Source organism: Theropithecus gelada, chromosome 1, assembly GCF_003255815.1.
Source record: "Theropithecus gelada isolate Dixy chromosome 1, Tgel_1.0, whole genome shotgun sequence".
Taxonomy (NCBI): domain Eukaryota; kingdom Metazoa; phylum Chordata; class Mammalia; order Primates; family Cercopithecidae; genus Theropithecus; species Theropithecus gelada.
The window spans coordinates 19,681,588-19,745,776 of NC_037668.1; the positions used below are offsets into that span (position 1 = coordinate 19,681,588).

General features: G+C 50.1%; 2 protein-coding genes and 1 non-coding gene across 7 annotated transcripts; all 3 read left to right on the top strand.

The window, feature by feature from the left end:
• Positions 1-18,909: 18,909 nt before the first annotated feature.
• Positions 18,910-32,487, top strand: AQP10 (aquaporin 10). Of its 2 annotated transcripts, none has more exons than XM_025356870.1 (6): positions 18,910-19,077; positions 29,078-29,204; positions 30,120-30,257; positions 30,379-30,497; positions 30,727-30,944; positions 31,420-32,487. In XM_025356870.1, the coding sequence occupies exons 1-6, from the start codon at positions 18,973-18,975 to the stop codon at positions 31,616-31,618; spliced, it is 906 nt and encodes a 301-aa protein (XP_025212655.1). In that variant the 5' UTR covers positions 18,910-18,972; the 3' UTR covers positions 31,619-32,487. The 2 variants fall into 2 exon arrangements, with proteins under 2 accessions (XP_025212655.1, XP_025212665.1); XM_025356880.1 differs by lacking the exon at positions 18,910-19,077 and adding an exon at positions 28,585-28,689 and having other exon boundaries at positions 31,420-32,460.
• A 205-nt stretch (positions 32,488-32,692) lies between these two features.
• On the top strand, positions 32,693-59,361 carry ATP8B2 (ATPase phospholipid transporting 8B2). 4 transcript variants are annotated; one of them, XM_025363488.1, is made up of 28 exons: positions 32,693-32,864; positions 35,283-35,350; positions 37,590-37,648; positions 38,010-38,123; positions 38,243-38,341; positions 38,641-38,702; positions 38,803-38,875; positions 39,152-39,222; positions 39,857-39,936; positions 41,328-41,486; positions 41,724-41,812; positions 44,594-44,790; positions 48,106-48,314; positions 49,782-49,825; positions 50,102-50,267; positions 50,419-50,607; positions 50,749-50,864; positions 51,184-51,348; positions 51,434-51,545; positions 51,686-51,791; positions 51,934-52,078; positions 52,266-52,449; positions 52,617-52,840; positions 53,106-53,189; positions 53,528-53,773; positions 53,917-54,055; positions 56,539-56,669; positions 56,931-59,361. In XM_025363488.1, exons 2-28 carry the CDS (start codon positions 35,320-35,322, stop codon positions 57,207-57,209), a joined length of 3,573 nt encoding a protein of 1,190 aa, XP_025219273.1. In that variant the 5' UTR covers positions 32,693-32,864; positions 35,283-35,319; the 3' UTR covers positions 57,210-59,361. The 4 variants fall into 4 exon arrangements, with proteins under 4 accessions (XP_025219273.1, XP_025219279.1, XP_025219263.1 ...); XM_025363478.1 differs by lacking the exon at positions 32,693-32,864 and adding an exon at positions 34,977-35,038; XM_025363483.1 differs by lacking the exons at positions 32,693-32,864; positions 35,283-35,350 and adding an exon at positions 35,982-36,273.
• Positions 45,995-46,054, top strand: LOC112615802. The gene has a single exon (XR_003117472.1). It is a non-coding gene; the product is annotated as a U7 small nuclear RNA (small nuclear RNA).
• Positions 59,362-64,189: the final 4,828 nt, after the last annotated feature.

Genomic DNA, 64,189 nt, shown 5'->3' on the forward strand with positions numbered 1-64,189 from the left:
TGAGACTAGCCTAGACAACATGGCAAGGCACCATCCCTACATAAAATTTAAAAAAAATTAGCCAGTTGTTCCAGCCTGGCCAACATGGCAAAACCCTGACTGTAATAAAAATACAAAAAAAAAATTAGCTGGGTGTGGTGGCTAACACCAGTAATCCCAGCACTTTGGGAGGCCGAGGTGGGTGGATCACTTGAAGTCAGGAGTCTGAGACCAGCCTGGCCAACATGGCAAAAACCTGTCTCTACTAAAAATACAAAAAATTAGCTGGGTGGGGTGGCGGGCACCTGTAATGCCAGCTACTCGGGAGGCTGAGGCAGGAGAATCACTTGAAGCTGGGAGGTGGAGGTTGCAGTAAGCCAAGATCACACCACTGCACTCCAACCTGGGTGACAGAGTGAGACTTGATGTCAAAATAAATAAAAAGGCCGGGCATGGTGGCTCACGCCTGTAATCCCAGCACTTTTGGAGGCTGAAGTGGGCAGATCACAAGGTCAGGAGATCGAGACCATCCTGGCTAACACTGTGAAACCCTGTCACTACTAAAAATTAAAAAAAAATTAGCCGGGCGTGGTAGCAGGCCCCTGTTGTCCCAGCTGCTTGGGAGGCTGAGGCAGGAGAATGGCGTGAACCTGGGAGGTTGAGCTTGCAATGAGCTAAGATCACGCCACTGCCCTCCAGCCTGGGTGACAGAGGTGAAGGGGTGGCCTGCCTCTCCACACCTGTGGGCATTTCTCGTTAGGTGGAACAAGAGACTTGAGAAAAGAAATGAGACACAGAGACAAAGTATAGAGAAAGAAAAAGTGGGCCCAGGGGACTGGTGCTCAGCATACAGTGGACCCACGCCGGAACCGGTCTCTGAGTTCCCTCAGTATTTATTGATCATTATCTTTTTTTTTTTTTTTTGAGACGGAGTCTCGCTTGGTCGCCCAGGCTGGAGTGCAGTGGCCGGATCTCAGCTCACTGCAAGCTCCGCCTCCTGGGTTCACGCCATTCTCCCGCCTCAGCCTCCCGAGTAGCTGGGACCACAGGCGCCCGCCACCTCGCCCCGCTAGTTTTTTGTATTTTTTTTAGTAGAGACAAGGTTTCACCGTGTTAGTCAGGATGGTCTCGAGCTGCTGACCTCGTGATCCGCCCATCTCGGCCTCCCAAAGTGCTGGGACTACAGGCGTGAGCCACCGCACCCGGCCATTGATCATTATCTTTACCATCTTAGAAAAAGGGAAGTAGCAGGATAATAGGATCATCGTAGGGAGAAAGTCAGCAGTAAGACATATGAATAAACACCTCTGTGACATAAGTTTAAGGAAATGCTGTACCTTGATATGCATATGCAAACATCTCCATAAACCTTTTTAGTGCATAAAGAGCAGCATTGTGCTAGCAAGTCCTGCCTTTCGCCCTAAGGCGGTTTTCTCCTTTCTCAGTAAACAGAACATACAATCGGGTTTTACACCGAGATGTTCCATTGCCCAGGGACGGGCAGGAGACAGATGCTTTTCTCTATCTCAACTGCCGAGAGGCCTTGTTTCCTCTTATATTAATACTCCTCAGCACAGACCCTTCACGGGTGTCAGGCTGCGGGACGATCAGGTCTTTCCCTTCCCACAAGGCCATATTTCAGACTATCACATGGGGAGAAACCTTGGACGATACCTAGCTTTCCTAGGCAGAGGTCCCTGCGACCTTTGGCAGTGTACGTGTCCCTGGGTACTTGAGATTAAGAGAATGGTGACGACTTTTAACCAGCATAGTGCCTTCAGTCACTTGTTTAACAAAGCACATCCTGCACAGCCCAAAATCCTTTAAACCTGAGTCACTACAGCACATGTCTCTTGCAAGGACAGGGTTGGGGGTAGGGTCACAGATTAACAGCATCTCAAATACAGAACAAAATGGAGTCTCTTATGTCTTCTTCTTTCTATATAGACATGGTAATAGTCTGACCTTTCTTTTCCCCACACAGAGGGAGACTCCATCTCTAAATAAATACGTAACAAAATACAAAAAATTAACTGGGCATGATGGTGCGTGCCTATAGTCCCAGCTACTTGGGAGCCTGAGGTATGAGAATTACTTAAACCCAGGAGGCGGAGGTTGTAGTGAGCCAAGATGGCACCACTGCACTCCAGCTTCCAGCCTGGGTGACAGACTGAGACTCTGCCTCAAAAAAAAAAAAAAAAAAAAAGTTGTAAGGGATTGTGGGGAAAAGAAAGAGATCAGCCTGTTGCTGTGTCTATATAGAAAGAAGTAGACATAAGAGACTCCATTTTGTTCTGTATTTGAGATGCTGTTAATCTGTGACCCTACCCCCAACCTTGTCCTTGCAAGAGACATGTGCTGTGGTGACTCAAGGTTTAATGATTTTGGGCGTGCAGGGTGTGTCTTTGTTCCTAGAAAAGCTAGGTATTGTCCAAGGTTTATCCCCATGTGATAGGATGAAACAATGTTGCTAAAGGTTTATCTCAAGGCACAGGATTTTCCTTTAAACTTATTCATGTCACAGAGATCCTTGTTCTTATGTCTTACTGCTAATTTCCTCCCTAAAAACGATCCTATTGTCCAGCCACTCCCTTATCTTTAAGATGGTAAAGATAATTATCTATAAATACTAAGGGAACTCAGAGGCCGGTGCCAGCGTGGGTCCTCTGTAAGCTGAGCGCCGGTCCCCTGGGCCCCTGCTTTTCTTTCTCTATACTTTGTCTCTGTGTCTTATTTCTTTTTTTTTTTTTTTTTTTTTTTTTTTTTTTTGAGACGGAGTCTCGCTCTGTCACCCAGGCTGGAGTGCAGTGGCCGGATCTCAGCTCACTGCAAGCTCCGCCTCCCGGGTTCACGCCATTCTCCTGCCTCAGCCTCCCGAGTAGCTGGGACTACAGGCGCCCGCCGCCACGCCCGGCTAAGTTTTTTTTTGTATTTTTAGTAGAGACGGGGTTTCACCGTGTTAGCCAGGATGGTCTCGATCTCCTGACCTCGTGATCCGCCCGTCTTGGCCTCCCAAAGTGCTGGGATTACAGGCTTGAGCCACCGCGCCCGGCCTATCTTATTTCTTTTCTCAAGTCTCTCGTTCCACCTAACGAGAAACACCCACAGGTGTGGAGGGGCAGGCCACCCCTTCAGGGATAAAGCTAAAGCAATGCTTAGAAGATTTGTAGCTTAAATGCCTTTAGTAGAAAGAAAGAAAGAAAGAAAGAAAGGTCTACCATCAATAATCTAGGTTGGGCACGGTGGCTCACGCCTGTAATCCCAGCACTTTGTGAGGCTGAGGCGGGTGGATTACCTGAGGTCAGGGGTTTGAGACCAGCCAGGCCAACATGACGAAACCCTGTCTTTACTAAAAATACAAAAACTAGCTGGGTGCAGTAGCACACACCTGTAATCCCAGCTACTCGGGAGGCTGAGACAGGAGAATTGCTTGAACCTGGGAGGCAGAGGTTACAGCTGGCCAACATTGCACCGCTGCATTCCAGCCTGGGCGACAGAGCAAGACTCTATCTCAATAAATAAATAAATAAATAAATACGACAGAGTAAGACTCTATCTCAATAAATAAATAAATAAATAAAATAAAATAAAATAAAAAATCTAAACTTTCACTTCAAGAAGCTAGAAAAATAAGAGTAAATCAAACATAAAGTAAATAGAAGAAAGAACATAATAAATGCCAGACTGAAAAATCCATGAAATAGAAAACAAAAACTTTAGAGAAAAGCAATTAAACAAAAACTTGGTTCTTTGGAAAGATCAACAAAACAGACATATCTTTAGCAAGATTGCCCAAGAAAAGAGGAAAGAACATACAAATTACCAAAATCAAGAATGAAAGAAGGGACATCTTGTCTGAGTGTGGTGGGTCATGACTGTAATCCCAGCACTTTGGGAGGCCAAAGCGGGCAGATCAACTGAGGTCAGGGGTTTGAGATGAGCCTGGTCAACATGGGGAAACCCTGTCTCTGTTAAAAACACAAAAAAAGTAGCCAGACATGGTGGCGAATGCTTGCAGTCCCAGTTACTCAGGAGGCTGAGGCAGGAGAATCACCTGAACCCAGGAGGTGGCGTCTGCGGTGAGCTAAGATTGTGCCACTGCACTATAGCCTGGGCGGCAGAGCGAGACTCCGTCAAAAAAAAGAAAGGAAGGAAGTATGGAAGGAAGGAAGGGAGGGAGGGAGGGAGGAAGGAAGCAAGGAAGGAAGGGAGGAAGGAGACATCTCTTTAGACCATAGAAATTAAAAGGATAATAAAGAAATATTATGAATGTATATGTATGCCAACAAATTAGGGAATTTACCATTTTTTGGATTTTTTTTTCCTGATCAAATGGCTCAGATTGTCGAGAATTTAAGTGATATGGAGAAAACCCTAGAAAGAGACAAAATAGAAAAGCTAACTAAAGAAAGAATAAAAGAAAATCCAAATAGACCTATACCAAGTAAAAGGAAAATAATTTGGATTTAAAATCGTCCCACAAGAAAATGCCCAGGCCCAGATGCTTTATTACTAAATTATATCAACACTTAAAGAACAGGCCGGGTACGGTGGCTCACGCTTGTAATCCCAGCACTTTGGGAGGCAGAGGCGGGTGGATCACCTGAGGTCATGAATTCAAGACCAGCCTGGCCAACATGGTGAAACCCTGTCTCTACTAAAAATACAAAAATTAGCAAAGTGTGGTGGCTCACACCTGTAATCCCAGCTACTTGGAAGGCTGGAGCAGGAGAATTGCTTGAACCTGGAAGGTAGATGTTGCAGTAAGCCAAGATCGCACCACTGCACTCCAGCCTGGGCAACAGAGCAAGACTCTGTCTCAAAACAAACAAACAAAAACAAAAACAAAAAAAAAGAAAAAAAAAAGAAAAAAAAGCAAAATAAGAGGATAAAGAGAGGCCAGGCACGGTGGCTCACGCCTGTAATCCCAGAACTTTGGGAGGCTGAGGTAGGCGGATCACTTGAGCTCAGAAGTTCAAGACCAGCTTGGACAACATAAGGAGACCCCCGCCTCCACAAAAAAATTTTAAAATTAGGGCCAGGCGAGGTGGCTCATGACTATAATCCCAGTACTTTGGGAGGCTGAATCAAGCAGATCACCTGAGGTCAGGAGTTTGAGACCAGGCTGGCCAACATGGCAAAAATTACTAAATTTGTACTAAAATTATAAAACTTAGCCAGGTATGGTGATGGGCACCTGTAATTCCAGCTACTCAGGAGGCTGAGGCAGGAAAATCACTTGAACCCGTGAGGCAGAGGTTGCAGTGAGCTGAGATTGCACCACTGCACTCCAACCTGGGTGACAGAGTGAGACTCCATCTCAAAAAAAAAAGAAAAAAAATCTCCTAAAAAATGCTTCATGTTTGTATACAAAGAAAGAGTCACATTCAGAGATCATATACTTTTTTTTTTTTTTTTTTTTTGAGAGAGATGGTGGCTCCCTTGTTCGCCCCGGCTGTGCAGTGGCACAATCTCGGCTCACTGCAACCTCCACCTCTCAGGTTCACGCCATTCTCCTGCCTCAGCCTCCCGATTAGCTGGGACTACAGGCGCCTGCTACCACGCCCTGAGGTCAGGAGACCAGCCTGGCCAACGTGGTGAAATCCCGTCTCTACTAAAAATACAAAAAAAAAAAAAAAAAATTAGCTGGGCATGGTGGTGGGCGCCTGTAATCCCAGCTACTTGGGAGGCTGAGGCAGAATTGCTTGAACCTAGGAAGCAGAGGTTGCAGTGAACTGAGATCATGCCATTGCACTCCAGTTTGGGTGACAGAGCAAGACTGTGTCTCAAAAAAAAAAAAAAAAAAGGGTCTAATAGAAATTTTTCTACCTGGAAACATGAGTATGTGGTATAAGGATAATGAGCACATATTACTTTAGAAACTATGAAAATAAAACCAATTTTTTCTTCTTTTATAAAGTGACAGGGGAGAGAGATGGAGGATATGGTGACTTTGTTTGTTTTTTTTTTGAGACAGGATCTCACTTTGTCACCTAGGCTGGAGTACAGTGGCCAAGATCTTGGCTCACTGCAGCCTCGACCTCCTGGGCTCAAGTGATCCTCCCATCTCAGCTCTCCTGGTAGCTGGAACTACAGGCATGTGCCACCATGCCTGGCTAATTTTTTGTATTTTTTGTGGAGACGGGTTTCATCATGCTGCCCAGGCTGGTCTCAAACGCCTGAGTTCAAGCAATCTACCCACCTTGGCTTCCCAAAATGCTAGGATTATAGGCGTGAGTCACAGCACCCAGCTGCATATGGTGACTTTTGATACTCTTTTTTTTTCTTTTGATTTTTTTTTTTTTTTTTTGTAGCGATGGGGGTCTTAGTATGCTGTCCAGGCAGCTGGTCTCAAACTCCTGGCCTCAAGCGATCCTCCCACCTCAGCCTCCCAAAGTGTGGAGATTACAGGCTTGAGCCACCACACTCAGCCCTAAATGTGTTTGTTGTGTTTTGTTAAAGAGCTGGGGCTGCTCTGCCTATGGAGTAGCCATTCTTTTATTCCTTCACCAGAAAAAGAAGAATAAAAGAGCCAGGCCTGGATGGGGGTATGTCTCACTATGTTGACCAGGCTGGTCTCGAACTCCTGGGCTCAAGTGATTCTCATGCCTGGGCTTGGCCTCTCAAAGTGCTGGGTTGGAAGGCATGAACCACCGCGCCCAGCCACTTTACTTCTTTACAAGTGTATCTCTGAAGATCACTCCCAGATAAACCTTCTACATGGAACTCTCCATATCAGAGTCTTTCCAGGGAGATCCAATCTAAGACATTTAGTTTTACCAACCCACACACTTCATACCATTAGCCACCCTCCTTGAGTCTTTCAGGTTGAAGAATATCAAAAGACAGACTGGGTGTGGCAGCTCATGCCTGTAATCCCAATACTTTGAGAGGCTGAGGTGGGAGGATCACTTGAGACCAGGAGTTCAAGACCAGCCTGGGCAACATAGTGAGACCCCCCCCATATCTACCAAATACATACATACATACATACATACATACATAAAAACATTCAGAACAGGGATCTCTGAGGGAAGAAAATATTAATTTTTTTTTTGCAGTGGGGGATAGTCATGCTCTGTCACCCAGGCTGGAGTGCAATGGTGCAATCTCGGCTCAGTGCAACCTCTGCCTCCTGAGTTCAAGTGATTCTCCTGCCTCAGCCTCCTGAGTAGTTGGGATTACAGGTGTATGTGCCACCACGCCTGGCTAATTTTGTATTTTTATTAGAGACAGGGTTTCACTATGCTGGTCAGGCTAGTCTCGAACTCCTGACCTCAAATGATTCACCCACCTTGCCCTCCCAAAGTGCTGGAATTACAGGCGTGAGCCACTGCACCCAGCAGAAAAAAAAAAAATTTTAAAGTTAAGAAGGCAGAATTGAGCAGAGGGAGTAGTTGACACACAATGTGGTTGCAACAGAACATTAAACTGATCCTCAGATTTTACAGGGAGCTCTGGAAAGAAGATAATATTTCAGAGTTGTCCCAGATGAAGGCAAAGGGACCATGACTTTGTGTCGCTGCATTAGCCAATCATTGGCTGCAGGAAAGAAAGGTCAAGACAATTTCCTGTGGCTGATGGTAATGTCCAGTGAGGGAGGCAGCAGTGGGCCATCAGTGGTTGATATTCCTAGCAGCTGGGGAATAGGCTCATGATCCTAGAAAGGGAATCTGGGTGAAACACTGGTGTTTTCTACAGTTTATCCTTTTTTGTTTGTTTATTTTTGAGACAGAGTGGAGTGGGGCGATCTTGGCTCACTGCAACCTCTGCCTCCTGGGTTCAAGCTAATCTCCACCTCAGCCTCCCAAGTAGCTGGGATTACAGGCGCCCGCCACCACCACATTCGGCTAAATTTTTTTTGTATTTTTAGTAGAGACGGGGTTTCACCATCTTGGCCAGGCTGGTTTTGAACTCCTGACCTCATGATCCACATGTCTCAGCTTCCAAAAGTGCTGGAATTACAGGCGTGAGCCACCGCGTGATTCATTCTTCTTTTTGTTGTTGTTTTTTGTTTTTTGAGACAGTGTTTCACTCTGCCGTCCAGGCTGGAGTATAGTGGCACAATCTCCGCTCACTGCAACCTTTGCCTTCCGGGTTCAAGCGATTCTCCTGCCTCAGCTTTCTGAGTAGCTGGGATTACAGGTATGCATCACCATGCCCAGCTAAATCTTTTTTTTTTGAGACAGAGTTTCGCTCTTTTCGCCCAGGCTGGAGTGCAGCGGTGCAATCTCGGCTCACTGCAACCTCCACCTCCTGGGTTCAAGTGATTCTCCTGCCTCAGCCTCCTGAGTAGCTGGGATTACAGGCATGAGCCACAATGCCCAGCTAATTTTTTTTTTTTGTATTTTTAGTAGAGATGGTGTTTCACCATATTGGTCAGGCTGATCTTAAACTCCTGACCTCAGGTGATCCGCCCGCCTCGGCCTCCCAAAGTGCTGGGATTACAGGCGTGAGCCACCGCACCCAGCCAAATTTTGTATTTTTAGTAGAGATGGGGTTTCACCGTGTTGGCCAGGCTGGTCTTGAACTCCTGACCTCAGGTGATCCACCTGCCTCGGCCTCCCAATGTGCTGGGATTACAGGTGTGAGTCATCGCGCCCGACCCATTTCATTCCTTTTATAGTTAGTTTGCCCTGTTGGGGAAAGGCATCTGTAGCATTCTGATTGGTTTCATTTCCTGGGGGAACTTTGAGAGAAGGATTAAGTGGAAAAGTTTATAGCCTTTTTACTGCTGCAATTGGTTTTGAGGCTCTAAGAACTTCTCATTATCCCCTCCTGTACCACTAATTCCAGATTCTCCTCACCTTTGGCTAGCACTTCTGCTGGTCTAGACAGCTGGGTAGCAGGGTGATCTAGACAGCTGGGTAGCAGGGTGACCCAGAACCTAAATGCTGAGAGTGCCTTTGGTTACCATGTGGCTACTATACTTTTCTTTTCTTTTTTTTTTTGAAACGGAGTCTTGCTCTGTCGCCCAGGCTAGAGTGCAGTGGCGTGATCTCGGCTCACTGCAAGCTCCGCCTCCCGGGTTCATGCCATTCTCCTGCCTCAGCCTCCTGAGTAGCTGGGACTACAGGCGCCCGCCACCGCGCCCGGCTAATTTTTTGTATTTTTAGTAGAGACAGGGTTTCACCGGGGTCTCGAACTCTTGACCTTGTGATCCGCCCGCCTCGGCCTCCCAAAGTGCTGGGATTACAGGCATGAGCCACCGCGCCTGGCTGGCTGCAATACTTTTCTATTTACTGTTAGAATTGATCACAGTAGCACCAAGAGGCATCCCAGTGGATGACCTGAATGCCAAAGTATTCCTCCTGGCCAGGCATGGGGGTTCACGCCTGTAATACCAGCACTTTAGGAGACTGAGACAGGAGGATTGCTTGAGCCCAAGAGGTTGAGCTTGCAGTGAGCTATGATCACGCCACTGCAGTCTAGCCTGGGTTACAGAGCAAGACTCTGTCTTTAATTTAAGAAAACAAGGCTGGGCGCAGTGGCTCACACCTGTAATCCTTGCACTTTGGGAGGCTGAGGTGGGTAGACCACCTGAGGTCAGGAGTTCGAGACCAGCCTGGCCAGCATGATGAAACCCCATCTCTACTAAAAATACAAAAAATTAGCTGTGCACGGTGGCGTTCTCCTGTAATCTCAGCTACTCAGGAGGCTAAGGCAGGAGAATCCCTTGAACCCGGGAGATGGAGATTGCAGTGAGCCAAGATCATGCCACTGCACTCCAGCCTGGGCAACAAGAGCAAAACTCCAACTCAAAAAAAAAAAAAAGGCCAGGCGCAGTGGCTCACACCTGTAATCCCAACACTTTGGGAGGCTGAGGCAGGTGGATTATTTGAGGTCAGGAGTTCAAGACCAGCCTGGCCAACATGGTGAAACACTATCTCTATTAAAAATACAAAAATTAGGCCGGGCGCGGTGGCTCACGCCTGTAATCCCAGCACTTTGGGAGGCCGAGGCGGGCGGATCACAAGGTCAGGAGTTCGAGACCACAGTGAAACCCCGTCTCTACTAAAAATACAAAAAAATTAGCCGGGCGCAGTGGCGGGCGCCTGTAGTCCCAGCTACTTGGGAGGCTGAAGCAGGAGAATGGCAGGAACCCAGGAGGCGGAGCTTGCAGTGAGCCAAGATCGCGCCACTGCACTCCAGCCAGGGGAACAAAGCGAGACTCCGTCTCAAAAAAAAAAAAAAAAATACAAAAATTAGCCAAGCATGGTGGCATGCACCTGTTATCTCACCTACTCGGGAGGGTGAGGCAGGAGAATCACTTAAACCCAGGAGACGGAGGTTGCAGTGAGCCAAGATCACGCCATTGCACTCCAGCCTGGGTGACAGAGAGACTCTGTCTCAAAAACAAAACAAAACAAAACAAACAAACAAAAAAAAACTTGGCTGGGCACAGTGGCTCATGCCTGTAATCCCAGCATTTTGGGGGCGGGCAGATCACCTGAGGTCAAGAGTTCAAGACCAGCCTCGCCAACATGGTGAAACCCTGTCTCTACTAAAAATACAAAAATTAGTTGGGCGTGGTAGCGGGTGCCTGTAGTCCCAGCTACTCAGGAGGCTGAGGCAGGAGAATGGCGTGAACCTGGGAGGCCTGTAATCGAAGCCACTTGAGAGGCTGAGGCAGGAGAATTGTTTGAACCTAGGAGGCAGAGGTAGCAGTCAGCTGAGATTGTGCCACTGCACTCCAGCATGGGCAACAGAGTGAGACTCTATCTCAAAAGAAAAAAAAAAACCAGATCAGTAGATCCTTTTGTCACATGCCCACTGCCACATCCCAATTGCTGTAATGTTGATCTTTTAGGGTAAAGTAATGTAATTCAGATTTCATGGTTTTTTATTTTTATTTTTATTTTTGTTATTGTTGTTGAAGTCTCACTGTGTGGCCCCGGTTGGAGTGCATTGGCATGATCTCAGCTCCCTGCAACCTCCAATTCCCAGGTTCAAGTAATTCTCCTGCCTCAGCCTCCCAAGTAGCTGGGATTACAGGTGTGCACCACCATGCCCTGTTAATTTTTGTATTTTTAGTAGAGACAGGGTTTCACCACATTGGCCAGGCTGATCTCAAATTCTTAGCCTCAAGTGATCCAACCGCCTCAGCCTCCCAAAGTGCTGGGATTACAGGTGTGAGCCATCGTGCCCGGTCGGACTTCATTTTGATGGATCAAACACACTGTAAGTCCTTGGAGGGTGGTACCAGTTATGGGCAGGAAAGGCAAACCTATACTCAGAATACGGGTCAATTTCAATCAAAGGTGGTGGGGTGTACTGTCATCAACTTATCCCTGAATGGCTGCTTGTTCTCCTCATGGGATAGAGCCATATGGGGGCTTAGCCCTGGCGTTTATTAATGACAGATTGAACACTGGCAGCAGCCGTAGCTATTTCAGCCTTGGTGAGTAGGAGTTTGTATTAGTCAGAGTTCTCCAGAGAGACAGAACCAATAGGATATGCTGGAGAGAGAGAGAGTCAGAGAGAGAGAGAGAGAGAGAGAAGAGGGGATTTTTAAGCTCAGTCCACTGACTCATATGTCAATCTCCCCTGGAAACACCCTCACAGACACACCCAGAAACAATGCTTCACCAGCCATGGAGGCGTCCCTCAATCCAGTCAAGTTGACACCTAAAATTAATCATCACAGAGCTCATGGAGGTGGGCCAATGCATCACCTCTATCTCTACGACCAGTTACTCCATTCATTGTACCCATTGTTCAGAGCTGGGGTGGCTGATGACAATGGCTGAGTCATTCTGTCTCCTTGTGTTCAATGCCTCCTTTATAATGGATGCTCTCTGGTGGGCATTAACATGTTGTACAAAGATCCTTACACTCCAAGTCCACTCCCATCGTTACAGAGTCTCACCCTGTTGCCCAGACTGGAGTGCAGTGGGGCAATCACAGCTCATTGCAGCCTTGAGTTCCTGGGCTCAAGCGATCCTCTCACCTCAGCCTCCCACGCTGGACCACAGGCGTGCGCCACCATGGCCTGGCTCTCAGACCTTTTTGTCCTTGATCTTTCAATCTTTCTTCTCAAGCTCCTGACCAACCAACTGGGGCATTTGCCACTGACTATGTGACTGTGTGAATATTCCGCCCATGTGAATATTCTCATGTAGGGCTACTTCTCTTTCCACACAAAGGGGATGACCAGATATACTGTCCAAATCTTTGTCCCTGGAAGGATTTCCCTTCACCACTATCTTCCAGAGCTGCTTCTGAGTGAGACTGCAATGCAGGAGGATTCTCGTTTTTAGCTTTTCCCCATTTACCATGCCAATCCATCTGTGAGTCTGAAGCTTGGGCTTTTGCCTTCCCTGTCAGCGAGTCACAGGGATCCTGACGGGGCCATAGGTGGGAGGTGATGAGAGATGTCAGTGCAACACTGCTGAGTGACCTGGGAGTCTGGGCCACTTGCTTTGAAGCTTGCTTTGCCCTCTGATCGTGCTTATGCCTGATATCAAAGATGCCACTTCTATCTTAAAATGTTTTTGTTATTGTTGTTGTTGTTTTTTGTTTTGTTTTGTTTTTTTGGTTTTGTTTTTTTTTTTGAGACTCGCTCTGTCGCCCAAGCTAGAGTGCAGTGGCGCGATCTCGGCTCACTGCAAGCTCCGCCTCCTGGGTTCACACCATTCTCCTGCCTCAGCCTCCCGAGTAGCTGGGACTACAGGCGCCCGCCACCTCGCCCGGCTAGTTTTTTGTATTTTTTTAGTAGAGACGGGGTTTCACCGTGTTAGCCAGGATGGTCTCGATCTCCTGACCTCATGATCCACCTGTCTCGGCCTCCCAAAGTGCTGGGATTACAGGCGTGAGCCACCACGCCCGGCCTGTTGTTTTGTTTTTTGAGACAGGGTCTAACTCTGTCGCCACAATATGTTCTTGCTGGGCCCACTCTTCCTAATGACGTGGAGGATCTGACAGAGTCCAGCTCTGGTTAGTTCTGGCCACTTGGTCACTTGATGAACCGGAGCCCAGGAGCATTTCAAGAGCTGCTTTTCAAATGGTGGGCATTTTCCTGCTGCAGATGGCATGGATTTGCTCCAGAGCTCCAGAGCTCCAGGGGCCTACATTATGATTCTCCTATGAGAGCTTGCCAAACCAAAACCAACATCTTCTTCAACCACCGATATTCCAGTCTCTTAGGTTCTGCTAGGTCAGAAGGCTGCAGAGGCCTTTTCTGTTTTGGCCCCACTCAAAGTTGACGTCCTTCAGTGTCAGCTAGTAACTTGGCCAGGGTTGTATTCCTAACTGTGAAATATTGCTCCAGAGTCCTAAGAAGATTGATATTGTACTTCTTTTTTTTTCCTTAGTGGTGGGAGGCATGAGATGCAATATCTGACCTTGACTTTGGATAGATATCCCAGCATGTCTCAGATCACCATACCTCTAAAAACTTAACCAATGTAGCAATTTCCTGAATCTTTGTGGGGTTTTATTTCCTACTGTCTGAATACATGTATCTTTCCAAGGCCTCCAATATACTTCTTGCTCTTCTGGTATGACTAGCATGATGTCATATGTATAGTGGACTGGGCCACTTGCTTTGAAGCTTGCTTTGGAGCTAATATGATGTTCTTCAGAATGTTCATATAGTCAAGATGCCTTCAGAGTATATTATGACAGAGGGCCAGAGAATTAACATAATCCTGGAGTCGGGCACCGTGGCTCACGCCTGTAATCCCAGCACTTTGGGACGCCGAGGCAGGCAGATCTTTTGAGGTCAGGAGTTTGAGACCAGCCTGACCAACATGGTGAAAACTTGTCTCTACTAAAAATACAAAATTAGCTGGGCATGGTGGTATACACTGTGATCCTAGCTACTTGGGAGGCTGAAGCAGGAGAATCACTTGAACCTGGGAGGCAGAGGTTGCAGTGAGCTGAGATTGCGCCATTGCACTCCTGTCTGGGCAACAAGAGCGAAACTCCGTCTCAAAAACAGAACACAAAAAATGTTAAGAAGGCAGAACTGGCTAGACACGGTGGCTCACACCTATAATCCCAGCACTTTGGGAGGCTGAGGTGGGCAGATCACTCGAGGTCAGGAGTTTGAGACCAGCCTGGCCAACATGGCTAAACCCTATCTCTACTAAAATTACAAAAATTAGCCAGGTGTAGTGGCATGCACCTGTTATCCCACCTACTCAAGACACTGAGGCAGGAGAATCGCTTGAACCCAGGAAGTGGAGATTGCAGTGAGCTGAGATTGCGCCACTGCACTCCAGGCTGGGCGACAGAGTGAGACTATCTCAAAAACAAAACAAACAAACAAAAACAAACAACAAAAAAACATAATCTTGGGACAAGCCCATAAATATTGTTGTCCTTCCCATGTGGATGCAAATGATCCTGCTTCTGATTCTCCTTTCTGATCTATTTGGGATGGAAAATAACATTCACCAACCAAATTAATGGCTATACACCAACACCCAGAGGCTATGTTAAACTGTTTTACGGCTGGCCGTGGTGGCTCACACCTGTAATCCCAGCACTTTGGGAGGCCGAGGAAGGTGGATCACGAGGTCAGGAGATCGTGACCATCCTGGCTAACACGATGAAACCCCATCTCTATTAAAAATACAAAAAAAATTAGCCGGGCGTAGTGGCAGGCACCTGTAGTCCCACTACTCGGGTGGCTGAGGCAGGAGAATGGCATGAACCCAGGAGGCAGACTTTGCAGTGAGCAGAGATCATGCCACTGTACTCCAGCCTGGGGGACAGAGTGAGACTTTAAAAAAAAAAAACAAAAAACTGTTTTACAAAGTTACCATGTGGGATACAGCAACTGCAATTGGGGTTGTTGTTTGGTTAAGTTTATGGTACACTGCTGCCATCTGCCATGATCTAACCAATTTTTACAGGAGGTGAGGCAGGAGAATCGCTTGAACCCAGGAGGTGGAGGTTGCATTTAGCTGAAATTGCCCCACTGCACTCCAGCCTGGATGACAGAGCAAGACTCCAAAAAACAAAAACAAAAACAAAAAAACAGATTAGCAATTATGGTTTAGGAGTCATGCAGCTGGAGCCTACAAGATTCTGACCCTCTCTAAACTGCTCCTAAGATCAGTACTTGAGATATTTTGCAGACCCTGCACTTGATGGATCAGCTGGCCCCTCCCAGATCGATAAACTGGCTCATCTGATCTTGTGGCCCCCACCCAGGAACTGACTCAGCACAAGAAGACAGCTTCGACTCCCTATGATATCTTCTCTGACCTGACCAATCAGCACTCTTGGCTCACTGACTTCCCCCACTCACTAAGATGCCCTTAAAAACTCTGATCCTCTCATGTTTGGGGAGACTGATTTGAGTAATAACAAAACTCTGGTCTCCTGCACAGCCAGTTCTGTGTGAATTACTCTTTCTCTATTGGAATTCCCCTGCCTTGATAAATCATCTCTGTCTAGGCAGTGGGCAAGGTGAACCCATTGGGTGGTTACACAAAGGTCTTAAATCCTATGTCACAGGCGAGTGCTCTCATATCAATAAATCTTCCATATCTACATCTTCCATATCTAACTTTGTGTTCCACCTCCCTTGATCCAACATTCTCAGTATCCAGTTCCATGTGTCTCTACCAAATTCTGCAGGTACGTATTAGCCAGATCCTGAAGTTCCTTTACCATGTATTTTCTCCCTTCTCTTAGTAGATCAGAACATTCTCTTTGGGTCTTTGCTAGAATTCAATCCTTGTTATTTGTCTTGTTGCCAGGAGAGGAGGTGGTGATAGATCCTGGAGAGGATGAGTATCATCTTGTAAAGCACCTGCTTCCTTTGAAGCCTTTGTATGATCATTTTGCAAGTGAAGAGTGAGCCAGCTGGGCATGGTGGCACATGCCTGTAGTCTCAGCTACTCTGGAGGTTGAGGCACGAGAATTGCTTGAACCCAGGAGATGGAGGCTGCAGTGAGCCAAGATTGCACTCCAGCCTGGGCAACAGAGTGAGACCCTGATAAGGTTTGGCTGTGTCCCCATCCGAATCTCATCTTGAATTCCCTTATGCTGTGGGAGTGACCTGGTGGGAGGTAATTAAATCATGGGGGTAGGTCTTTCCCATGCTGTTCTTGTGATAGTAAGTCTCACGAGATCTGATGGTTTTCTTTTTTTTTTTTTTGAGACGGAGTTTTGGTCTTGTTGCTCAGGCTGGAGTGCAATGGTGCCATCTAGGCTTGCTGCAGCCTCTGCCTCCCGGGGTTCAAGAGATCCTCCTGCCTCAGCCTCCCAAGTAGCTGGGACTACAGGTGTCTGCCACCATGCCTGGCTAATTTTTTGTATTTTTAGTAGAGACAGGGTTTTGCCATGTTGGTCAGGCTGGTCTTGAACTCCTGGCCTCAGGTGATCTGCCCGCCTACGCCTCCCAAAGTGTTGCGATTACAGGCGTGAGCCACCACCCCTGGCCTGAGATCTGATGGTTTTATAAGAAGGAGTTTCCCTGCACAAGCTCTCTTTGCTTGCTGCTATCCATGTAAGATGTGACTTGCTCCTCCTTGCCTTCTGCCATGTTTGTGAGGCATCCCCAGCCATGTGGAGCTGTGAGTCCATTAAACCTTTTTCCTGTAATAAATTACCCAGTCTTGGTATGTTTTTACTGGCAGTGTGAAAATGGACTAATACAGATACTGTCTCAAAATATATATATACTGAGCAAACTCTGCAGGCTTGGACAGAGGTTTCAGAGGAATCTGGGGACTCAAGATTCTGTTGTATCTACCTAGATGTCTCTAACCCAAGTCTCAAGATCCTACGGTTTTTCTTTTTTGACCCTAACCTTCACATAGGAGATCTACAGGGGCTGAGACTTCAACATTCTCTAAAGACCTACTACTTATATAATCAACACTTGAGCTGCTCCTTCACTCTAATGCCCAGTGGATACAGGGGATTAGGTTTTCCTTAAATTCTGTAAAAAAGGCCTGATGGCTTTCGTAGTCTGCCTTGATGTGGTGATTAGTTTTTTTGTTTTGTTTTGTTTTGTTTTGTTTTGAGGGAGTCTTGCTCTTGGCACCTAGGCTGGAGTGTACAGGCACGATCTCTGCTCACTGCAACCTCTGCCTCCTGGGTTTGAGTGATTCTCCTGCCTCAGCCTCCAGAGTAGCCAGGCTGACTAAAAATGATCCACCTGCCTCAGCCTCCCAAAGTGCTAGATTTACAGGCTTGAGCCATCGTGCCTGGCCTGTACATGGTATTTTTTAAAACTGCATATTGGCTGGGCACAGTGGCTCACACCTGTAATCCCAGCACTTTGGGAGGCCGAAGCTGGCAGATCACCTGAGTTTGGGAGTTCAAGACCAGCCTGACCAACATGGAGAAATCCTGTCTCTACTAAATACAAAATTAGCCGGGTGTGGTGGCACATGCCTGTAATCCCAGCTACTTGGGAGGCTGAGACGGGAGAAGCACTTGAACCCAGGAGGCAGAGGTTGTGGTGAGCCGAGATCACGTCACTGCACTCCAGCCTGAGCAACGACAGTGAAACTCCGTCTCAAGAAAAAAAAAAACAAAAAACTGCATATTGTCTGTTTCCACCTACTAGAACATAAGCTCTAGGAGGGCAGTGACTATGTTTTGTTCACCACTGTTTCTCCAGTGTCTAGAAGTAGATTCTCTGAATGCATTCAATTGGAGGCTTGAGATATGAAGAAGTAGGAGTGTGAAGGCCTCATGTCGAGCCATGTCAGGGGATGCAAAGATGGAGCATTCTCTAACCTATGTGAGACTCGGCATAAGGGAAGTACAAGCACTCAGTGTGTGGTTTCATTCCTACAGTCTATGGTCTTTAGCCCAGTCTCTCCAGATGCCTGTTGAGTTCTTCAAGCATCCAAATGGTTTGGGGAAAGGCTTCAGGTTCTAAATGAGAGGCTTTGTGGGTTACCAGATGGAGAGTCAGAAGATGTGGATTTGAATTCACTCAGCCATGAAATAGTTGTGTGATCCTGGGCCGGGCACAGTGGCTCTTGCTTGTAATCCCAGCAGTTTGGGAGGCCTAGGTGGGTGAATCACTAGAGGCCAGGAGTTTGAGACCAGCCTGGCCAGCACGGTGAAACCCCGTTTTTGCTAAAAAATATAAAAATTAGCTGGGCATGCTGGTGCACACCAGTAGTCCCAGCTACTCAGGAGGCTGAGGCAGGAGAATCGTTTGAACCTGGGAGATGGAGGCTGTAGTGAGCTGAGATGATGCCACTGCACTCTTGCCTGGGCGACACAGCAAGACTGTCTCAAAAACAAAACAAAACAAAACAAAACAAAACAAAACAGAAACAAAAATTTGTATGATCTGGGGAGATCTAAGGCCCACTAGCCTCATCTGTAGAATGGAAACAACAATACTACTTTGCAGAACTGACTTTAGGACCAAGAGATCTAATGTATATGAAGCAGGGTACTTCCTTCGATTTGTCAGGTTGGGGGAGGCTAGTCCTGTGATGAACGGGAATGAATGACAGAAGAGACAGATGTTGGGCAAACCCCAGGCTCTGTGCTCATAGCCTGCTCCCGGACATTCTCCTGTTATCTCTCTGTTTCCTAGCCTACACACGGGCACAGACAGTAGCTGCTGTTCAGGAATTGAGCTAATGGGTTTTTGCTTGTTTGTTTTGAGATGGAGTCTCGTTCCATCACCTAGGCTGGAGTGCAATGGTACGATCACAGCTCACTGCAACCTCCGCCTGCCGGGTTCAAGCGATTCTCCTGCCTCAGTCTCCTGAGTAGCTGGGATTACAGGTGCCCACCACCACGTCCAACTAACTTTTGTATTTTTAGTAGAGACGGGGTTTCAGCATGTTAGTCAGGCTGGTCTCAAACTCCTGACCTCAGGTGATCCGCCCACCTCGACCTCCCAAAGTGCTGGGATTACAGGTGTGAACCAATGCGCACAACCAAGCTAATGGTTTTAAAGTCTGTTCCTTGTCTTTGCTGGGGCAGGCAGTAGCTGTGCAGTGGCAGTGTGCCTGTGCAGACAGAGGGAGCAGTGAACAGCGATAGGGTGTTTCCAACATGGTCGTCACTCAGGCCCCGGCTGGAATCAGGGGCCACCTCCGGATCCGCAGCCTCCTGGCCCGGCAGTGCCTGGCAGAGTTTCTGGGTGTGTTTGTGCTCATGGTACATAGGGTCACTGGGGAAAGGAAAGAAGGGGGTGAGCAAAAGTTCCTCCTTCTGGTGTCCTTATCCTTCTGGACTCCTTCTGGTGTCCTTATCTCTTTCTCTTGGTATCCCCCTTCCTCCCAACTCCCTATCCGTTTTCGTTTTTATCCTCTCATCTCTCCTAATCTCCTTTCCTCTCCTTCTTCATCCTTTTTATTCTTGTCACTTTTCTTCCTTTTTTCCCACGTTCTTTCCATTTCTTCTTCCTCCACTTTCCCCATTTCTTTTCCTTTCCCTCCTTCTGCTTTTCTCCCTCCCTTGCTTGTCTTCCGTGCCCATTCGTGTTCTTGGCTTCTCCCCTGGCCTTCCCAACCTTTCTCCCTGCTGGTCTCCTGGGCTCTCTGTTCCTCATCTCTCCTCTTTCACCAGCTCCTCACCCAAGGAGCTGTGGCCCAGGCTGTCACCAGTGGAGAAACCAAAGGCAACTTCTTCACCGTGTTTCTGGCTGGCTCTCTGGCCGTTGTGATAGCCATCTACGTGGGTGGTAACGTCTCAGGTGAGGAGGGTGGGGTCTGGTCATCAGAGCAGGTGGGACGTGCGTGCGAGCGTGTCTGTCTGGTGATGGAAATGCAAATCCTTCTGTGACTCATGGACATTATCTCCTTGAGCTTGACCAGTGCCCCGGACTGAGATAAGCCTTTGGCCCCACCAGCCCGTCCCCTTTCTGTATCTCTCCATCCCGTTTCCTCACACTAGTGCTTGGCTCACCTAGACAGAAATCGATGGCAGGGCACGAAGGGCAGGTGCTATCCTCTTGTGTCCCCCACCCGAAGTCCTCTGGGGGCTTATCTCTGCTCAGAACCTCTCCTGCTTTTCCCCTAGACATCAGTGTGCCTGGCTGGAACCTTGAGACATAGTGCGTTGCTGTGGGAAAAGCAGACAGACTTAGGTTTTTTGTTTTGTTTTGGTTTGGTTTTTTTTGATGGAGTCCTGCTCTGTTTCCCAGGCTGGAGTGCGGTGGCACGATCTCAGCTCACTGCCACCTCTGCCTCCCGGGTTCAAGCCGATTCTCCTGCTTCAGCCTCCTGAGTAGCTGGAATTACAGATGCGTGCCACCACACCTAGCTGATTTTTGTATTTTTAGTGGAGATGGTGTTTCACCATGTTGGCCAGGCTGGTCTTGAACTCCTGACCTCAGGTGATCCACCCACCTCGGCCTCTCAAAGTGCTGGGGTTACAGGCATGAGCCAACGCACTCGGCCCAGACCTAAGTTCTAACCTTGGATTCACAGTGTGACTTTGATAAGTTGCTTAACATCCTGGAACCCCAATTTCCTAAGCTGTGTGATGGGAATAATGCTACCTGCCTGAAGAGCTGTAGGAAGGACAGCTGGGTGTGGTGGCTCACCCCTGTAACCCCAGCACTTTTGGAGGCTGAGGCAGATGGATCACCTGAGGTCAGGAGTTCGAGACCAGCCTGGCCAACATGGCGAAACCCCGTCTCTACTAAAAATACAAAAACTAGCCAGGCATGGTGATGTGTGCCTACAGTCCCAGCTACTCGATAGTCTCAGACAGGAGAATTGCTCGGCCCCAGGAGACGGAGGTTGCAGTGAGTCAAGATTGCACCACTGTACTCCTGCCTGGGTGACAGAGTGAGACTCCACCTCAAAAAAAAAGAAAGTCATAGAATTAAGTAGGAGGTTGTTACAAGATACAGGTCATAAAGACCTTGCTAGTAAACAGGTTGCAGTAAAGAAGCCAGCTAAAACTCACCAAGACCAAGATGACTACACTGACCTCTGGTCTTCCTCACTGCTACACTCCCACCAGTGCCATGACAGTTTACAAATGCCATGGCAACAACAGGAAGTTACCCTATATGGTCTCAAAGGGGAGGCATAAATAATCCACCCCTTGTTTAACATGTAATCGAGATACAACCATAAAAATAGGCAACCAGCGGCCCTCGGGGCTGCTCTGTGTATGGAGTAGCCATTCTTTTATTCATTTACTTTCCTAATAAGCTTGCTTTCACTTTACTGTATGGACTTCACCCTGAATTCTTTCTTGCATGACCTACAAATGCTTTCACATTTCATTCTCTTATTTATTTATTTATTTATTTTTTTTTGAGACAGAATTTTGCTCTTGTTGCCCAGGCTAGAGTGCAATGGCACCATCTCAGCTCATTGCAACCTCTGCCTCCCAGGTTCAAGTGATTCTCCTGCCTCAGCCTCCCAGGTGGCTGGGATTACAGGCACGCACCACCACGTCCGGCTAATTCTGTATTTTTAGTAGAGATGGGGTTTCTCCATGTTGGTCAGGTTGGTCTCGAACTCCTGACCTCAGGTGATCTGCCCACCTCGGCCTCCCAAAGTGCTGGGATTACAGGTGTGAGCCACCACGCCCGGCCTCCTTCTTGTCTTGTATGTCCTTAGCAGCTTGACCTTGTAGCCATGTGGCCATGCTTTTTCTTTTCACAATGGCAGCCCTGGTTTAAGGTCCAATTCCCAGCTTAGGGGATGATCCTTATCTTCTGTCTGTCTGTGTATTTACATGTATTATGTATGTAAAGTTTATATATGAAAAAGCTTTAATTAATTGGTTTAACAATAAGAAGTGCTTAAATCAAACATTTTATCAGAAAAGTAAAAAGTGGAATGCCCTTTATTTAGTTCATGTGACTTAAGTAATCTTTGGGAAATAAAGACAGTTTGAAAGATTATTTGCAAAATTAAAAAATCTTCAAAAATGTAAACATTTTGGCTGAGTGTGATGGCTCATGCCTGAACCCCAGCTCTTTGGGAGGCTGAGGCGAGCAGATCACTTGAGGTCAGGAGTTCGAGACCAGCCTGGCCAACATGATGAAACCCCATCTCACTGAAAAATACAAAAATTAAGTGTAGTGGTGCAAGCCTGTAGTCCCAGTTACTTGGGAGGCTGAGGGAGGAGAATCACTTGAACCTGGGAGGTGGAGGTTGTAGTGAGCCAAGATCAAGTGACTGCACTCCAATCTGGGTGACAGAGCAAGACTCTGACTAAAAACAAACAAAAAAGCAAAACAAATTAAAAATGTAAACATTTGGTCTAAATTATGCAGATATTAAGTTTGCTAAATTCTTTAAGGTCATAAGCTGCTTCTTTGACTATTAAAAATTGTTCAGGCCAGGCGCAGTGGCTCACATCTGTAATCCCAGCACTTTGGGAGGCCGAGACGGGCGGATCATAAGGTCAGGAGATCGAGACCATCCTGGCTAACATGGTGAAACCCTGTCTCTACTAAAAACACACACAAAAAAATTAGCTCGGCATAGTGGTGGGCGCCTGTAGTCCCAGCTACTCAGGAGGCTGAGGCAGGAGAATGGTGTGAACCCAGGAGGCAGGTGCTCAGATGGCACCACTGCACTTCAGTCTGGGCAACAGAGCGAGACTCCGTCTCAAAAAAAAAAAAAAATTGTTCAATTTAGGCCAAGTGTGGTGGCTTACACCTGTAATCCCAGCACTTTGGGCAGCTGAGGCAGGTGGATCACAAGATCAGGAGTTCAAGACCAGCCTGACCAATATGGTGAAACCCTGTCTTTACTAAAAATACCAAAAAATTAGCTGGGCGTGATGGTGTGTGCCTGTAATCCCAGCTACTCAGGAGGCTGAGGCAGTAGAATCTCTTGAATCCAGGAGGCGGAGGTGGCAATGAGCTGAGATCATGCCATTGCACTCCAACCTGGGCAACAGAGGGAGACTTGGTCTAAAAAAAAAAACCCCAAAAACAAAAAACAACAACAACAAAAAAATTGTTCAGTTTATCTACTTTGGAGCATTAGATTAAATGTGTTATTGGTACATGTTCCAAAATTATGAAAAAAATCCTATAATTCTAATATGACTTAGCATATGTTATTAATAACTGTTGCATAACATTTTGTATGCCACAGAAGTAACCAAAATTTCCTAGTTAATGTGGCTTTACTAGTGGCTGTCCTAAGACTTTTTTTTTGAGATGGAGTCTTGCTCTGTCACCCAGGCTGGAGTGCAGTGGCATGATCTCAGCTCACTGCAACCTCCGCCTCCCAGGTTCAAGCATGTCCCCTGCCTCAGCCTCCTGAGTAGTGGGATTATGGGTACCTGCCCTATGCCTGGCTATTTTTTGGATATTTGGTAGAGATGGGGTTTCACCATGTTGGCCAGGCTAGTCTCGAACTCCTGACCTCAAGTGATCCACCCGCCTCAGCCTCCAAAAGTGCTGGGATTACAGACGTGAACCACTGCACCCGGCCCTAAGGCTTTTTATCATCCACAGACAATTGTCTTGTTTTGATCTTCTTTAGACAGTGGTTTATAATCAGCCATAGGACTTTAACAGGTGCACTTAAATGCAGGTTTCTGAAACTTTGGAGATTGTGACATTAGAGTAGAGGAAACAACTTTCAGAACTCTCATGGAGAGCTGAAATGTTCATAGATATCAAACAAAAGTTAACTGCATAAACTAAAGAAGACTAAAGCAATCTTTTTGCCTTTGCTTAAAACATTGCTGATCCTTTGTTTTATTTTTCAGAATCAAGGTAACTTTTCTTTTCAGATATTTACAGCTTTTAACAATCCAGTAAAGTACACTCCTGTGAATAACACTTGGAGAATATTTATCTCTCTACCTGATTTCTCCAGAATTTGGAAATTATTTGTGTGTATTCTTAATTTATGGCAATGCAGTTATTTGCATAAGGGTAATAATAATCTGTTTTCTTTTGCAAGAGGACACAATTGGAGAAATTGGTATTTTACCAAGACTTTGACTGGAATGGTGTGCTTTCCATTAAGGAATCAAACTTGACTTGTAAAGCCTATAAAAGCCACTTAGTGAACTGAGCTCATAACCTTGCCTACACAGTCCCTGTACAGGGTTTCTGACCTGTGGTAAGTAAAGAATGTCACCTTCTAAAAGGTCCAGGAGCCCCAAGTTATCTTGGGACCTCAAAAGGAGAGGAGGAATTTACCCAACTCATAGGTATGTGAGGGTACAAACCCATGACAGGGCTCAGCTCTAAAAAAGTCTTATCTAAGATTCTTTCTATGGAACAGAGTTCCATCAAAGACAATTTTAAAAGCCTATGTGAAAATTATTTATTCTTGCTGCACTTCATACAATCATCAGGCCAAATATAATAAAGCACATCAGTCTTACCATAAAAATGGTCTTTCGGCCGGGCGCGGTGGCTCAAGCCTGTAATCCCAGCACTTTGGGAGGCCGAGACGGGCGGATCACGAGGTCAGGAGATCGAGACCATCCTGGCTAACAGGGTGAAACCCCGTCTCTATTAAGAAATACAAAAAACTAGCCGGGCGAGGTGGCGGGCGCCTGTAGTCCCAGCTACTCGGGAGGCTGAGGCCGGAGAATGGTGTGAACCTGGGAGGCGGAGCTTGCAGTGAGCTGAGATCCGGCCACTGCACTCCAGCCTGGGCGACAGAGCGAGACTCCGTCTCAAAAAAAAAAAAAAAAAAAAAAAAAAAAAATGGTCTTTCATAAAAATGGGAAACTGGAGAGAGAAAAATTATGTTTCAAGAACTATGATACACTTGTTATTAAATTCCAGTCTCAGCAGTTGTCTTTAAGTTTGCTTCTGCGATTTAGGCTAACCCTGCTTAATCCTGTGAACCAACCAGTGGCCTCTGACTGCTGCTCAGAAGAAACAAGAGGGATGGGTAATGTAAAAATCTGCATCAATATTCTAATTCTGGGCATGTACTGGAATCATCTAGCAACCCCGTATCAGCATGGTTCCAACAGTTCCCCAGTTCGTGGAAAGCCTTCTAGTTTAGTTTACTTGGGATAATTTTACTTATTTTGCTTTACTGTTGTGGAATATATAGCTGTTGTAATCTTTGTATAGGAATGCAGGACAAGCTTACTGAATGTTTTCTTAAATTGAACACTTACAAATCTTCCAGAGTATCACCTTCTGTCAGAACTCATGAGTGGCCCTCACCATACCAAAGCTCCCTTCCCTTCCCTTCCCTTCCCTTCCCTTCCCTTCCCTCCGCTTCCCTCCCCTCCCCTCCCCTCCCCTCCCTTCCCCTCCCCTCCCCTTCCTTTCTTTTGAGATGGAGTTTCATTCTTGTTGCCCAGGTTGGAGTGCAATGGCACAGTCTCGGCTTGCTGCAACCTCTGCCTCCCAGGTTCAAGCGATTCTCCTGCCTCAGCCTCCCAAGTAGCTGGGGTTACAGGCACCTGCCACCATACCTGGCTAATTTTTTTTGTATTTTTTAGTAGAGACAGGGTTTCACCATGTTGGCCAGTCCGGTCTTGAACTCCTGACCTCAGGTGATCCGCCTGCCTCGGCCTCCCAAAGTGCTGGGATTACAGGCGTGAGCCACCCTACCTGGCCCATACCAACACTTTCCAACTGAACTCCTCCTACCATGAATATGAGAGATGCTGAGAGTTAGGCAAAAATATCATCACCCCTATTCAACCTGAAGAACTTACAGAAGTTGGATCTTCGTCCCTCTGCAACCCTTAGGATTAGTGGTTCTCTTATAAAAGGAGGGGGGGAAATGTCAGAGGCATGTGAACCAGAGCAAGTCTATTTTGAATACGAGCTGAGTAAAAGAAGAGTGAGACTTACTGGGCTGCATTCACAGATGGTTAAGGCATTCTAAGTCGCAGGATGAGTTAGGGAGGTTGCAATAAGATACAGGTCATGGCCGGGCATGGTGGCTCATGCCATGATAGTTTATAAATGCCATGGCAATGACAGGAAGTTACCCTATATGGTCTGAAAAGGAGAGGAGTGAATAATCCACCTCTCGTTTAGCATATCATCAAGAAACAACCATAAAAATGGGCAACCAGTGGCCCTTGGAGCTGCTCTGTCTATGGAGTAGCCATTTTTTTATTCCTTTATTTCCATTTTTTTTTTTTTTTTTTTGAGACGGAGTCTCGCTCTGTCACCCAGGCTGGAGTGCAGTGGCCGGATCTCAGCTCACTGCAAGCTCCGCCTCCCAGGTTTACGCCAGTCTCCTGCCTCAGCCTCCCGAGTAGCTGGGACTACAGGCGCCCGCCACCTCGCCCGGCTAGTTTTTTATATTTTTTAGTAGAGACGGGGTTTCACGGGGTTAGCCAGGATGGTCTCGATCTCCTAACCTCATGATCTGCCCGTCTCGGCCTCCCAAAGTGCTGGGATTACAGGCTTGAGCCACCGCGCCCGGCCTATTCCTTTACTTTCCTAATAAACTTGCTTTCACTTTATGAACTCGCCCTGAATTATTATTATTATTATTTTTGAGACAGAGTATCGCTCTGTCACCCAGGCTGGAGTGTAGTGGCGTGATCTCAGCTCACTGCAACCTCTGCCTCCCGGGTTCACGTCATTCTCCTGCCTCAGCCTCCTGAGTAGCTGGGACTACAGGTGCCTGCCACCACGCCTGGCTAATTTTTTTGTATTTTTAGTGGAGACTGGGTTTCACCGTGCTAGCCAGGCTGGTCTCGATCTCCTGACCTCATGATCCACCTGCCTCGGCCTCCCAAAGTGCTGGGATTACAGGCGTGAGCCACTGCACCTAGCCTGAATTCTTCCTAGTGTGAGATCCAAGAACCCTCTCTTGGGATCTGAATTAAGACCCCTTTCCTGTAACAAGATTAGGCATCAGGAGAAACTGACACACATGGATGGTATAACAGATGCCTCAACGGATCCTGTGGGGGAACTGGAGCTGGAACAGCCCTTTAGAGTTGTTGCAAAGCAAGGCAAAGAGGCTAGACTTTTATATCCCTGCATCAATCAGTGTTGGACATGGGCTCCATGAGGGCATGTAACCTTCAGTGATGCACCTTTCTGACTTGAAGGGCATTGCCCAATGAGGGAGGTAGCTATGTGGTATCAGCAGCTGATATTACCTGCAGCTAGTGCATGGGCATATTGACTCCCAAGGGAGAATCTGGGTGGAGCACTATAGTATTCATTAAACCCAGTAAAGAAATATTATTTCACACAGATGTGCCCAGGACAGTGGTAGAGCCCACAGAGTTACATAAATCATAATGGTAGCCCTGAAGTACCTCATAAACTGTATATTGTATTTTTTTAAATTGCATATTGTTTGTTTCCACCTACTAGAACATAAGCTCTAGGAGGGCAGTGACTATGTTTTGTTCACCACTGTTTCTCCAGTGTCTAGAAGTAGATTCTTTGAATGCATTCAATTGCAGGCTTGAGATATGAAGAAGTAGGAGTGTGAAGGCCTCATGTCGAGCCATGTCAGGAGACGCAAAGATGGCGCATTCTCTAACCTATGTGAGACTCGGCATAAGGGAAGTACAAGCACTCAGTGTGTGGGTTTCATTCCCACAGTCTGTGGTCTTTAACCCAGTCTCTCCAGATGCCTGTTGAGTTCTTCAAGCATCCAAATGGTTTGGGGAAAGGCTTCAGGTTCTAAATGAGAGGCTTTGTGGGTTACCAGATGGAGAGTCAGAAGATGTGGATTTGAATTCACTCAGCCATGAAATAGTTGTGTGATCTTGGGCTGGGCACAGTGGCTCTTGCTTGTAATCCCAGCACTTTGGGAGGCCAAGGAAGGTGGATCACTAGAGGCCAGGAGTTTGAGACCAGCCTGGCCAGCATGGTGAAACCCCGTCTTTCTTTCTTTTTTTTTTTTTTTTGAGACAGAGTCTCTCTCTGTCGCCCAGGCTGGAGTACAGTGGCGCAATCTCGGCTCACTGCAACCTCCGCCTCCCTGGTTCAAGCAATTCCCCTGCCTCAGCCTCCCGAGTGGCTGGGACTACAGGCACGCATCACCACGCCTAGCTAATTTTTTTATATTTTAGTAGAGATGGAGTTTCACCGTGTGGCCAGGATAGTCTTGATCTCCTGATCTCATGATCTGCTTGCCTCGGCCTCCCAAGAAACCACGTCTTTACTAAAAAATATCAAAATTAGCCAGGTGTGGTGGACCTGTAGTCCTATTGACTTGGGAGGCTGAGGCAGGAGAATTGCTTGAACCTGGGAGGCGAGGGTTGCAGTGAACTGAGATGGTGCCACTGCACTCCAGTCTGGCGACAGAGAGAGACTCTGTCTCAAAAAAAAAAAAAAAAAAAAGAAAGAAAGAAAATTGTGTGATCTTGGAGAGTTCTAAGGCCCACTGGCTTCATCTGCAGAATGGAAGCAATAGTATTACTTTGCAGAACTGACTTCAGGACTAAGAGATCTAATGTATATGAAGCAGGGTACTTCTTTCGATTTGTCAGGATGGAGGAGGCTAGTCCTGTGATGAATGGGAATGAATGACAGAAGAGACAGATGTTGGGCAAACCCCAGGCTCTGTGCTCATAGCCTGCTCCCGGACATTCTCCTGTTATCTCTCTGTTTCCTAGCCTACACACGGGCACAGACAGTAGCTGCTGTTCAGGAATTGAGCTAATGGTTTTAAAGTCTGTTCCTTATCTTTGCTGGGGCAGGCAGTAGCTGTGCAGTGGCAGTGTGCCTGTGCAGACAGAGGGAGCAGTGAACAGCAATAGGGTGTTTCCACCATGGTCATCACTCAGGCCCCGGCTGGAATCAGGGGCCACCTCCGGATCCGCAGCCTCCTGGCCCGGCAGTGCCTGGCAGAGTTTCTGGGTGTGTTTGTGCTCATGGTACGTAGGGTCACTGGGGAAAGGAAAGAAGGGGGTGAGCAAAAGTTCCTGACTCCTTCTGGTGTCCTTATCTCTTTCTCTTGGTGTCCCCCTTCCTCCCAACTCCCTAAGCGTTTTCGTTTTTATCCCCTCGTCTCTCCTAATCTCCTTTCCTCTCCTTCTTCATCCTTTTTATTCTTGTCACTTTTCTTCCTTTTTTCCCACGTTCTTTCCCTTTCTTCTTCCTCCACTTTCCCCATTTCTTTTCCCTTCCCTCCTTCTGCTTTTCTCCTTCCCTTGCTTGTCTTCCGTGCCCATTCGTGTTCTTGGCTTCTCCCCTGGCCTTCCCAACCTTTCTCCCTGTTGGTCTCCTGGGCTCCCTGTTCCTCATCTCTCCTCTTTTCACCAGCTCCTCACCCAAGGAGCTGTGGCCCAGGCTGTCACCAGTGGAGAAACCAAAGGCAACTTCTTCACCATGTTTCTGGCTGGCTCTCTGGCCGTTGTGATAGCCATCTACGTGGGTGGTAACGTCTCAGGTGAGGAGGGTGGGGTCTGGTCATCAGAGCAGGTGGGACGTGCGTGCGAGCGTGTCTGTCTGGTGATGGTGGAAACGCAAATCCTTCTGTGACTCATGGACATTATCTCCTTGACTAGTGCCCCAGACTGAGATAAGCCTTTAGCCCCACCAGCCCGTCCCCTTTCTGTATCTCTCCATCCTGTTTCCTCACACTAATGCTTGGCTCACCTAGACAGAAATCAATGGCAGAGCACGAAGGGCAGGTGCTATCCTCTTGTGTCCCCCACCTGAATTCCTCTGGGGGCTCATCTCTGTTCAGGACCTCTCGTTTGTTCCCCAGATACACACTGCATCGGTGTGCCTGGCTGGAGCCTTGAGACATAGTGTGTTGCTGTGGAAAAAGCAGACAGACCTAGGTTCCAACCTTGGATTCACAGTGTCTTCTTCTTATTCTTCTTTTTTTTTTTTTTTTTTTTTTGAGATGGAGTTTCACTCTGTTCCCCAGGCTGGAGAGCAGTGATGTGGTCTCTGTTCACTGCAACCTCGGCCCTCTGGGTTCACGCGATTCTCCTGCCTCAGCATCCCGAATAGCTGATTTTGCAGGTGCCTGCCACCACGCCTGGCTAATATTTGTGTTTTTAGAGGAAATGGGGTTTCACCATGTGGCCAGGCTGGTCTGGAATTCCTGACCTCAAGTGATCCACTGCCTCAGCCTCCCAAAGTGCTGGGATTACAGGTGTGAGTCACTGTGCCCAGCCCACAGTGTGACTTTGCTAAGTCGCTTAACATCCTGGAGCCTCAATTTGCTAAGCTGTGTGATGGGAATTATACTATCTGCCTTAAGAGCTGTAGGAAGGAGCAGCAGTGTTGTCTGGTGACAATGCCTGGCAGTGACACTTGATAGATGCTGTTTTTCTTTCCTTGATCCTTGAAGGGGCCCACCTGAATCCAGCCTTCTCCCTGGCCATGTGCATCGTTGGACGCCTCCCCTGGGTCAAGCTCCCCATTTACATCTTAGTGCAGTTGCTGTCTGCTTTCTGTGCTTCGGGAGCCACCTATGTTCTCTACTATGGTGACAGAAGGAACAGAGGGAGCCGTGCCTTGGGAGCACCTGTGGGTGGCCAGGGGTGCCTCAGAATGGTTTTGGATGAATGAGCAAAGAGGGAAATCCTGGGTGTTCCCCTCCTCCACAGATGCCCTACAGAACTATACAGGTGGGAACCTGACAGTGACTGGCCCCAAGGAAACAGCCTCCATTTTTGCCACCTATCCTGCCCCCTATCTGTCCCTGAACAATGGCTTCCTGGATCAGGTAGGTGTGAGGGGGAGACCTGGGGACACAACTTTCGCCCCATTCCTCGGGACCCCAGCCTATTGTTCAGTCTCTGGGTGGAGTGTGGGTTGGGTCTATCTTGGCGCCCCCCACCATCCCCAACTGCCTGTGTTGCACAAAGCCAGATGACATGGAACATTTGGATGAGAGAGGGCAGACGGAGCACTTGGCAGCTGACAGGGAACCCTCTGCCTCTGTTGACTCCAAGGTTCTGGGCACCGGTATGCTGATGGTGGGGCTCTTAGCCATCCTGGACAGACGGAACAAGGGAGTCCCTGCGGGTCTGGAGCCTGTGGTGGTGGGGATGCTGATCCTGGCCATCGGGTTATCCATGGGTGCCAACTGTGGGTTTCCACTCAACCCTGCCCGGGACTTGGGCCCACGTCTCTTCACCTACGTGGCTGGCTGGGGTCCTGAAGTCTTCAGGTGGGAGATAGCCTCCCCTGGTGCTGGCCTCCACTCACCTTCCTCTGCTAAGGGCTCTGTCCCTGGGTCCACAGCACTCAGCCTTTAAATAGCTCTCTTGGCCTCTTAGGACAGTGTTCTTTCTCCAAGTCACATGCTCCCCCTTTCTCCCTTGCTTCCCTCCCAACTTTTCACTGAAACAGTTAAGATTTAGAGGTTGTGTTCTTAGGCATGCCATATTACCTCCGTGCACATTAGTGACTTCATCAGCAAAATTAATATATTCAGATAATTCCCTAAGGCAAGAGGCTGGACCAAGCTCTCCTGGGGTTCCGTCTTCTAAATACTATGCTTTGGTGCCAAGGCAATCCTCTTCCTGGTGTCTACCACCCTGGGAACAACTTTAGGGCACTCTCTTGTTACTACCCCCTGTCCTTGGAGAGGGGGAGGCAAAGGGAGTCACTCCTGATACCTTCCCATTGTCCTTCTTTTGCAGTGCTGGTAATGGCTGGTGGTGGGTGCCTGTGGTGGCCCCTCTGGTGGGGGCCACCCTTGGCACAGCCACTTACCAGCTATTGGTGGCTCTGCACCACCCTGAGGACCCAGAGCCAGCTCAGGATCTGGTGTCTGCCCAACACAAAGCCTCAGAGTTGGAAACTCCTGCCTCAGCTCAGATGCTGGAGTGTAAGCTATGATTAGGACAACCCTTACTTCACTCATGGACCCTGGAGCCAGCCACTGACCCCGCCTGGGAGCAACAGTTATTCTTCCTCTTTGTTAATGTGCCAGAACCTGGGAGGCTTCTCTGTTTACCCATTTGGCATCCCTTCTTCCTAAACTAAGAAGGATCCTGGACAGGGAGAAGTGGAGGAGGATAAGGTACCAGGACTCAGGCTTCTCATTCCCTCCTTCCGCAAAGCGGTTTTCTGACCCTCAAGGCCTCTCGTAAAGTAGTTGCTCGAGGTAGCCACTAGAGGGTGCACACCTGGCCGCTGGATGGGGACTGCTGCGGGCATCTGCAGGGTGGAGGGGGCCCCCATCCAGTGTAGGGCACAACCCTGGGGACTGCCCTCCGTAGCCTGTCCCGACTGCCGACTCCCAGCTCGCATCGCCTCGGCGCCTCCCACTTTCACCCCCTCAGGGGCGCCTCCCCCAGAGGGTGTGGGGGGGCGTGTTAGGTGTAGGGAAGCCGCCTCCACCCAGGGGGCGTGGTGGGGGCTGAGGGAGGGCGAGAGGGCGGCGGAGCAGAGAGACAGAGAGCAAGGCGGGGAAACTGAGGCACCATTCCTAGAAATCTCGGTGCTGTGTCGTTCATTCAAAGAGAGTTGAGAAACAGTGAAATGAGCCAGGGCGAGGAGGTAAGGTGAAGGAACCGAGGGCGGACGGCTCCGAGGTGCGAAAGTCTGGGGCTGAAGGCAACCTAGCGCTGGGGAAAATTCTGGTTGTTCACCACTTCTACAGCTCTCCTGCCGCTCCCTGCAGAGGATGCTTGTTTTGCAGAGAAAGCAGTGTTCCTCTATTCCCTTCTTCCGAATTAAAAAAAAAAAAAAAACCCTCAGAACGATGTAGCCTCCCGAATTGTTTTTTCTTTTAAGATGCGGATGGTAGTACGTGTGGCGAGTTCGCAGCCCGGCCACGCCGAGCCTCGGAAGGGCTAAGACCCTCCCCCTGCCCCGCACAAAGATGGCTGCTCCCTCTTCCCCGCTGCTTCTCCCCTCCCCAAAACCCCCTCCCGCCCCCCGGTCCCCGTCGCCGGCTCCGTCACTTCCGCCCCGCCGTGGCCGAAACTGACACAAAGTAGCGGGCCGAGGCCCCGGGGGAGCGGGGCCGCAGCTGGGGGGGCGGGAGCCCGCGGGGAGCCGAGCCGAGCGCCCCCCGCCCCAGCCCCCGGCATGGGCAGTACGGGGCCGCCGGGGCGGGCGCCGAGCGCTGAGCGCTGAGGTGAGGCGAGGCGAGGCGAGGCGAGGCGAGGCAAGGCGGGGGCGCCCGGGAGCGCGGGGCCGGGAGGGCAGAGGGAGATGCGGCCGCAGCCGCGGGGCTGGAGGGGCCCGGGAGCGGGTGTAGACAGGGGAGCACCAGGGGCCGAGAGTCGGGAGCTGCGGCCAGACGGGACGGAGGTGGCGGCCGACTGGAGAGGAGGGGCTGTCGGGTGCCCGGGGACGGGGTAGAGCGGGGGGCTGTGTGTGCAGGATGGGAGGATGGGGTGCCGAAGGCGCGCGTGGAGAGCAGGAGAGCGGCGCGAGTGCCAAGGAGAAGCTCGTGCAGCCTCGGCCAGGGGAGACCCGCCCAGAGAGTTGTTGGGCGAGAGGAGTAAACGGGACCCGAGGGTTTGGTGCCTGGAGAAGGGAGTTTGAGCTGGTAGGCTTTGTCTCAGTAAGGTGGAGGTCTCTGCCTAAGGAAAACTGAGGGTGTCAGGTGGGGCGGTAGCTCTGGGACATGATAGCTGTGCTGGGAGCTCTGAGTTCTGTCTTTGGTGAGGGAAGGTGGCCCGAGCTCGTGTTGGTGGCCAGTGAGCTGGGGGTCTCGAGTTCCAGTTCCTCCTGTTTCCCTGACCTGCCAGCCTCCTCTGAAAGAAGTGGCCAACCTTTGGGGCTCTTGCTTGGAAGGGAGCAGGGATCGGACCTATAGGAGGAGCTGTTTTCCTCCATGGAGCATTGCCTGCTTGCCGGGGCTGGCTATTTTTATCCCAAATGTGGCCGAGAGGGGGCTGGGGCTGGGTGACCGGGCAACGTGGCTAATGGGCCTGACCTGCTCAGAAAAAACCCAGGCTGTGTGAGACTTTGAGAAGGAAAAGTGAGAGGGGATCCCTGTTCCCAGGTTTCTCCTCCCTTCCCCTTGGAATGATGGCCCCCGCAGAGGGGATGAGGTCTGGGGCCAAGCCTGCTTCCAGTCTCCCCAGGGTCTCAGAGGTAAAACAACTTTCCTGGTCCATATCCAGACTCCTGACTCCTGATGGCGTGTGCAGCTCTTACATTAACTCTTTCATGGGACTCAAACTCAGATCTTTAGGCTGATAGTGTTTCTTGATCCCTTCCTCCCCAAGGGCGGGGCTGCCCGTAGAACTTGTGATGTCCACCCTTGCATCCTTTAACCTCTCCCTGTGCTCCCCACCCTCCCGTGACTCATACTCAGACTGGGTGGAGACCCTGGCTGGGGGCCCTGGAGGAGGGCTTGGCATCTCTAAAATATGGATGAGGTTTTTCTTCCTGAGCCAGGCACCCTGGCCTGCCATAGTTGGAGAAGGTCAGGGATGAAAAGGACTTCTGGTTTTCAGGATTGCCTGACCTGGTGTAAGGGCGGGATCTGAGCTAGCACAGGGAGAACTGGTGTGGGTGACTAGGCCATGGGCAGAGTCTGTAATTACAGAGGTTGGCCAGACAGGCAGTTAGTATCTCTTGGGGCTGACAGGCTGGTGGGGTATGCCTGGTAGGCTAGAGGCAAAGGGAACCAAAGAGGATGAGGAGGTGAAAGGCTTTCCACCCAGAAAAGGAAAGAGGAGGTGACTGGCTGGCAGTTTCCTTTGGGCCAGGCTGGGGAGTAAGGATGAGGCTCTGCCTTGTAAGGCCAGGCCTTGAACCTTTTGGGAGAAAGAAAGGACATGGGAAGGTGGAAGCAGGCAGAGGCCTGTCTCACTGGTGCTCCCTGAACCTGCATCCTGTGCCATACTGACTGGACTAGGCTTGGAGTGGGATGGAGGGAGGGGCAAACTCCCCACCAGGGTTGGGAAGACCCCTCTGGCAGCCCAGAAGGGTGGCTGACCCGGGCTGAAGGGAAGCTGTTTGGGGACTGTGCAGAGAGTGAGGGCCATGCCTCTAATGTGAGCTCCCCTGGAGGAGGTGATGATGGAAGCCCTAGTAATGGGGGGTGGGGATGGCAGGGAACTTATAAGCCTTTCGAGAAGGGTGGAGCCTGCCCACCCTATTTCCTGATGCCCTGCCAGGTGTTTCCTGGCTTATGTTCCCTCCACCCCACCCTTTGGGGAAACTGCTTTCTAGTAAGCACAAGCACTACTCATTGCCACCAGAACACATGAGAACCTCCATTGTCCCTGGGATGGATACCTTGAGAGCTGTGCCCCTTTTTTCAATATCTGGCCTCTTCTCCTTTCCCTACAGGCATGGGCTGCTGTAAAGTATCAGTCCCCCATGTCACCCAAGGGAGGGGCATGATGGGAGGTGGTGGGGGAAGTCCCCTCTTTCCCAGAGACCCATCATGGCAGTAAGAGGAGAGACTGGGAAGAGGAGGCTGGGGGAGGGGCAGGGTCAGAGCTGGAGAAGAGGGTCTTCAAAAGAGGTCTCATGAGGGGAGGGAAGGGTTACCCTCAGCTTCCTGACCTCATTCGTCTGTCACTTCTTGCAGGGTCTCCCATGGGATTGCTGGGACCTTGCTGGGTGAGATGGCACTGTGTGCAAAAAAGCGCCCCCCAGGTAAGACAGGCAAGGAGGGGAGATCCCGGGAACCATCAAGAGTGGGTGTTGTTATGGCTCAGGGAGCAAAAGGAAAAGGGACAACTGGTATGGGTCTGAGGGAGGGTAGCTTACAGCAGTCTCTACCAAGCTTAGGGGGAACCTAGGAAACCGAATTCTTCCGCTTGATCCCAAAGCTGGGTTATGTGCCAGGACGGCGCTGAGCACCAGCCCTACGCCCCGAAACACCTGCAGTCTTATCGTGGGGCACCTGCAGCTCCTGCTCTCTGGCCCAGGGAGCTGTGTTCTCATCTCTGCTTGGTCCTCTCACCCCCTCCCTGCTCCCCTCATTTTTTCATCTACCAGTCCTCCCGGTTTTTCCGCGGGCGGGGGTGTGTGTGCGTGAAAGCGGTTGCCCCCAACAACGCCGGCAGTCCGCTCACCCGCATTGGCCGGGCCCCCGCATTGGCCGGGCCCGGGGGTGGGAGGGGAGGCGGGGCTCGCGCGCGAGCTTTCGCCTACGCGGCGCGTTGGCAGGCTGCGGCTCCTGCAGTCGGGGAGCGGGCGGGGGCGGAGCCCTGGGCGTGCTCGGCGTGTCCGGGGCCACTCAGCGCACGCTGGCATCCGCCAGGGGGAATGGGGGGCGGCGGCGGCGGCGGCGCAGCTGAGCTCGCGGTGTCCCCGAGCGCCGGCGGCCGGGAGGATGGCCTGGGCTGCGGGTGGGGCGCGTGCCCGACAGCCGGGGCTTCCCTCTGAGCTGCCGTGGCTCCTGCACCTCCCCGGGGGGCCGCCCGGTCGATGCCGCTAAGGCCAAGGACGTATAGACGGTCTGCCCGCCCCCACTCACACCGGGATCATGACGGTCCCCAAGGAGATGCCCGAGAAGTGGGCCCGGGCCCAGGCGCCTCCCTCTTGGAGCCGAAAGAAGCCCTCCTGGGGGACAGGTAACTGGAGGCAGCACCTGGCAGCTCTCCCGCACCCATTATTTCCCCCCTCCAATCCCTACATTCATTTGTCCCCAGCCTTCCCCTACCTCCCCTGATCCTCTTTCCAGACCCAGAGATCCTGGCTCCGAAGGATCCAGTCCCTACCTTCTTCCTTTGCATGGTCTTTGGTGATTGCGCAGGGGACTCAGCCCAAGGGAGCCCCTCTAGGGAAGTTTATGGGAGTGAAGTGGCTTGGTAGGCAGGGGGCACTGTGGCCTGGGGTTTTGTTACTGCAGTGTGCTCTGCAGGGGTCCTGGGGTGTGTAGAAAGGGTTCTGGAATGCTGCCTTTGGCTCCTGGAGAGGTTTAAGGAATTAGGTTTGCTGCCACCAAATTACCCCTTTTTGCAGCATGAGGTCATGGTGACCTCCAGGGAGATGGGCTGGGGAATCTATTATAGAACAGCTCCTTACTCTGGGACATGAATTTGGTGCCTGCAGTCCCAGACCTGCAAAGGTTTGGGATAGGTTTACCTAGACGGGTGTCACTAACTGAGTGACAAATGAGCCCTTTAAAGGGAAATGCGTGCAGATGGTACAAGGAAAGTCCAGTTAGAGCGCAGCTGTTTCCATTACATTTCATTCCTCCCACCTCCATCTCTATCTCAGTCTGCATGACCCATATCCCTGAAACGCCCCCCCTCCCACTTTTCTACTTGAAGATGAGCTTTGAAATAAGATGATGTCATTGTGGGCCAGTCAGAAGCAGCTGCTGGTGACATGTGACAAGCAGAGGCTCCTGTAGGGGGGACTGCACGTGGGGCTGGGATGCTGCCGCAGAGCAGCTCCAGGGCACAGTGAGCCTCCTTCTTGCCACCTACCCAACCCTCCAAATTAGGGAGACAGCAGTACTGCTACTAGATCTGCAGTGGTCCCCGGGGGAAGGAAACTTTACGTTTTCAGCGCTACTCCTTGATTATGACGATATATGCATTAATAATAGCAGCAAAAGGGGCTGGGGAATCCCAGGACTGTCAGTGGCTAAGATTCCTCTGCAGTGGGGGTGGGGGAGACAAACTGGGTGCTCCCAGTGGAAGACTGTGAAGGTTGGTGGTGAGGAAAAGAGAACATATCCTATCCTGTGAATGTAACCTGGAGAGCCGTGTGGTCAGGCTGCTGGTGAGAGGTGGACTGGAGGGAAGAACTTGATGACCCCCCTCAGTTGTGGAGCTAACTCCTTAAAATGATGTTCTGTGGAAAAAAACAGGGAACCCCCACAAAGTGTTGGTCCAGACCTCAATTTGCTCCTCCTGACTGCAGCATCATTTTGTTGCAGAAGAAGAAAGGAGGGCGCGGGCTAATGACCGAGAATACAATGAGAAATTCCAGTATGCGGTAAGTGACTCTAGACCACCCGTTCCCTGTCTCTGTTTGGAGAGGGGAAAGGGGCAAGGACAACCTACCCTTGGGACTGAGGGCTACCTGGGAAGAGTGCTTGGGGGAGGGGAAGGCAAGCTCCTCAGCCACTCTCAATCTGCTACGGTGCTGAATTTTTCATGCCTTCACCTGTCAGTGAAGCAGAATACATTGACCCCCTTGAGACTCCCTTCTCTCCTCCCCTTTCCCGCTCCCACACCTGTGTTTGCTGGCTTTTGGGGTAGAGGTCTGGGGAAGTATAAAGATGGGGGAGGCAGCCTCAGTCTGGTTCTGGGTTGGGGCTGGAGGCTGCTCATTATCTTCTCTCCTACTGCCATAGAGTAACTGCATCAAGACCTCCAAGTACAATATTCTCACCTTCCTGCCTGTCAACCTCTTTGAGCAGTTCCAGGAAGTTGCCAACACTTACTTCCTGTTCCTCCTTATTCTGCAGGTAGGTGACCCACAGTAGATTTTTTGCAGCTCCCCAAACTGAATAAAGCCAAGGAAGAGGAAAGGGAATGAAGGCATCAGATGGGGCCTCAGAGGCATACTTCTCTTTTTTTTTTTCAGTTGATCCCACAGATCTCTTCCCTGTCCTGGTTCACCACCATTGTGCCTTTGGTTCTTGTCCTCACCATCACAGCTGTTAAAGATGCCACTGATGACTATGTGAGTTGGTTTCATTCCTCTATTTTGTCCCAGTCACCCACCCCTACTCCAACCCCCACCCCCAACTCACAGCCACCTTCACCCAGCACAATTTCTTGGTGACTTTGACATCCCTTACCCGGTCCGGCTAGATCTCTGATGTCTTTTTGCTGAGGGTGGGGAGGGGGAGTCAGGGAGTGAATTGGTTTGTGATGGGGTATATATGAGGTGTTACCCAGCATGCTCTGAGTTCTACTGATTAACGAATTCCTTCGAAGCGAGGGAAAGTGTCTTACCTTTCACAGTTTTCTTCTTTTCAGTTCCGTCACAAGAGTGATAACCAGGTGAATAACCGCCAGTCTCAGGTGCTGATCAATGGAATGTGAGTGCCTGTTGGAGACAAGAGCTCTGGGGAGGAACGGGGTCCCCTAGGAACCTCTTTAGCTCCTGACAGCCTCTTCACTGTCTTCTTGTTGCCTCAGCCTCCAGCAGGAGCAGTGGATGAATGTCTGTGTTGGTGATATTATCAAGCTAGAAAATAACCAGTTTGTGGCGGTAAGGGACAGTGTACCCCTCTAGGCTGGTAGGGTTCTTCCTCTTCTTTGTCAAAAAGGGATGAATCTTTCCTGATTTACTGTTGCCTCGTAAACACCCATGGCAGGAAACTTTCTCACATCAGAGGCTTCTGTGTCATGCTGATATGCCTGGGACTAGCCATTTATGCATCTGGAACTAAGCAAACCGAGAATGCTTGGATGAAGGAGCCACCATCACAGCCCACTGGGGGTGGAGGTTTGCATATTTGGACTTCTCATTAGTTTTTCTCTCTAGGCGGATCTCCTCCTCCTTTCCAGCAGTGAGCCCCATGGGCTGTGTTACATAGAGACAGCAGAACTTGATGGGTAAGTGGCATGCTCAGTGTCAGCCCTCTCCTTCTGTCTCTTTGGAGGTAAAAAGATTGTCTTTGAATGAGGTTCTCAGGCCTGGGCTCTGTCTGAATTTGGAAAAATTAGGGTAAGAAAAGCTCTGGATGGGATGTGCAAAGTGTTACTCGGCCGGTATTTGCTGGGCTAAGCAGTTATACACCATGCTTAGGTGTCACCAGGTAGAATTTAGAGGATGGGGAAAGGTGGGTATGGTGACTCACTCCTGTAAATCCTAGCACTTTGGGAGGCCAATGTGGGAGGATTGCTTGAGGCCAGGAGTTTGAGATCAGCCTGGGCAAGATGGTGAGACCTCGTCTCTACACACACACACACACACACACACACACACACACACACAAAAAATAAATAAATAAATAAAAAATAAATCATTTTAAAAATTAGCTGGGTATGGTGGTTTTAACGCCTGTAATCCCAGCCACTTGGGAGGCTGAGGCGGGAGGATCGTTTGAGCCCAGGAGTTCGAGGCCTTAGTGAGCTATGATTGTGCCACTGCACTCCAGCCTGGGCAGCAGAGCAAGACCCCATCTATGAAAAAAAAATACTTAGAGGATGAGGAGGGATCGGGGACTCAGGGATACTGTCCTTCTAGTGAGACCAACATGAAAGTACGTCAGGCGATTCCAGTCACCTCAGAATTGGGAGACATCAGTAAGCTTGCCAAGTTTGATGGTGAGTAATTTTGGGGGAGCAGCCTGAAGGTAGAGGAGGGTCGTTGGGTTTTGCTTGGGGGTGTTAAATTATACCTTTTCATTTGGACTTTTTGTTGTTGTTATGCAACTTCCTGGACTGTTTTGGGGAGGGGAGTGTTAGTAATGTCATTTGGCTCCCTCTTGATTGTGAGTTGATAATTATTTCAAGGGAACTTTGTGGCTGATAGCTCCCCACTTGCTATGCATGTTGAGAGAAATTCAGCATATTCTTTTTGCTTATTAGCTCGGAATAATAATATATGTCCCTTATAAAACAAACCATACAAAGTGTATAAGAAAAAGTGAATGAAGATCAGTACCATGGCTCACGCCTGTAATCCCAACACTTTGGGAGGCCGAGGTGGGCAGATTTCTTGAGACCAGGAGTTCGAGACCAGTCTGGTCAACATGGTGAAACCCTGTCTCTATTAAAAATACAAAAATTATTAGCTGGGTGTGGTGGTGCGTGCCTGTAATCCGAACTATTCGGGAGGCTGAGGCGGGTGAATTGCTTGAACCTGGGAGGCGGAAGTTGCAGTGAGCCGACATCGTGCCACTGCACTCCAGCCTGGGTGACAAGAACGAAACTCCATCTCAAAAAGAAAAAAAAAAAACATAGAAAAATTAGCCAGGTGGCGTGGCGCGCATCTGTTGTCCCAGCCACTCGAGAGGCTGAGGCATGAGAGTTGCTTGAACTAAGGAAGTGGAGGTTGCAGTGAGCCGAGATCATGCCACTGCACTCCAGCCTGGGCAACATAGCAAGACTCTGTCTCAAAAAAAAGCAAAAAAAAAAAAAAAAGAAAATAGCTCTTCCTTCTTCTACCCTGCTCAGATAGCCACACTGACAGTCAGTGTGTGTTCATCCACACTTTTCATACATGTTTGTACAAACAAATATTAGGTCATGCTGCTGCTTTTTTTTTTTGAAACACTCTGTTGCCCAGACTGGAGTGCAGTCGTGCAATCTTGGCTCACTGCAACCTCTGCCTCCCAGGTTCAAGCGATTCTCGTACCTCAGCCTCCTGATTAGCTAGAATTACAGGTGCCCGTCACCACGCCTGGCTAATTTTTGCATTTTTAGTAGAGACAGGGTTTCGCCATGCTGGCCAGGCTGGTATCGAACTCCTGACCTCAAATGATCTGCCCATCTTGGCCTCCCAGAGTGCTGAGATTACAGGCCTGAGCTACCGTGCCTGGCCTGCTTCATTATTTTCCTGAAGAGCTGCATCAGCTCACACTCCCATCAGCAGGGTGTGGATGGGCCCTTGTTCTTGCATCCTCTTCCCTCAGTGCATTTTCTCTTTGTTTTATTGTCTTGTGGTCAGGCTGTAGACTGGACCTTGAGCAGTGGAATTTTTGTCTCCTGTTCAGGTGAAGTGATCTGTGAACCTCCCAACAACAAATTGGACAAATTCAGCGGAACCCTCTACTGGAAGGAAAACAAGTTCCCCCTGAGCAACCAGAACATGCTGCTGCGGGGCTGTGTGCTGCGAAACACCGAGTGGTGCTTCGGGCTGGTCATCTTTGCAGGTGAGCCTCCTAGCATCCAAAGAAAGAAGGGTAAGAGGGACCCAGCCAGCCCTCCCTCAGGAGTATGGGATGAGGTGGGAGAATACCTAAGGTAAAAAACCTCCAGCTCTGTATACAGGCCTTTTATCCAGCCAGTGTCTCTATTCCCCCTTGGTGTCCTGCAGTCTGGGGATCAGGGCAGAAGCCCAGAGGCAGATGTGTTATTTGGCTTTCCCAGTCCTTCCCATTTTTTTCCAGGTCCTGACACTAAGTTGATGCAAAACAGCGGCAGAACAAAGTTCAAAAGAACGAGTATTGATCGCCTAATGAATACCCTGGTGCTCTGGGTAAGGCGCCCCACATCTGGTCCCTGCCCCTGCCCTCGGCTTCTCCCTGGGTGGCTCCTTTTCCTTTCCTCTCTCTTCTTTGGGCAGTAGTCTTCAAATTTGGCTTTAAAGCCACTAGAAGGTCAGCTACACAAAGGCAGTGTTTATTTTAGGCTCCTTTTAGTTGGAAGATGTTATTTAAAAAAACTTTAGGAACGTGCATGAATCAACAACTTAAAGCTAAAACAAATCATCCCTTCTCTGATTCCAGTTCTGATGATGACTTTGTAAAGCATGTGACCTTCTGTTTGCTTTTGCCAGGGACAAGGAGGCCTTCATGGGGATGGAGAGGGAATTAAAAGAAAAATTTCCATTTGGAAGAGGTTGGCAGGGTCTTTTCCCCCCAACTTCTAAGAACGAAGGATCCCAAAGGAAAAGTTTCTGTTTTGGTTTTTGGCAATTCCTGAATCCTTCTCTTGTTTAGCTAGAAATCTGAACTCCTTGTTGGGCTCTCCTCCCCTTCCTGCGCCCTGACTGTCTGCTGCCTGCCTCCTACATGCCAGCTTGCAAAGGCTGGGGCCAGCCTCTGGTGAGCTGGTTTCCGCTCTGGCTTTAAAGGATGTGCAGAAACCCAGCCTGGTGGGCGTGGTTGTCTATCACATAGGGGGCTCCAGTCGCCCCCTGGTGGTCATTGGGCACCAATCTCCTATTTTGTTTCAAAGCCTCAACAGTGGAGGCAGCTTTGGAAATAGATGTAGGAAATTGGACAGTGGTCTGGTTTTTTACCAGTCTCTCCAGAGACTCCAAAATTTATAAGATTTTTGACTAATCAAGAAATCTAGACCGGGGTGGTGGCTCACACATGTAATCCCAGCACTTTGGGAGGCCAAGGTGGGAGGATCATTTGAGCCTAGGAGTTCGAGACCAGCATGGATACTATAGTGAGACCCTGTCTCTACAAAAAATTGAAAAATTAGCCAGGTTTGGTAGCATGCACCTGTGGTCCCAGTTAGTCTGGAGGCTGAGGTGGGGGGATTGCTTTCCCGGGAGATTGAGGCTGCACTGAGCTAGGATCATGCCACTGCACTCCAGCCTGGGCAACAAAGCAAGACCCTGTTTCAAAAAAAGAGAAATCTACGTTTATGAAGGTATAGTTTGTTTCCCAAGTTTTTTTTTAAAAAGGCAATCTATGTGAGATAGTGAACATTATTGTGGCTTGGCATTTTTGTTGGCTTGTGGAGGCCTAGCCCAGGTGAATAGATGATTTACAGTAAGTTTTGTGGTATGTTAAAAGTAGCTCATACCCACTTTTACCAACTTTGAGGACTCTGGAAGGTTTCAAGGTGCCAGACTGGGAGCTAATCAACTATTTCAGTTTCTTCATCATATAGATGAAATAATGGTCAGACAGAAGGCCACGTGATAATTGGTGACAGACTAGAACCTGTCATCAATTCTGAGCTTTTTCCACTAGAGCAGGGGTTTCCAATATTTTGACCTCCCTGGGCTACATTGGAAGAAGAATTGTCTTGGGCCACACATAAAATACACTAACACTAACAATAGCTGATGAGCTTAGAAAAAAATAATTGCAAAAAATAACTTTATTTATTTATTTATTTATTTATTTATTTATTTAGACGGAGTCTTACTCTGTCACCAGGCTGGAGTGTAGTGCAATGTCATGATCTCGGCTCACTGCAACCTCTGCCTCTTGGGTTCACGTGATTCTCCTGCCTCAGCCTCCCTAGTAGCTGGGATTACAGGTTCCCGCCACCATACCTGGCTAATTTTTTGTATTTTTAGTAGAGATGAGAGATGGGGTTTCACCATGTTGGCCAGACTGGTATTGAACTCCTGACCTCATGATCTGCCCGCCTTGGCCTCCCAAAGGCGTGAGTCACCGCACTTGGCCTTTGTTTGTTTGTTTTTTGAGACAGGGTCTTGCTTTGTTGCCCAGGCTGGGGTGCAGTGGTGCGATCTTGACTCACTGCAACCTCTGCCTCTCGGGTTCAAGCAATTCTCATGGCTTGGACTCCTGAGTAGCTGGGACTACAGGCAAGTGCCACCAGGCCTGGCTAATTCTTTTGTATTTTTAGTAGGGATGGAGTTTCACCATGTTGGCCAGGCTGGTCTCAAACTCCTGACCTCAAGTGATCCATCCGCCTCAGCCTCCCAAAGTGCTGGGATTACAGGCATGAGCCACTGTGCCCAGCCCATAATCGTTTTTTTTTTTTTTGGTTTTTTAAAATTATTTTTCTTTTAACATTCAGCTGTTACCAAAATCTCACAGGTTTTTTTTTTTTGTTTTGTTTTGTTTTGGTTTTTTTGAGACGAAGTCTCGCTCTGTCACCCAGGCTGGAGTGCAGTGGCGCAATCTTGGCTCACCGCGAGCTCCGCCTCCCGGGTTCACGCCATTCTCCTGCCTCAGCCTCCCGAGTAGCTGGGACTATAGGCGCCCACCACCATGCCCGGCTAATTTTTTTGTATTTTTAGTAGAGACGAGGTTTCACCGTGTTAGCCAGGATGGTCTCGATCTTCTGACCTCATGATCTGCCCGCCTCAGCCTCCCAAAGTGCTGGGATTACAGGCGTGAGCCACCGCGCCTGGCCTCTCATAGGGTTTTAAGAAAGCTTATGAATCTGTGTTGGGCCACATGTGGCCCAGAGACCACGGGTCGGACAAGCTTGCACTAGAGCATCTGAGCTTTTGAGGGCTCAAGGGATGAGTACATCACAGATGCACTTGGTTTTGAGGGCTTCCTACATGTCAGCCTCACCTGTGTTTCTCATTCCTCCCCAGATTTTTGGATTCCTGGTTTGCATGGGGGTGATCCTGGCCATTGGCAATGCCATCTGGGAGCACGAGGTGGGGATGCGCTTCCAGGTCTACCTGCCGTGGGATGAGGCAGTGGACAGTGCCTTCTTCTCTGGCTTCCTCTCCTTCTGGTCCTACATCATCATCCTCAACACCGTTGTGCCCATTTCACTCTACGTCAGGTATGTGCCTTCTCTGCCCTGGGGTTTCTCCAGGGAGTCAGGTGGTCCCATAGAACTTTTCTTTTCTATGAAGATGAAGTCCTTGAGAAGTAACTTGAAGTCCTCTTCTTCCTGTACCGTAAACATTTGATGTTATCTGTTTATCTTTGTGGGCAGAGCAAACTTTTTACCACAGTTTCCTGGTACTTGGAACTGTATTAGAGAAAAAAAAATATTGATTTATTCCGCACCTGTTTATTACATGCCTCCTGTGTACAAAGAAGTGTGCTAGGTGCCATCACACATAAAAGATGAATTAGGAATGGATCTCCTTCCTTCTAGGTGCTTACATCTAGTAAAGGAAGGAAAATCTAAACACATTATAAAACAAAATAGGGACCAGTGCTGTAGAACTCGACCTAGAGTCTTCTGTGTGAAGCAAGGGGATACAGAGATGTATTAGGTGGCCTCTGCCTTCAGCAGCAGCAGATGGATGGGTCGAGGAGGGGAGATCTAGACAGTGTCAGACTGAGATACCATGTGGGAGGCACAGGGTGCCGGGGGCTGGGAGGGTGTCGCTCCCTAAGCAGGTAGGCAGGGAGGGAGAGATGGCATTTGCTCTGGGCTTTGAGTGGTGATTGGGCTGGGTGAAGGTGGAGCCGCAAAGGAGAGGAGGAGGGGAGGAGAGGGCTGGAAGCATAGGTGTGGAGATGGGAGCCTGGGCATGGCCTATGGAAATAGTTGGCCAGGGTCTTGGGCCAAGAGTGAGAGCTGGAAACATAGCTTGCTACTGATTGTGGAGGCTTTTGAATCTTTGCCTGTGGACTTTGTACTTACTAACCATTAAAAGTTATTAAAGAGACCAAGCACAGTGGCTCACGCCTGTAATCCCAGCACTTTGGGAGGCCAAGGTGGGCAGATCATGAGGTCAGGAATTCGAGACCGTCCTGGCCAACATGGTGAAACCCTGTCTCTACTTAAAATACAAAAATCAGCCAGGTGTGGTGGCAGGTGCCTGTAATCCCAGCTACTCGGGAGGCTGAGGCAGGAGAATCGCTTGAAACCAGAAGGTGGAGGTAGCAGTGAGCCAAGATTTCACCCCTGCAGTCCAGCCTGGGCAACAAGAGCGAAACTCTGTCTCAAAAATCAAAATAAAGCAAACAAACAAACAAAAGTTTTTGAAGGAAGTGAAAAGAATGTATTCTATATTGTAAAAATGCATTCCAAGTGTCACAGCTCTTTTAGAATTTCTCTACCAGGTTTTCCGGTTTTCACTGGAGCCCCTCCCCCACAAAAAGAAAAAAAAGCATTCTAAAAAAAATCTAAAGAATGCTTTAGGAAGTGTTGACTGGCAGTGGTGTACAGCATGAATAGGATCAAGGCGACATCTAGGATGTTTGAGGTAAAGAGAATGTTAGCAGGGACAGGCCAGTGAGAATGAAGGGGAGGAGGAGGAAGAGGAGGCAGGAAGAACGGCCAGGGGAAATGAACTTTCTTGCTTAGTGTCTTGCCCTTGAGATAAGGGAACCTGTGACGTTTTTAAGGAAATGTTTTATGGAGGTGCTGAAAACTTGTCCTGTCTCCCATCTTTTGTTCATACAGATTCCCCAAATAGCCCTCAACTCGTTCCCAGCCTCCAATCTTAACTGCTGGTGATAATAAATAGAAGATATAGCATTTCTCTGCTGAGGGAATACAGTTTAGGCTTTTCTAGGGTGTGAAAAGGAGAGTCAGAAGGTTCTGGGTTTAGTCCTGTCTCCTCAGTGGCCGTGTGACCTCAGGAAAATCCACAGTCACTCAGGGCCTCACTTGATCTCAGTTTTCCCATGTGAAACAGGAACAGGAGTACTTGTCTCACCTTTTAATAGGATGTCTTGATATAAGATACTGGCTTAGAAGATAACATTTTAAACTTAAATGACTGTACAGTTATTGGGTGGTAGCCTGTTCGTCGTGACTGTTACCACTCCCTTCTGTATTACTATTTAAATGCCTTTTTGCTTACAACCTAATTTTGTTTTCCCACCTATGGGCTTTTGCTATCTGTGTTTTGTATCTCAGTTCACTTGAAGCCCTTGGGAGCGGCTAAAACAGTTTTCTTTCTGAGTCTCATCAGGTCACAGTGTGTATGTTTGGGGGAGACTCAGAGGGGGTTGGAGAGCTGCGTGAGGAGAAGGCTCTTCGGAATGTGAAGACATTCCCATTTGCCTGGTAATGGGATCCTGATAGGAGCCTTAGTCAGGTGGGAAGCAGAGCTCCGGATATGGCCCCATGGCTTGGCTGCACTGGACCTAAACATGGCCCTTTCTGGAAATGCTAACAGTGCATATGATTAGCAAAGAAGAGGATACGAACAGACCTGGAGATGTTAAAGGCACTATATTGGCCTGGCACAGTGGGTGTCGCCTATAATCCCAGCACTTTGGGAGGTGAAGGTGGGAAGATCTCTTGAGTTCAGGAATTCAACACCAGCATGAGCAACACAGCGAGATCCATCTCTATAAAAAATGAAAATTAGCCAGGTGTGGTGGCGTGCACCTGTAGTCCCAGCTACTGGGGAGGCTGAGGTGGGAGGATTGCTTGAGCCCAGGAGTTTGAGGCTACAGTGAGCTATGATTATGCTACTGCACTCCAGCTTGGGTGACAGAGACCCTAGCTCAAAAAACAAATGATCTAACAACCACCACCACAGAGCGCTGTGCCGTTGTGAAGTGGTGGTGTTCTGCAGATGCCTAGGGCCCTCTCTGTCTGGAGTCAGCACCTCAGCCCTGCCCCCTGTTCAGAATCAGGGATGTAGCGCTGCGAGCCCAGGGTGGAAGGAGTGCACCTGCCTGTGCTGAGACAGTGAGGAGTGGGCTTCAAGCCTACTCCATTTCCCCTCCCTGGTGCGGCCCCTCTTTGAGGTGGCGTCTGCGTTGCTGTGGCATGCACAGCACTCTCATTATTTCTCTCTCTTTTTTCTCTCCCCTCCCTCTGGCACTTTCACTTGTTTTTCTCTGCATGGTTTCTGTATTATTAGCACTGAGGTAAGAACTGGCCGAGTGCCTTGTCTACAGCCCCTTCTCCTCCTTTGCTGTCTGTCCTGCCCACCCAGGCCCTTTGCCCCTTCTTGTCTGGAGAGCGTCAGGAGGGTCGGGTCGGGGCATTCCTCTGCTGGCTGTGTGCAGCCGTCTCCACCTTTAGGTTCTCCTTGCCCTTTCCCACCCAGGTTTCTGTGCCCAGGTGTCTTCTCCGTTCTCGTCTCTCCCCAGGTGGAGGGCCTGCAGCGAAGGCCCATGCGGGTGGGGCACCTCCTCCCCTTCCCGACCCAAGCTTCACCTCTTGTCCCCTGTGCAGTGTGGAGGTCATCCGTTTGGGCCACAGCTACTTCATCAACTGGGATAAGAAGATGTTCTGCATGAAGAAGCGGACGCCTGCAGAGGCCCGCACCACCACTCTAAACGAGGAGCTGGGCCAGGTGGAGTACATCTTCTCCGACAAGACGGGCACCCTCACTCAGAACATTATGGTTTTCAACAAGTGCTCCATCAATGGCCGCAGCTACGGTATGGTGGCACCACTGGGGACTGGGGGCTTGCACCTCGCCTGGAAGGATAGTGGAACTGGGGCCCCACAGTTTCCTTAACATTGGTTTTTTCTTCCTTCCTAGTTGGGTCTGAGGGGCCTCGAAAGGGTCCATCCTGGCCAGGCACAGTGGCTCATGCTTGTAGTCACAGCACTTTGGGAGGCTGAGGTGGGAGTACTGCTTGAGCTCAGGAGTGCGAGACCAGCCTGGGCAACATAGTGAGACCCCATCCCTACAAAAAATTTAAAAATTAGCCAGGTGTGGTGGCACCTGTGGTCTCAGCCAGCCAGTGACTCAAGAGGCTGAGGTGGGAGGATCACTTGAGCTTGGGAGGTCAAGGCTACAGTGAGCCATGATCTTTTTACTGCACTCCAGCCTGAATGACAGAGTGAGGCCCCGTCTCTTGAGAAAATTCACACACAAAGAAGAGGTCCATTCTGTGTCCCATGTCAGGAAGCAGATCCTGGCTGGGCGCAGTGGCTCACGCCTGTAATCCCAGCACTTTGGGAGGCTGAGGCGGGTGGATCACCTGAGGTCAAGAGTTCGAGACCATTCTGGCCAACACGGTGAAACCCAGTCTCTACTAAAAATACAAAAATTAGCTGGGCATGGTGGCAGGTGCCTGTAAGTCCAGCTACTTGGGGGGCTGAGGCAGGAGAATTGCTTGAACCCAGGAGGTGGAGGTTGCAGTGAGCCGAGTTTGCGCCATTGTACTCCAGCCTGGGCGACAAGAGTGAAACTCTATCTCAAAAAAAAAAAAAAAAAAAAAAAAATTAGATTCTGAGAGTCCTCCCCTGATGCCCTGACCCTGGTCTCAGCTCCAGGAATTAGGGAGCTCCTTGGCTGTTTGAAGTGAGACACTGGCCTCTGGGCATCCTGGCCAGGCGGAACCCTGCTGCACTCTCCCCTGTTGCTGCTCAGGGTCCTTGTGAGTCTGTGGAATGTGGCCGTGGTTGGACTTCCCAGTGTGGCCCTGCCTTAGTGGCCTGTGGCTGTGCTGCTGGGATGGCCTGGGGCAGCATGTGGGGCTGACTTTTATGCAGAGTGTGGACCCCTCTTGTAACTGCTTTCTGTACTGACCGATGCCTTTCAGTCAGTGTCTGAGCCTTGTCTGCTGCACAGGTCTAATGGGTGCAAGGAGGCCTGGGAGGTGTGGAATTGCAGCTGTCCTAAGGGGAGTGCCACCTAGGGTGGAGACAGGGATGGTGAGCAGTGGGTGCCGGGGCTCTTTCATGGCCAGGCCTTGGGGTTCTAGGGTCTAGGGTGCCTGCTGTCTCCTATCCCGCAAGGTCCGTAGTGTGACTGAGTGACTCACACTGTGACAGCTGCTCAGCGATTAGGGTTGAGGGGCTCAGTGGCTGTGGGGATTCTGTGTTGGAGGTGTTTTCTGTGCTCTGGAGCTCTCTGGCTCTGACATTGCTTCTTTTTCTGCCCTGGCTGTATGTAGGTGATGTGTTTGATGTCCTGGGACACAAAGCTGAATTGGGAGAGGTAAGATTCAGTCTCCCTAATTCTATGTGCCAGTGAAACAGGGTGCCTGGCCAGTAACAGTTAGTGTAGTCAGGAGTGATGTGTTGTCTGGATAGGAGATGGAAGCTGCTTGGAGAAATGGGTGTTTTAAGGTAGAACTGGTGATGACAGAATTGGAAATTTTGAGGTCCACCGTGGACAAGAGCCTACTAAGACTTGGGAGGGCAGGGATGAACACTTCCCCGGGATGCAGCCTGGCACCCCAGCCTTTCCTAAGAGCTTTCTTACGTGTTCCAGAGGCCTGAACCTGTCGACTTCTCCTTCAATCCTCTGGCTGACAAGAAGTTCTTATTTTGGGACCCCAGCCTCCTGGAGGCTGTCAAGATCGGGGACCCCCACACACATGAGTTCTTCCGCCTCCTTTCCCTGTGTCATACTGTCATGTCAGAAGAAAAGAACGAAGGTGGGCTGAGGAGCCGGCTCGCACTCTTCCGACCTGACTCTGCCCTTGGGCTCTGCTCTCCTCTGCAATGTGGCTGGGCTGGGGCTTCCTGGGCGGGGCACATGGCTGAGAGAGGCCACTTATATCACGTGTATTCTTCCTCCCCACCCAGGAGAGCTGTACTACAAAGCTCAGTCCCCAGATGAGGGGGCCCTGGTCACTGCAGCCAGGAACTTTGGTTTTGTTTTCCGCTCTCGCACCCCCAAGACGATCACCGTCCATGAGATGGGCACAGCCATCACCTACCAGCTGCTGGCCATCCTGGACTTCAACAATATCCGCAAGCGGATGTCAGTCATAGGTGAGGCCAGGACTGGGGTGCTGGGGCGTTTGGGGGCAGCATTAAGGCCTGGAATGGGTGAAGTGTGCCAGGTGACTCTTGATGTGTTTAGGTTGCCTGTCTGAATTTCTCTGGCACTTTCTCTACCTGCCCCATTCATAGTGCGGAATCCAGAGGGGAAGATCCGACTCTACTGCAAAGGGGCTGACACTATCCTGCTGGACAGACTGCACCACTCCACTCAAGAGCTGCTCAGCACCACCACGGACCACCTTAATGTGGGTGTGAGGAGAGGAGGGCCAGCCTGGGGGTTCTACTCTTAGTGTAGGGGAGGCGGCTTGTATGTTTTATTGTGTAAATGTAAGGTCTACAACGTGATGTTTTGATGTGTATATATAGTGAAGTAATTATACAATCAGACACGTTAACACATCAGCCAGCTCCCATAGTTACCTCTTTTTGCGTGTGTGGTGACGGTCCCTAACTGTGGAATGTGGCACACGCCCAGTCTACAGTGCAGGATTATTCATTGTCGCCCTCATGCTGTCCATTAGCTCTCCAGACTTACCCAGGTGTGCCTTTCCACTCTGCCTCCAGGAGTACGCAGGGGAAGGGCTGAGGACCCTGGTGCTGGCCTACAAGGATCTGGATGAAGAGTACTATGAGGAGTGGGCTGAGCGACGCCTCCAGGCCAGCCTGGCCCAGGACAGCCGGGAGGACAGGCTGGCTAGCATCTACGAGGAGGTTGAGAACAACATGATGGTACGGGCTGTGGGACGGGCCAGGGGTGGGCACGGAGGGCTCATGCCTGCGACTCTTGTGCCAGGAATCCTTGTGGTATTTTCAGCTGCTGGGTGCAACGGCCATTGAGGACAAGCTTCAGCAAGGGGTTCCAGAGACCATTGCCCTCCTGACGCTGGCCAACATCAAGATTTGGGTGCTAACCGGAGACAAGCAAGGTGAGAGCCCAGCAGGGCAGAGGCAGTTGCAACTGACAGTAGCCCTGTTGGACCCTTGCATGGAGCCGAGGACATCAGGCAGGCGAGTGTGCTGACCTTGTTGGGTGCCTGTCCGTAGCTCCTGCGTTCTCTCTTGGTAGAGACGGCTGTGAACATCGGCTATTCCTGCAAGATGCTGACGGACGACATGACCGAGGTGTTCATAGTCACTGGCCATACTGTCCTGGAGGTGCGGGAGGAGCTCAGGTAAACAAGAACCCTAAGGGAGGCGGTGCTCTGCATTGTGCTCAGGGCTCAGGCGGGGGTTTCTGGACCCTGTGGAGGCTTGAATCCCTGCTCCCCACTGCCGTCCTGAAAGACCACAAGCATATCATTTCCACCTCGACAGGAAAGCCCGGGAGAAGATGATGGATTCATCCCGCTCCGTAGGCAACGGCTTCACCTACCAGGAGACGCTTTCTTCTTCCAAGCTAACTTCTGTCCTGGAGGCCGTTGCTGGGGAGTACGCCCTGGTCATCAATGGTCACAGCCTGGTAGGCATCGCTGTCCTTAGCTTGGGCAGTATCTTTTCAGGGAGCACTTCTGTCCAGGGCTTTTATATCTTGTTTTAATTTCCCCTGACTTCAGAGAAGACTCTGGTCTCAAAGGGGACTGGGAGGAGCTGAGACTCCCAGGTGTCTCCTGCAAAGACTGGCTTTCTCAGGTTTCTCTGTGCTCCAGGCCCACGCACTGGAGGCGGACATGGAGCTGGAGTTTCTGGAGACAGCATGTGCCTGCAAAGCTGTCATCTGCTGCCGGGTGACCCCCTTGCAGAAGGCCCAGGTGGTAGAACTGGTCAAGAAGTACAAGAAGGCTGTGACGCTTGCCATTGGAGACGGAGCCAATGATGTCAGCATGATCAAAAGTGAGTGTGGGCTATGCAGGTGTGTAGGTTGGGCTTGAGGCTGGGGAGGGGCCCACTGGGGTCTCTGGACTGCAGAAGAATGATGGGAAGGGGGTTGTAACTTGGTAGGCTCTAAAGTGTGTGGCCGGTGGCCATCTTCACCCTCTTGTCATCTCTTGTCTCTGCAGCGGCTCACATTGGTGTGGGCATCAGTGGGCAGGAAGGGATCCAGGCTGTCTTGGCCTCTGACTACTCCTTCTCCCAGTTCAAGTTCCTGCAGCGCCTTTTGCTGGTGCATGGGCGCTGGTCCTACCTGCGAATGTGCAAGTTTCTTTGCTATTTCTTCTACAAAAACTTTGCTTTCACCATGGTCCACTTCTGGTTTGGCTTCTTCTGCGGCTTCTCAGCCCAGGTAATAAGTGTTCCCGGTCCACTGTAGTGCAAATCTGTTAACCTGAGTGCAGAGGTTCTATCTGTCTTGTTTATCACTCAGTCCCCCAGGGCCTAGGGCCTAGCTATTTTCTGGTACATACTTTTTAAAAATGCTTATTAAAGGAGGAGAGAAGGAGCCTGAGAAAATTTCTTAGGGTTCTCTGTATGTGACATCAGCTGTCTTCCTGTGCCTGATGTGTAGCAAAGAAAGGTTGCGTGCTCCCTTGCTCCCTGTTCTCTTCCAGACCGTCTATGACCAGTATTTCATCACCCTGTATAACATCGTGTACACCTCCCTGCCAGTCCTGGCTATGGGGGTCTTTGATCAGGTATGGGGGAGTTTGATGATCAGATGGGATGCGGGGAAGGTCACTGCTTGAAGGAGTCACATAGACGGGTGTGACACTTGTGCCCATTGTCTGTGGCCACTGGGAAGGCAGTTCTTTCAGCTGGGGAAGGTGTGACTGGTTCTCCCTCCTGGTTGCAGCTGATCTAGAACTCTCTTGGGTTGCTGAACTAAGTTAGACTGGGGGTACCTGGCTTGAGGTTGGTTCTAGCTGCCAAAGACTTTGGAAAGAAGAAGGCAGGGACAGAGTCTGCCCTTGGCCTTGTGGAGTCAAAATGGCAACCTCTGAGGCCCCCTATGCTACATGGTCCTCCCACACAGGATGTCCCTGAGCAGCGGAGCATGGAGTACCCTAAGCTGTATGAGCCGGGCCAGCTGAACCTTCTCTTCAACAAGCGGGAGTTCTTCATCTGCATCGCCCAGGGCATCTACACCTCCGTGCTCATGTTCTTCATTCCCTACGGGGTGTTTGCCGATGCCACCCGGGATGATGGCACCCAGCTGGCTGACTACCAGTCCTTTGCAGTCACCGTGGCCACATCCCTGGTCATTGTGGTTAGCGTGCAGGTACGAGGCCGTCCAGGAACTCCCCTCTTCTCTGGAAGGAGTGAGCCTTCTGTCCCTGGGGCTGCCGTGGGCACTACAGTTCTGTTTCTGGGGGAAGGGGTTTTTAGGGGGTGCACCTGCCTGATTATGCCTACTTTCTGCAGATTGGGCTGGACACAGGCTACTGGACGGCCATCAACCACTTCTTCATCTGGGGCAGCCTTGCTGTTTACTTTGCCATCCTCTTTGCCATGCACAGCAACGGGCTCTTCGACATGTTTCCCAACCAGTTCCGGTTCGTGGGTAAGTCCCCGTGGCCTCCTTGAATCAGTGAGGAATCACAGCTTTTCCGGGACTAACAGGACGGTCAGCCAATCTGCACATTTCAACATTTCTTATGTGCCAAGTATTCGGTGAGGTGCTGAGGGAATATCAAGTTATATCTGACCCAGGCCTTGCCCCCAAAGGGCTTCCATATCCATGAAAGTGAAGAACAGCCCTGCCAGACCATGGAAGGCCAGGCTTCACGGTCAGTAGAGTTGCTTTTGTTGAGTTAGCCAGGGACAGTTCCAGAGAGGGGGCTGCTGTGAGTGGAGGCAGGACTGGGGAGTCAGATTCCAAGTTGGAGAGCTGGAGGTGTTTGTAGGGAATGGAGACTGCTCCAGGTAGAATGGGCAAGAATGCTCATTGAGAAGCAGTGGGGGAGAGGCTGGAAAGGTGGAGCATTTGAGGTGTCAGAATGCCAGGCTGTCAGGATTGCATCCAACTTGCTGGGAGTCTTGATTCATTTATTTAGAGGAAGAGGAGGGAGCAGCATCAAAAGACTGCTTGAGAAAGATGAAGCTGGTGTTGATGTCCAGCAAGGAAGTTACCAGAGTGACCAAGTGTGAACTGGTTCAGAATTGGTGCCACAGTGGCCGTGGTGGGTGGCAAAGAGGTGGGAGGTATGAAGTGAAGGAAGTATTTACAGATCTTGGCATTTGCTTCAGATCTGTTTGTTCATTTATCACACGAGCAATTTTTTTTTTTTTTTTTTTTGAGACAGTCTCGCTCTGTTGCCCAGGCTGGAATGCAGTGGCGCGATCTCTGCTCACTGCAAATTCCGCCTCCCAGTCTCAAGCGATTCTCCTGCCTCAGTCTCCTGAGTAGCTGGGACTATAGGCGCCCACCACCATGCCTGGCTAACCTGGCTAATTTTTGTATTTTTAGTAGAGGTGGAGTTTCACTGTGTTAGCCAGGATGATCTCAATTTCCTGACCTCATGATCCGCCTGCCTCGGCCTCCCAAAGTGCTGGGATTACAGGTGTGAGCCACCGTGCCCAGCCCACACAAGCATTTTATAGCACCTAGTATGTGACCCGTTATTCTGAATGCCCGGGGGGGGGGGGGCAGCAATTAACCAACAGGTGGAAGCGGTTGCCCTCCTGGATTTTATATATGAGAGAGACAGATAATTTATACATGAACGGATATAATGTCTGGAACTAATAAGTCCTTTAAGAAACATCAAGTGGGCTAGAGAGTGACAAGCATTGTTAGCAAAGACCTCTTGTGGAAGGGACATTGGTACAGATACTTTTTTTTTTTTGAGACAGTCTCACTCTGTCGCCCAGGCTGGAATGTAGTGGCATGATCTTGGCTCATTGCAACCTCTGCCTCCTGGGTTTAAGTGGTTCTTCTGCTTCAGCCTCCCAAGTAGCTGAGATTACAGGTACCTGCCACCACGCCTGTCTAATTTTTGTATTTTTAGTAGAGATGGGGTTTCACCATTTTGGCCAGGCTGGTCTTGAACTCCTGACCTCAGGCGATCCACCCACCTCGGCCTCCCAAAGTGCTGGGATTACAGGTGTGAGCCACCGCGCCCAGCTGGCACAGAGAAATCTGAATAAAGGGAAAAGGAGCCTGCCATGTGGCCCTCTGGGAACCGTCAATCCAAAAAGAGGAAACAGCAATATATATAAAGGCCTTCAGCCCGGGCCTGGGAGGAGGTCTTCTGCACGTGGAGCTGGGGAGGAGTGGAGGAAATGAGTTGGAGGGTGGGGGTGTGGAATCATTCTGGATTATTTAAGCCCTTATGGGTTTATTAAAATATTAAAAACTTTGAATTTTTAATATTAATCTAAATGTGAGAGGAAGCCATTGGAGGGTTTTGAGCAGAGAAATACCATAAGCTTACAATGTTTTTAAAGGGCCACTCTTACAGTTTTGTGGATGATAAAGCGTAGGGGGCAAGGGTGGAAATGGGAGACTAGTTAGGAGGTGAGAGCCTGATGAGGGCTTAGAATAGAGTAAAAGGCCGTGGGATTCCAGAGATGTTTTGAAAATGGAGCCAACAGATTGAATGTGGGGTCCAAAGAAGAGAGAAAAATGAATCAAGGTAAAAAACAAAACAAAACAAAACAAAATTTTAAAAAGAAATGAATCAAGATCCATTGCGGGGTTTTTAGTTGGAGCAACTGAATGCGTTGTGGCATTTCCTGAGCTGAGAAAGACCCGGATCAGATTTGAGGGAAGGAAACAATAGTTGAGTTTGGGCCACGGGAAATTCGAGATGCCTGGTAGATGTTCAACAGACATATCAAGTCTGGCAATTGAAGCAGCAGGTCTGGAGCTCTGAGGGAGTTTGGAGCTAAATTTGAAGATCTACATTTGGAGGGTGAGCCTGGAGAAGCGGGAAGCCAGAGGTGACTTAGGCTTTGAGAGTGGGGAAGTGGAGCTGCCAGAAATGGGAATGGGGAGTGTCCGCCTTGTGACTCCCAAGGCCACCGACTCCTCTCCATCCCCAGGGAATGCCCAGAACACCTTGGCCCAGCCCACGGTGTGGCTGACCATCGTGCTTACCACGGTCGTCTGCATCATGCCCGTGGTTGCCTTTAGATTCCTCAGGCTCAACCTGAAGCCGGATCTCTCTGACACGGTGAGAAGCTGGGCTACCTGCTGTGGGAGGCAGAGATGGGATGTCCCGAAAGGCCTCGTGTGAACCCTGGGGGGCTCTGTGGGGCCGTGTGGCTGCTCAGTGTGTTGGTGCTTATCTGCTCTTCCTGGGGACAGACACCGTGTGCAGCTGGCCGCGGAGGCCTCTGCGTCAGCCTGGTCCTGGGTGCTGTGGGTCCCTTCTCCTTGGCGATGTCTGACACCTCCACGATGACAGAGGGCTCTTCCCTGTGCCCCTCTGCAGGTCCGCTACACGCAGCTGGTGAGGAAGAAGCAGAAAGCCCAGCACCGCTGCATGCGGCGGGTTGGCCGCACGGGCTCCCGGCGCTCTGGCTATGCCTTCTCCCACCAGGAGGGCTTCGGGGAGCTCATCATGTCTGGCAAGAACATGCGGCTGAGCTCCCTCGCGCTCTCCAGCTTCACCACCCGCTCCAGCTCTAGCTGGATTGAGAGCCTGCGCAGGAAAAAGAGTGACAGTGCCAGTAGCCCCAGTGGCGGTGCCGACAAGCCTCTCAAGGGCTGAAGGCCGAAGATGGATGCCCTGTGCCAGTGACCAGAGCACTCAGGGCTGGCCAGTCACTGAGGGAACAGTGTCTCGGAACTGCTGGTCCTCACTCCTTGCCTCCTGTCCCCCCGGTAGACTCTGCCCTGCTGGTCCCACCACACATGGCTGGGACATCCGTTCCCAGCTGCAGGCCCTTCCATCAGCTGGGGAGCTAGAGGGAGCAGACCCAAGGGCAGAGCAGAGGCTGAGGCACGGGGAGCCAGCCCCAGTTGGGGACCAGATGTGGAACCAAAAACAAGAAAAAACTGTGAGAGATTGCGTCTGCCCCTGCCCTGCTTGGGACCCACAGGGAGACTATAATCTCCTTATTTTTTTACTCCTACTCCCCAGAGGGGCCCTAGTGCCTCTGTTCCTGAATTACACAAGAATGTACCATGCCGGGAAGCCAGAGACCTGCGGGGGCCTCGGCCCCTCACATTGTGTATGTCTCTCCTTGATTTGTGTTGTGTCCAGTTTGGTTTTGTCTTTTTTATTTGGCAAGTGGAGGAGGCTTTTATGTGACTTTTATGTTGTGGTTGGTGTCTTAACTCTCCTGGGAAGAGGAGGCTGGCACACACTGGGATGCCGCAGTCTGGCCGGCTGTGGGGTGGTTTGGGAGGATCCATGTCAGCTCTCCCTGCAGTGACCAGTGCTCTGTGGGACAGAGGAGCTGACCAGAGAGGGAGGTACCCATCAGCAGAGGGTGGTGGGAGAGTGTAAAGGAGGGTTTGGTCCTGTCTGCTTCCTCACCTTGAGAGTAAAGTGCTGCCCTCTGCCCCTAACACACATACATATCAATTCCTGGATTCCTTAGTCCTGCTGGCCTTGGGCTGGAGCCTAGGAAAGTGGCCCCCAAATCCTTAGTGAGCTAAAGCTGGGTCTGAAATTTGGTCGGTGGGGAGGGGTAGTTTTCTTTTCTTTTTTCTTTTTCTTTTTTTTTTTGAGATGGTCTCACTCTTGTCATCCAGGCAAGAGTGCAATGGCACGATCTCGGCTCACTGCAACCTCCGCCTCCCGGGTTCAAGCGATTCTCCTGCCTCAACCTCCTGAGTAGCTGGGATTACAGGCGCCCACCACCACGCTCGGCTAATTTTTGTATTTTTAGTAGAGATGGGGTTTCACCATGTTGGCCAGGGTGGTCTCAAACTCCTGACCTCGTGATCTGCCCACCTCAGCCTCCCAAAGTGCTGAGATTACAGGCGTGAGCCACCATGCCCAGCTAGGGGAGGGGTAGTTTTCTTTGATTTTAAATTTAAACCCAAGTTTATTGGCAGACTCCCTTTTGACCTCCCTTTGCCTCCCCATCTGGTGCTTTCTTGCACCTACACCCCAGGGCCCTGTGGTGGGGCTACAGGGGGAAACTGTGCACCTGAGATGAGGCTGGAACAGGAATCGGCCTCTCTGCTCCCTTCTTCAGTAAGCAAGGAGCCCTGCCCCTCAGGCCCAGCCTCTGGCAGGAGGTGGTGGAGTCCTTGTGCCAGGTAGTAGAGGAGGAGAAGGGCAAAACCAGGCCGAGGCCAGCGCTGTCGGAGTTTGGCCACAGCCTGTCCTTTACTTCGTCCACACCTGTGAAGCTATTCCCTAAATAAGGTATTTCCCAAGTTAGTCGCTACCTAATCAGCCTTGAGAAGAATCCTTTCCTCTTCTTTGGTAGTGGGTCGGGGGATACTTCAGGAATGGTGTGGAGCTGGGAGTGGGTAGGGGGATTTTAAATGTTCCATGTGGGAGCCCCGAAGGAACTGGAGGGGCTGCAGTGAGGTGGGGGTGGGTGGGCAGGGAATGGGAGAGGGGAAGTCTTGGCAGGGAAATCCCTTTTGGCCACACAGTTTACAAACCCAGTATCATGTCTGTCTGTGTGTCTCTCAAGGTGAGAGTCTGATTTTTATACCAAAGAGGAAATGATTTTTTTTCATATTTTGTTTGTCTATATTATATAAATATATATATACAGTTATATATATATATTATTTTTTGGTTCTCTCTCGTTTTTTAGGGAGGGAAGAAAGTACCAAGTTGCATTGAGCTGTAATTAAGGAACATTATAATTTATGACACATTTCTATACTTGCAAAAATTATATCATTTTATGGATATAAGAGAAAATGCCTTTTTATAAAATTTCAATTTCTGAGAAGTGTGTAATTTGTCTCTTTTCTGATGTTTAACCAAGGCTGGTGGTGAAAGTAAAGACAGAAACTGTCTCTTAAATGTAATTGAGTGGGTAGATCTGGGATATCGTGGACAAACTGGAATCTGACTGGTGGGGGATAGCACCTCGCTCATTTGCATACTTCCCGGGATCTGAGTTTCAGCTGAAGATGAAGATGGGGCAGTGGGTGGTACCGAACGGCATATCGTATGGACTTTGGCTGGGTGCCTAGGACCTTGAACTGTTTACCTTTCTCCAAACACAGGCCAGCCTCTAATCCCTGACACACGCCAGATGGATGTGTGTGTTGGCAAAGTACGTGATAAATATTTTAAGGTTTTGTTTTTTAACGCCCCGCTTTTCTGCATGCCTTACATCTTCCTGGCTTCTCAAGTGAGTATCAAGGAAGCTAAGTCTTACATTAAAGGGAGCTTTCCTCCAGGGAAGGGAGGGCGGATGAGGATGGGGTCCTAGGAGTCAGGGCTAGGGTTAGTGCTGGCCTGAGGAGAAAGAAGTATGGCTTCCTCCACTGATGGTCAATATCAGCATGATCCAGCCCCACCCACAGGCTGATTTCCCCCTGACCCAGCCAGAACAATCCTTACTTCTCAAAACCGTAGACTGGATGCGGTGGCTCAAAGCCTGTACTCCAAGCACTTTGGGAGGCTGAGGCAGGAGGACCACTTGAGCCCAGCCCAGTTCAAGACCAGCCTGGGCAACATGGGGAGACCCCGCCTGTATTAAAAAAAAAAAGGGGGGGGTGCGGCGGAGGGTGTGTGGGGGAAAGATGTGAAGATAAGATCTATTTCCCTCTTCAGGAGAAACGGCCCCCGGCGGGAAATCCCACCACCGACCCCCAGGAACACCACCTGACACCCACCTCCACCCAGGAGAGGCTGTCCAGTCCACACCAGCCTTTCTTTGGGGTCTGTCTGGAAACCTGAGCTTTGGGCAGCAAGTGGCATCCGGCCTCAGCGCCCCCACCCGCGAAACAGAAAGAGGCCTTAATCCCTTGAGGCTAGTGAAGCCCCAACTCCACCCCTCCCCCAAGACAGGTCTTCAGCACTGCGCTGGCCTCCCGCTGGGGGTCTGTTCAGCCGCTGGGAATGTCTTCCCTGGCTCCTCTCGCTGACCCGGGCTCTCCTGCACCCAGGATCCTATTAGGTGTGTCTGAGCGGCAGGGCCAATGTCATTTTAACTTTCTTTCATCTTGGGGACGCGTTTTCTCCGTCGCGATATAGACACACGCCTCCACGGAGGCTCGGGACACTCGGCTCCCCGTTTTCTCCCCTCTGCCTCAGGCATCCCTGGTCTTCCTTCCCTGTGCTGACTGAGCACTTGGGCTCCTGTTGGAGTGGCTTCCAGCCCCTAGGGCCCCATCGTCCTAGTGCCTTTTCTGAGTGCGTGGAGGTGAAGTCCGTCCGATACCCCAGCTTTGTTCCACTGAGCTCCTTATCTCCAAAGGCCTTCCTCTCCACTCCGCTAAAGCAGCACACACCCATGGGCGCCCACTGCCGTCGGGAGGAGCTCCACCTGTGAACTCTCCCAATTCATTCAGCATTTGGCCATCCATATTCTTCAGTTCTTCCCCCTTCCATCTGTGCTTCCAGCGCAAACAACGGCCCCTCCCTTTCCTCCTGGTCGCTTGCTTACTTTTGTGAACTTGCTTTCCAATCCAGTCCGGAGCCTGTGGTCTGATACTCGTCGCTCTGCCCCGGAACATTCCAGCCTTGGGTCAGCCCAGCGTCTCCCAGGGTGAGCTGTGGAATGCTGAAGGGCAGCACACAACCACGGAGCAAGAGGAGCGGCAGCTGCACGGGCTCCCTCTGCAGGCGCCTCTGCACGGTTAGGAGATGCTGGGAACCTCATTCTCCTGCCCCTCCCTCAACTCCTGCCACCACCTCCCACCCTGCTCTCAGCAGATGGTTCTGCCTCCTCCTTCACGGGACAAAATAACTTCTGCGGCTTTCCTCTCACCTACAAATCTCACTGCGCACAGGCGCGCCGGCCTGCCCCTTCCATTGTCCTCCACCGGGACCCTCTCTTGACCTTGCCTTCATTTCCCCCTCCGTTGATTCTTTCCTTCCCCAAATTAGCCTGCTCAGTTTTCTTCCCCCTCACCCGACCCCTAACCCCTATCAACTCTGTTGTGATCTGTGTCCCTCCCATTAGCCTCTCTCTTATCTCCTCCACTGCCTGTAATCTGGCGTCTCCTTCACCAGCCCCTGAAATGCTTTCACTAAAATCACCTTTGACCTTCATGTTGGCCAAGTCCAGAAGGCATTTCCAGGTGTGATCTGACTTGCAATCTCTTAGTCATTTGACTGTGTTGGCTGCCTTCTCCTTGAAACTCTGCCCTCTGCTGACTTTGTTCCACCTTCTCTTGGTAACCGCTGCCTCTCTGGTTGATCCTTCCATCTCCTTCCTTGGAGCTCCTTCCTCTGTTCTTCTTCCCACCATGCCCCAGGACTCCATCCTTGGCTCTAAGCTTTTCTGGTCTGTTCAGGGTCCTTGAAGGTCCCCGTGCAAATCCATGGTTTAAATAAGATTTGTTTAAACAAATAAGATTTAACAATTAAATGGAGAGTCACCATTGTTCACCTCTAGATTGGACTTCTTCCTCTCACTCCACGCTCCAGACCCTGTATTCAATTATCCATTGGACCTCTCCACTAGGACGACCCACCACCACCTCATATTCAACATACCCCACACTGAACATTGTTTTTCCCAACACCCGTTGCTCCTCCCGCATCCTCTATTTCAGTGCGCAGCATACAATCTCACCAGTCACTAAAACAAAGCCAGACGCACATGTCCTGGAGAAAACATGTGCCACAACACTCTGGGACCACAACACTGTAAATCATATATTTCATCTTCTTTGATGTGGAGCACGAAATGATTAAGCTGCAATGTCCTGAGCCACTGTTTCCCAGTGATTGTGACCCAGGCAGGGTCACGACAGCCATATTTCTGTCCCCAAAGAGGGGCTATTTAGGTTGGGACTCAAAACACAAAGAAATTCTGCCACGAAGGTTCAGTATCACTTTCCTTGGTCCCAAAAGAGAAACTGGAGAGACCAGAGTGCTCAGATTAACAGGCAGGCAGCTGCAGCGTCCCGTGGTAGCCACCCCGCAGAACATGGGGGAGAGACTCACTGATAAAGCACCAGGACTACCGACTGTAGTCTCTACTTCAAAGGGAGCAAGCCATTGACGGAGATGCACTAAACACTGGGCTCTGTGACTGAAGGAAGGAGCTGAGTTCTCCCACTTATCTCTGTTCCAGTGTCCTATCTTGAAGGACTGTGTCCTGACCACAGTGAGAGACATGACCTGTCTGGCCTTCCCAACCCTTCCTGGAAACTTTCCAGTTCTCAGTGAGTTGCTGGGAGCTGCCCTGCCCAGCACCCGCCTGGGGAGGGTGTAGACTTATCTTGCCGGATTGAAAGAGGGAAGTCTTTCCCAATACTAGTCTGTTAAAACACACTGGGCGGGGCGCTGTAGCTCACGCCTGTAATCCCAGCACTTTGAGAGGCCAAGGCGGGTGGATCATCTGAGGTCAGGAGTTTGAGACCAGCCTGACCAAAACAGCTTAACCCTGTCTATACGAAAAATACAAAAAAATTAGCTGGGCATGGTGGCAGACACCTGTAATCCCAGCTACTCGGGAGGCTGAGGCAGGAGAATCATTTGAACCTGGGAGGCAGAGGTTGCATTGAGCCGAGCTCATGCCATTGCACTCTAGCCTGGGCAACAAGAGCGAAACTCCATCTAAAAACAACAACAACAACAACAACAAAACAAAAACACACACACAGTGGCCCAGCACAGTGGCTCATGCCTGTAACTCCAGCATTTGGGAGACCAAGGCAGGCAGATCGCTTGAGGCCAGGAGTTCGAGACCAGTCTGGCCAACATGGTGAAACCCTGTCTCTACTAAAAATACAAAAATTAGCCGGGTGTCCTGGCACGCCCCTGTAATCCCACTTACTCGGGAGGCTGAGGCAGGAGAGTGACTTGAACCCAGGAGGCAGAGGTTGTAGTGAGCCGAGATCGCACTGCTATACTTCAGCCTGGGCGACAGAGCAAGACTCCTTTCTATAAAAATAAAATAACAAAACAAAACAAAACACACACACACAGACACACACATGCACTCTCTCTCTCCAAAACGTGATGGAGTGTCTCCTCTTAAGAAAGGAGTGTTTTTGGACACAGAAAGAGGGAGTTCCTCCAGCCTAGCACAGCCTGCATTTGGCCTGGGCTGGAAATTCTGCAGAAATCTTCCACCCTGCTACTGGGAATAGGACTGGGAGGCCTGAGCCGTGTTTTCTGTCTCCCGGGGCCCAGCAGGGACTTGTGTGGGCCCCAGGACTGGGGCAAGGAGGAGAGGATGCCCAGGTTTACTCAAGGGCATGCAGGAGGTGAGAGGGGGTGACAGGTGGAAGGAAAGGACCATGTCTCACTCCCCACTCCTTCCTCACGGGCTGCTCTTCATTTCACTCACAGCCCCGCAGTGCACAGCTACAAGCTGGGGGTGCCGCTTTTTCTGGTCCCCCACTACCTTGGGTGCAGCACTTCTGCCAGAACCTTCTGGGCGCCTTCTGCTGTGCCTGAGCCCCCCACGCAGGGAGGGACACCCCCGGGGCGGGAAGCAGGTGGCTGCACAGCTGAGTTGCTGCTTCTACAACACCTGGAGAACCGCTGGGGATGGGAGCGAACATGCAGGAGTCTGGGCCCGGGGGTTGGTTCTCCTCTGCAGGGGAAGGGAAGATTTCTTTTTTTTTTTTTTTTTTTTTTTTTGG

Coding starts and splice junctions, on each gene's coding strand:
- AQP10 (XM_025356870.1), top strand. CDS start 18,973: ATGGTCGTCACTCAGGCCCCGGCTGGAATCAGGGGCCACCTCCGGATC. Junction 19,078..29,077: donor TGGGTGTGTTTGTGCTCATG/GTACATAGGGTC, acceptor TCTTTTCACCAG/CTCCTCACCCAAGGAGCTGT. Junction 30,498..30,726: donor ACAATGGCTTCCTGGATCAG/GTAGGTGTGAGG, acceptor GTTGACTCCAAG/GTTCTGGGCACCGGTATGCT.
- ATP8B2 (XM_025363478.1), top strand. CDS start 34,977: ATGGATACCTTGAGAGCTGTGCCCCTTTTTTCAATATCTGGCCTCTTC. Junction 44,791..48,105: donor CCCATTTCACTCTACGTCAG/GTATGTGCCTTC, acceptor TCCCCTGTGCAG/TGTGGAGGTCATCCGTTTGG. Junction 49,826..50,101: donor ACAAAGCTGAATTGGGAGAG/GTAAGATTCAGT, acceptor TACGTGTTCCAG/AGGCCTGAACCTGTCGACTT.